The sequence below is a fragment of the Glycine soja genome, chromosome 1 (genome assembly GCF_004193775.1).
Source record: "Glycine soja cultivar W05 chromosome 1, ASM419377v2, whole genome shotgun sequence".
Classification (NCBI taxonomy): domain Eukaryota; kingdom Viridiplantae; phylum Streptophyta; class Magnoliopsida; order Fabales; family Fabaceae; genus Glycine; species Glycine soja.
In genome coordinates this window covers 15431840-15503928 of record NC_041002.1, presented here as the reverse complement: position 1 = coordinate 15503928, position 72089 = coordinate 15431840, and the positions used below count along the sequence as shown (strand labels likewise).

The window sequence follows — 72089 nt, the reverse complement described above, 5'->3', positions numbered from 1 at the left end:
AAGGTGGCGGATGAGTACGCCCAAGTGTACGCGGAAAAGGAGGCAAGGGGAAGGGTGATTGACTCATTGCACTGAGAAGCGACGATGTGGATGGATCGATTTGCCCTTACTTTGAATGAGAGTCCAGATCTTCCCCGATTACTAGCAAAGGCCAAGGCGATGGCAGACGTGTACTTAGCCCCCGAGGAAATCCATGGGCTCCTCAGCTATTGCCAACATATGATAGACTTGATGGCCCATATAATTAGGAACCGTTAGGGCGGTTGTATTGTCACCCGGATCTTGACTAGTTGAAACTTTTTCTTCTCTTCAAATAAAATGAGGTTGAACCTATGAGTTTGCTCAAAAAGACTAGTGTGAATCTAATGCTCTGACAATTTACTTCTAGCATGCATTCATACTTAACTACCTTGTTGCATACTCACCGCATTTTGCCTCTCTAGGTGGAAACATCATAACTAAGCACGCTCCAAAGCACCCATATTGTACCCGCTCCAAGTCTAGAACGATGGCGGACTTGGAAGAGGTGCAAGAACAGATGAAGGCCGATATGTCGGCCTTAAAAGATCAGATGGCTTCCATGATGGAAGCCATGTTAGGAATGAAAAGGCTGATGGAAAGTAACGCTGCCACAGCCGCCGCTACTAGTATCGCCGCTGAAGTGGACCTAGTCCTTTAGCCCGCGACAAGCCTAGCACACCACCCCGTCCCTGACATGAGGGGATGAGGAAGAGACACTATGAGACGCGCCAACAGCCTACACCGGGGTATAACCGGAACGCCTTCCCCTATGGCTTGCCTCCCAACTTCACACCACCAACATTGCATGATAACATGGATCATGCCCCTCCACAACCTATTGGGGTTTCCTACTAAGGTCCACGGGAGCATGTTCACGAGGAGGATAACTCTTACCCCCCGTTCACTGCTGAAGGACCAACACTAGACACGCTGCCTCAACCCAACATAGCGGGGGTCTCTCAACCCCGCCTAGTACAACCAATACTCATGTCTGTAGGAGGGTCGCCTCCAACGACGAAAATGAGGGAAAAGCTTGACCTCCTCGAGGAGAGGTTAAGAGCTGTTGAAGGATTTGGTGACTTTCCGTTCACGGACATGATGGACTTGTGCCTAGTGCCAGACGTCATCATCCCTCCCAAGTTCAAAGTACCATACTTTAACAAGTACAAAGGGACTACTTGCCCCAAGAACCATTTGAAGATGTACTGTCGAAAGAAGGGCATGCATTCAAGGGATGAGAAGTTACTTATGCACTTCTTCCAAGATAGTTTGTCCGACGCTGCGGTGGTTTGGTACACCAACTTGGAGGTGTCCCGCATTCGATCATGGAAGGACTTGATTACTGCCTTTATTAGGCAGTACCAATACAACACAGATATGGCTCCTGATAGGACCCAGATTCAAAACATGTTCAAGAGAGAGCACGAATCCATCAAAGAGTATGCCCAGAGATGGAGGGATTTGGCGGCCCAGGTGGTACCTGTTCGAACCTGGCAAGTGCACCAGATCGTGCAAGTAGTATAAAACGGTAAGAACCGAATATCGAACTCTCGAGGAACTTGTGTTGCTTGGTAAAGCTATATTCAGTGAATAGGTGTCTAGTATGAAAAAAGATGTGTCAACTATGCACAGGTATGTAAACTAACTATTAACAGGAAAATCATGTGAGTAATGATGTGTAAAGATAAGTAGACAACACGTTGGTCTTCCTATTAGGTGCCTGATGTTAAAAGGATATTCTCTACTTAACAATGCTCATGTGTTCTATGGTGTCTCCTGAAATGCTAAACCCTGACTCCTTATGATAGACTAGCCTAATCCTGATCAAGCATCGTCCTCATATTCCTCTTGTTGGACTAAACTCGACCAGAATCACATTAAGACAAACAAACAAACAACTAGGTTACCGTACCTCGATCCCTCGTGATAATACGATAAACTAGCCATGTCCTATCAAGTTCTAAGAATCAGACCAGTTTCCACTGTTGAATGATCCTAACAAAGCATGCATCTACGTGATAAAGGCAAAAGCACACTGAAATGACATATTGATAGCACAGCGAACACATAAAACATCATTAAATAGATATACAAGTATTTATATCAAGTACCTACAAGGAAGAACCAACAGAGGATTTAGCTCTCCATATATGGGAAGCTTCCTTTATAATAAAGAGAAGAGAAAAATGAAGGATTGAAGAAATACAAGTAGTAGGGATGTCTCCTCCACCTTTAGAACCTCACAATCACTCACAGACTCATCTCATGCTTTCAGGATGGCTTCCTCTTCTCGCTCAGTTCTCTGCCAGTCTTCTCACAGCAAAGGCTCTCAAAACTCTCTAGAACTTGGACCTTTCTCTCTCTAGAAATCTCTAAACATGCAAAAGCTTCGAGAATTGTCCAAACTCTCTCTCCATTTATGATTTCAGGCTTAAATAGATGGCTTTGTTGGTGCTTGCGCGCATTAGTGAATTTCGGCTTAGCGCGCGTCTTTTCGCTCAACGGATGGACTCAAGCGATGCGCTTAGCAGGATTAGCCCTTGCTCAGGGAACATGCACAACTCATCCTTCTTCTAGATTCTTCCTCGTGCTCAGCCAAAAGAGTGTTGCACTCAGCGGATGGCTTGCTAAGCAAGTAGATTAGCTTAGCGAGCGGATGAAAATCAACACTTCACAAACTTGCCTAATTAACCTGAAATTAAGAGGAAATGATTATTAAACACACAAAATGGGAGTGCTAAGTATTTACCTATCTTTAACAAAAATTAATTACAACATTACAAAATAACCATAAATTGGAGGAGTTTGATACAATTTACACTAGTTTCTTACACAAAAGTTAGTCGTATTCATCAACTAACAGTACCTCCCATGATGGAAAGGGAGATGATCACCATGATAGTAGACACTTTGCCGGTGTTCTACTATGAAAAGTTGGTAGGCTATATGCCCTTCAGCTTCGCATACCTCGTCTTCGCGGGCGAAAGGATAAAAGTCGGGTTGAAAAGAGGGAAGTTCGACTATGCGTCTCTCGCCTGCACCAGCAATTGGAGGGAGGGAACAACTGGGGCAAGGAAGAAGGAAGGCGACACCCACGCTGTCACCTCCACACCCACTTGGTCTAAGTCTCAACCGGCCCCACACAACACCCACCAGTATGCCCAACATCACCCAAGCTTTGCGGCCCGCGCCGGAAGCTCTTCTCCCTCGGCACCCGTCCAACCAAGGACGCCCACACCACCACCAAGGGTCTCCCCTCTGGCGCCGGCTCCAGCCCAGCCTCGTCCCAACAACAAGTTTTCCCGCAGCACAAGCTACAACGCCAGAAGAAGCCCTCCGGCGAGGAGAACCCCAAAATTTTCCCCGATCCCCATGTCCTATGGGGACCTCTTGCTATCACTATTGTCCAACCATATGGTGGTAGTAACCCCGGGAAGAACTTATCAAGTCCCTTTTCCCAAGTGGTACGATCCCGACGCCACTGCGCATACCACGGGGGAACCCTGGGGAACTTGATTGAGCAATGCCTCGATTTCAAAACCAAGGTTCAAAGTTTGATCGAGGCAGGATGGCTAACATTCCAAGAGGATGGGCCCAACGTGAAGACCAACCCTCTTGCCAATCACGGAGGGCTGACCGTGAAAGCAGTAGAGGTGTGTGGGTCGTGATAGCCTAAGCATTTGGGAGACATAATAACCTCAAGAAGGTTTATCTTTGAAGCCTTGTAAGAGGCAGGTGTGGTCCCCCCCAATGGGAACAAAGAGGATCCCTGCTTGATGCACCCGGGTCTGCCACACGACATGGAGACATACGCGACAGTGGAGGAGCTGTTGCAGCGTATGATTGATCTTGGTCAGCTTGAAGTCAATAATTGGAGCGAGAATGAATAACATGTCTGCATGTAATCCGCGGATATGGAAACTCCCAAGAAATCGAAACCCCTGGTGATACATTTCACCCGGGTCTCTGCACCCCAACGGCACCAAGGCACGCCCATGGCATCAAGCCGAGGGTCGACCCCCTTTCCCTACAAAAGAAGCAAGGAGGTACCGTGGAAGTATGCCCTCTTGAACTCGTGTGAGAAGAAAGAAGACACCGCCAGCATCGACTCATTCTCGGCAAAGGTAACCAACATCACCGGGCTGAGTGGTGTGACCCATAGCGGTCGCATCTTTATGACACCTGACTTACCAGCACGGCCCGTTAATGCTAAGGGAAAGGCTAAGGAAAATGATGGACCGGCCAGTAACGCGACCCCCGCTTCGGAGGAGGATGTGCTGGCAGGGAGGTTCGCCGAGAAGAAAGTGGAGTTCAGCAGAAAAGAGGTGTTGGCAGAAGAGGCCAGTGAATTCCTTCGAATAATCCAGCAAAGTGAATACAAGATAATAGAGCAGCTTAACAAAACCCCAGCTAGGGTCTCCATCCTAGAGCTACTCATGAGCTCGGAGCCTTACTGGGCATTATTGATCAAAGTGCTAAACGAGGCCCACGTGGCCCAAGACATCTCTGTGAAGGATTTTGAGGGGATAGCCAAAAACATTACCGCTAATAACTATCTTACCTTCGCAGAAGAGGAGATCCCTGCTGAAGGGCGGGGGCACAACAGGGCCCTACCCGTCTCTGTCAAGTGCATGGACCATGTTATGGCCAAGGTCCTCATCGACAATGGCTCGAGCTTGAATGTGATGCCAAAAAGCACGTTGGAAAAGCTGCCTTTCAATGCCTCCCACTTAAGGCCAAGCGCCATGATAGTCCGGGCATTCGATGGGAGCCACCGGGAGGTGAGGGGGGAGATCGACCTCCCGGTCCAAGTAGGCCCCCACACTTGTTAGGTTATCTTTCAAGTGATGGATATAAACCCCACTTATAGTTGCTTATTGGGCTGACCTTGGATCCACTCATTGGGAGTAGTACCCTCGATGCTTCACCAGGAATTGAAATTTATGGTGAATGGCCTTTTGGTCATCGCCTCGGGAGGGGAGGACCTTCTGATAAGCTGCCCGTCCTCCATGCCCTATGTCGAAGCTGCCGAAGAAGCTCTGGAAACGGCATTCCAATCTTTCAAGATAGTGAGTAATGCCTCGGTGGAGTCCCTCTCGATGTGTCCTCGCATGTCTAGTGCAGCGGTCATGGTGGCCCGCATCATGCTAGGGCATGGTTACAAGCCCGGCATGGGCTTGGGGAAGAACAATGGCGGCAGGCCCGACTTGGTGGATGTCAAAGAGAACTCCAGAAGGTTCTGTTTGGGATATGAGCCTACACAAGCCAACATAAGGAAGAGCGGCTGGGAAAAGAGAAACCGGGGCATTGGCCTATAGCTAAGGGCATATGTGAAGGAGGCCCCTCCCTGTCATCTCAACGAGAGCTTCGTCAACGCCGGCTTGAGGTGCGAAGAGGAAGTGGTTGTGGTGCACGATGAATCCCCGCAAGGGTGTCCCGACCTGGTGCAACCATGTCTCCCGGGTTTCCAGCTAGGAAACTGGCAAGTCATGGAACGACCCAAGGTTTCCTCGGCAAGCATAATGTAAACCATGAGTTTTAGAACCCTATGGCTGGGCCTAGGCTTTAGGGTTTTCCTTTTGATAAGGCATTACTCGTTTCAATAATACAAGATCTTTTGCTCATTTGTTCTTGCGCCTTCACCCTTCCTCATTCATTTGCATATTTATTTCTTTCTGCTGCGATACAGATCCGACGATGAGTCCTGTGAAGGTACTGATACCAAGGACCCGACCGTCGATTTTGGGCGAGAGGCAGATCTGGCGGAGTAGGAAGAAGATGAGGCAGGGTTGTCCCCGAAGATGGAAAGGATGGTCGCCCAAGAGGACTAGGCGTTGAAGCCACAACAAGAGGAAACAAAGGTTGTAGATCTTGGTGCTGGCGACGAAAGGAAGGAGGTAAAGGTGGGTACGAGCATGACTGCCTCTATCCATAACAAGCTGGTGACTTTACTACAAGACTACCAAGACGTCTTCACCTGGTCATATCGATATATGCCTAGCTTCGACTCTAACATGGTACAGCACAGGCTCCCTTTAAATCCTGGATGTTCCCCGGTGAAGCAAAAGCTGAGGAGGATAAAGCCTGAAATGTCCTTAAAGATTAAAGAGGAAGTAAAAAAGCAATTTGATGTGTAAGCTTCTTAGCCATGGCTCGATACCTTGAGTGGGTGGCCAATATAGTCCCTGTCCCAAAGAAAGACGGGAATGTGCGAATGTGTGTAGACTATCTTGACCTAAACTGAACCAGTCCCAAGGATAACTTTCCTTTACCCCACATTGTTTTCCTCGTGGACAACACTGCCAATTTCACTTTTTTTTTCCTTTATGGATGGCTTCTCGGGCTACAACCAGATAAAGATGGCACCAAAGGACATGGAAAAGACGACGTTCGTCACCTTGTGGGGAACGTTCTGTTATAAGGTGATGTCCTTCGGACCCAAGAACGCTGGGGCAACCTATCAGTAGGCGATGATGGCTTTGTTCCATGATATGATGCACCAAGAAATAGAAGTGTACGTGGATGATATGATTGCCAAGTCCAAAACAGAAGAAGAACATCTCGTCAACTTACGGAAGTTGTTCGAGAGGTTGTGGAAGTACCAGTTAAGGTTGAACCCAGCCAAGTGCACTTTCGGGGTCAAATCGGGAAAACTGTTGGGTTTCATCGTAAGCCAAAAGGGGATAGAGGTTGACCCCAAAAAAGTTAAAGCCATCATCAAAATGCCAGAGCCACGCACTAAAAAGCAAGTTTGAGGTTTCTTGGGGTGCTTGAACTACATTGCCAGGTTCATATCACAGCTCATGGCTACCTGCAAGCCATTATTCAAGCTTTTGCACAAGGATCAGTCTGTTCGTTGAAATGACGATTGTCAAGAGGCGTTTGGAAAGATCAAACAATGTCTCATGAACCCCCAGCACTGATGCCATCGGTGGCTGGGAGGCCTCTCTTCCTCTATATGACGGTATTGGATGAGTCGATGGGGTGCATGTTGGGACAACACGATGATTCCTGAAAAAGGGAATGGGCCGTCTATTACTTAAGTAAGAAATTCACAGCCTGTGAGATGAACTACACCCTTTTGGAAAGAACGTGTTGCGCCCTGGTGTGAGTGTCCCATCATCTGAGATAGTACATGCTGAGCCATACCACCTGATTGGTATCCAAGATGGACCCAGTCAAGTACATCTTCGAAAAGCCAGCCCTCACAGGACGAATCGCTCGATGGCAGGTGTTGCTATCCGAGTTTGACATAGTCTATGTTACCCAAAAGGCGATAAAAGGAAGTGCCTTGGCAGACTATTTGGCTCAGCAAACCTTCAATGATTACTAGCCCATGCATCCCGAGTTCCCAGATGAGGACATCATGGCCTTATTTGAAGACAAGATGGAAGAGGAGGACAAGGACAAGTGGGCCGTATGGTTCGTCGAAGCATCGAATGCCTTAGGCCACAGGGTTGGAGCAGCCTTGGTCTCTCCTGACGATTAGTGCATACCCTTCACGGCCAGACTAGGTTTTGACTGCACCAACAACATGGCCGAGTATAAGGCATGCGCCCTCAGAGTCCAAGTGACCATCGTCTTCGGTGTCAAGCGGCTCAAGGTCTACAGGGACTCAGCTCTGGTAATTCACCAACTAAGAGGGGAGTGGGAGACTATGGATCATAAGTTGATATCCTACCAGGCTTACATCAAGAAACTGGCTGAATTCTTCGATGATGTCTCCTTCCACCATGTTCCCCGAAAGGAAAACCAAATGGCCGATGCACTTGCCACTTTGACATCCATGTTCCAGCTGACTTCGCACGGAGACTTGCCATACATCGAGTTCTGATAGAAGAGGAGCAAGATGGTAAATCATGGTTTTTCGACATCAAGTGATATGTCGAGAACAAGGAATAACCACTCGAGGCCTCTAATAATAACAAGAGAACATTAAGAAGGTTGGCGGCTGGTTTCTTCTTGAGTGGGAACGCGCTGTACAAGAGGAACCATGATATGGTGTTACTCCAATGCGTAAATGCTAAGGAGGCTGAGAAGATGATAATGGAAGTCCACGAGGGCTCTTTCGGAACACACGCCAATGGGCACGCCATGGCTAGAAAAATCTTGAGGGCGTGATACTATTGGCTCACCATGGAGAATGACTGTTGCCTCCACGTGAGAAAATGCCATAAGTGCCAGATGTTGGCAGACAACGTCAACGCTCCACCGATACCATTAAATGTCATGGCTGCCCCATGGCCCTTCTCCATGTGGGGAATAGATGTCATCGGGGCCATCGAGCCAAGAGCCTCAAACGGGCATCGTTTTATCTTGGTAGCAATCGACTATTTCACCAAATAGGTTGAAGCTGCCTCGTACGCCAGTGTCACGAGGAAGGTGGTCGTCAGGTTTATTAAAAAGGAGATAATCAGCCAGTACGAATTGCTGAGAAAGATTATCACGGACAATGCCACCAATCGGAACAACAAGATGATGAGGGAAATGTGCGAGGACTTTAAAATCCAACACCACAACTGCATGCCCTACAGGCCCAAGATGAACGGGGCAGTAGAGGCGGCAAACAAAAACATCAAGAAAATAATCCAGAACATGATTGTGTCCTATAAAGATTGGCACGAGATGCTCCCCTTCACGCTACATGGCTAGCGGACTTCAGTATGCACTTCAACTAAGGCAACACCATTTTCGTTGGTGTGTGAAATGGAAGCCGTATTACCATTCGAGGTGGAGGTTCCATCCTTGAGGATCTTGGCAGAGTCCAGTTTGAAAGAATTGGAGTGGGCCCAAACGCGCTTCGGCCAACTCAACCTTATAGAGGGAAAACAGTTGATGGCTATGAGCCATGGGCGTTTGTACCAAAGATGGGTAAAGAATGCTTTCGACAAGAAGGTACGCCCATGCAAGTTTAACGAGGGAGACCTGGTGCTGAAGAAGGTATCCCAAGCCCTGAAGGATAATAGGGGAAAATGGGCTTCGAATTACGAAGGACCTTTTTTCGTGAAGAAAGCATTCTCGGGAGGAGCACTAGTGCTTGCCAACATGGATGACATCAAGTTACCCTTGCCCATGAACGCTGATATTGTCAAGCAATACTACGCTTGACACTTGGGGCAATTTGGAGATTCGCTGCCCAAATTGTTTTTGTGTTTTTCCATGGCTTCTTGTCCTTTTGTAAGCTCCGGTCACAACATTTAATAAAATGACAAATTGATGGTTCTTTTCCCAATCCCTGTGTTGTGTCTGTTGTTGCGTCAAGCCCCCACTCAGGTCCCTAGGGGTGCCACAGACGCTTAATTAAAATGAACATAACAGACTTTGCTCATCATTGTTGCATTTTAAACTACTCATGCATGCGCATGCCCATGCATATTTCCATCCTGTAGGTGAAAGCGGGAAAACACATGCGTCAAGCGAAGGTCGGTGCCACACCTAGTAGAAGATTCAAAAAGACTAGGGTAAGCGGGGGCATGGTCATGTATTTATTGCGTTAGGTAGACCATCTGACTCAAGACGTTGAAGAAATGCTGCTGGGAGACAACCTATGATGGCTCCGAAGAAGCTCTCCACAAAGAGGTCCAGAAAGGACACCTCTGGGGAAGGCTCCAGTGCTGCCCAGGATTTTGATAGTCACCGATTTTGGAGCGCCGAGCACCAACAGCATTTCGAGGCCATCAAAGGATGGTCGTTCCTCAGGGAGAGGCGGGTCCAGCTGAGGAATGATGAACACACTGACTTCCAGGAGGAGGTAGCTCGGAGGCGATGGACTCAGCTTGTATCACCTGTGGCTAAGTTCGATCCCAAAATTGTCATGGAATTCTACGCCAACGCCTGACCCACTGAAGAAGGTATCCGTGACATGCGCTCATGGGTAAGGGGCCAATGGGTTCCTTTTGATGCAGACGCCCTCAACCAGTTCATGGACCACCCGCTGATCCTGGAAGAGGGTCAACAATGCGAGTATAGCCAGAGGAGGGACTAGGCTGATGGTTTCGACGAGGAGGCCATCGCCCAGTTGCTGTGTACACCGGGGCAGGATTTTGCCCGGACTGCCGTAGGGAGGCGGGTGCGGATCATGCGCACTAGCATGACCACCCCGACCCAGATATGGATGACACTGCTGCTTAGCAACATCCTCCCTAGTGACCACAACTCTGACCTTCATTGCCGAAGTGCCAGTTTGTGTATGCCATCCTTACAGGAATGAGCGTTCACGTGGCTCAGCTGATCACAGATGCCATTTATATTTTGTAGGTATAGGACGGAGCACCCCAGCCGCAGGCAGTAGACGCACCGCCACCACCTCGGCAAGCCGCTTCGGCTAGGCCACTGAGCGTGGAACATTACCTACAGCATGTGGTTCGCCAGTAGGCGGCCAACCACCACGGACAGGTGCAGTTGCATGAGTGCCTCTACCGATTCAGCCTCAGCCAGTAGGGTCAGGGTTCCACCCCTTTTATATGCCCTACCCCAGAGCAGTTCGGAGCTGCGGTCGCATGGCTTGGAGACTGCCCCGATGCTCAGACAGGGGCAGGACCTGCAGGGGCCCCCGGAGCCGAGGATGAAGCCCAAGAAGATGAAGACATGGCTGACCTATTCGACTTCTAGGGAGGAGGCGGATTGATGCAATCAGGAGCACCGGACTCGTGATTTCTTTTCCATTATTATCTATTTTCATTTATTGTTATGCATGTTACTACTTTCATTGTTATTATGTGCTGACTTTACTTTTCAGTTGTCCCCATAATTACTGCTTTCAGTCGCTTTGACGTTGCATTTAGGTGTTACTGTTTGTCATGTTATTTTGTTACATGTCGCGATTTACCGTTTGTTGGTTCTCTGTCGTACTTACTTTACGACGTTTTGTCCGAAACCAAAAAAAATGTGTGTGTGTGTGTGTGTGTGTGTGTGTGTGTGTGTGTGTGTAAGCTTTGTGAACCTTCATTCATACGCCTTTTTCAATAAAAGTAATCTCGGGTATCAACCGTGCCCAGGTCACAAGCTGTTTTTCATCTTTTGAAAAAAATGGCAAAAAAAAACAACAAAAAGGAAAAGATAAAAATAAATAAATTTGGTTAACTAAAAAGCCAACACTCTTTTGAAAGGAAGTAGACTCCAACTTTTCTTTGAAAAGATTTGCCATTCAGAACACAAGGTTTTTTTGAAAAAATGTGTGTGTATGCCCTTAAAGGGTGAATGCTGTGAAAATTTTCCCGAACGCCCAAAATGGACTCGGATGAAGGCATGAATTGATAAAAGAGCATGTTTTGGAAACACTGGGTTGACTTAAATAGGGAAAATGAATCCTGAGTCCTAGATTCACATGACCATAAAAATTGGATGCTTGAGTGTCCACATGGGTGCATGCATGACCAGTTTTGCATAAAATTTCCAAATCATAATTGTTGCATGTGTGTCATGGAAATAATGTGGGGCGTCCCTTTTATCCATGAACTGCTAGCCAAACCAATGCCCTAACATATATCATGTCTGACCATTCTACAAGCCTTGAGCCAAAATCCCAACTCACCATAAACCTTGACCCGGGATGAGAATTTCCATCCTTGCCCTCGGAAGAAGGAACAATGGGGTCTCCCAACAAAGAAGAGTCACTCACTGTTTAGCTGCTAACACACTTCAAAAACAAAATAAAAAAAAAGTTCCCAGTCAAAGATCGAAAGAAAACGAAAGAAAAAGAAAAAAAGAGAAAGTTCTCGGTCAAAGATCGGAAGAAAACAAAGGGAAAAAGAAAATCCCCGATCAAAGATTGGAAGAAAATGAAAGAATTATACAGAAGGGTCTTCGGACCAGACAAATATCCAAACAATACAGAATAGCCACAACCAAATAAGGAAAGAAAGGAAACCACGACTTCTAGTGGTCCTCTCCCTTTGGTTGCTGACCAAAATCCTATGTGCTGGCGACTTTCTCGCCTCGCACTAAACAAAAATAGAAAAGGGAAAGGCCAAAACACTCAAAGCCAAATTTCCCACCAAAAACACTATTCCTAAAAAGGTCTTATTGATCCATGATCACGCATGTGATCTTTGATTTGATAGGAAATGATTTGCAAAGTCAAGTCATGACATATCTATGGTTCAGAATTAGGATAAAACACTTGCTTGTGTGAGATTGATACACTTTGAGTGGTTTCTTTCTATTTCAGTTGGACCCGGTGTTTCCTCTAAATGGTCGTTTAGAAATGAAACGCTAACATCCAAAATCTCATTTGTGGTTATGGGAAAATTTTATCAGCATACTCTCCTTCCCCAATAGACACATTGTTTTTCTCCTAAAATTATATGTTGCTCTAATCAGTTGGAGGTTTTTGTTTCTTTACTAAAGCATGTTCACATTTTAGTGAAAGAATGCCGAGACTATTTTAGTTTAACGCCACTTGCAAGAACTATGTAGGTCTGAGTTCCTCATCTCAAATTGAGGATACATAGGAGCAAAAACCCCACTTTTTTCAACTACCCCATCCTGCTATCGTGACCCGTGAATCCGGTAGCATGCGAAGACGCCTTACGGTTATCTGCACCTCGTCATTTGGAGACCCGAAGTCTGATTGACAAGCAAAGACCAATGTGGTCGTCTGCACCCTTTCTGGAGATGTCAGCATCTTCCGACCGAGACTCTTTTGGTCTCACAACATCTTATGATCCTGACCCATGCGTCAGGTGGCAGGCGAATATACCCAAGTGATTATCCGTACAAAGACAACATCTGTTGATCTTGACCCATGCGTCAGGTGGCAGGCGAATATACCCAAGTGATTATTCGTACAAAGACAACATCTATTGATCCTGACCCATGCGTCAGGTGGCAGGCGGATATACCCAAGTGATTATCCATACAAAGACAACATTTGCTGATCTTGACCCATGCCTCAGGTGGCAGGCAGATATACCCAAGTGATTATCCGCACAAAGACAACATCTGCTGATCCTGACCCATGCGTTAGGTGGCAGGCGGATATACCCAAGTGATTATCCGTACAAAGACAACATCTGTTGATCCTGACCCATGCGTCAGGTGGCAGGCAGATATACCCAAGTGATTATCCGTACAAAGACAACATCTGCTGATCCTGACCCATGCATCATGTGGTAGGCGGATATACCCAAGTGATTATCCATACAAAGACAACATTTGATGTTCTTGACCCATGCCTTAGGTGGCAGGCAGATATACCCAAGTGATTATCCGTACAAAGACAACATCTGTTGGTCCTGACCCATGCGTCAGGTGGCAGACAGATATACCCAAGTGATTATCCGTACAAAAACAACATCTGTTCATCCTGACCCATGCGTCAGGTGGTAGGCGGATATACCCAAGTGATTATTCGTACAAAGACAATATCTGTTGATCCTGACCCATGCATCAGGTGGCAAGCGGATATACCCAAGTGATTATCCGTACAAAGTCAACATTTGCTTATCCTGACCCATGCGATAGGTGGCAGGCAGATATACCCAAGTGATTATAAGTACAAACACAATTCTGTTACCCCGACCTGTGAGAGGTCCGGTAGCATGCGGAGATACCTTTTGGTTATCCGCACACTTGCTTTCGTTACTCCAAGGCTATCAAAGTCCTTTTATCCTCCCAGGATGAGCAAGTCCGGTGATATCTAGGATGATGATAGTCGTCTGTTTCTAATATCTTTTTGAGATTTTTTTGCAGATACTTTTTATTATCCAAGGACAATCAAGTAAGATGACGCGCCAAGAACCTCTTCTGTTGTCCAGAAACGATCGAGTCCGATAGCATTGGAGACGTCATGATTTTCACTAACAGAGCTATTGGTCGGTCTGGTAAGGATTTAGCTCGAACGAAATTAGTGTCTTATATTTACTTCCCTTTTATCTCCAATAAAAAATAAGTAAAGAGGGGCAACTGTCATATCCTAATTTCGTCTGGGGACCATTTTTTGTCGGCATACAACCTCCATTTGACCACTTCAAAATGTTTAATACCCATTGTCATGGAATTCGTAGAGTTCCGGGACGTTTCAGAAAGAAAACAACCAAAAACACAAAACGGGGGGTGAACTTATCAAACACGGGGGGTGCGATAAGAAAACTTCATCCGGAACACTAAGGAAGCTGGGTGAACTTAGCAATGAGGGGGTGCGCTAAGGAAACTTCCTCATGAGCCTCTAGAGGGGGTGAACTTATCAAAAGGGGGTGCGCTCAGAAATCTTCCTTAGGAAGTCTCTAGGCGGGGACCACCTCCTTTTTTCTCCTATAAATAGGGGGAGGAGGCTGAGTTTCAAGGGCCCCTAACTTCTATGTTGTGTATTTCAGTTGTTTTTAGTGAAAAGAAGTGAAAAAAGGAAGGAAATCCAAGCCGAGGTGCTTCCATAACGCTTCCGAGACGTTTTCGTGAGCGATTCCATGAAGATTTTCCGCCGTTCTTCGCCGTTCTTCATTCGTTCTTTGTTCATTCTTCGGTCTTCAACTGATATGTTTTTGAATTCGAGGCTTTCAATTCATTCTTGTATTGTTCGCTTTCATTCTTCATCTCGTTTACTTTCGGTATTCTTTTCTTCCGCTTTTAACGAGCTTTTGACCATTTATTTAAGCCGTTATCTCGCCAAATAATTGATAAAATGAATTTCAACCGATCATTTGTGTTATAATCTCGTTTAATCACTGTTAAAATAAAATCCAACCAATCGTTCATGTTGTAACCTCAGTGAAATCAAAAAAGGCAAAAATAATAATAAAATAATCAAAATATCTTTGAATAAAATAAAAAAAATCAATCGGACGTTTTTCTTTGAAAGTTTCCTTGAATGAATTGACTAATAACTAAAGTGAAACTAAAGCTAAAATCAACTCACAAATCAAGCTTTGTCCGCAAAAGTCACTTAAACCCGTTTTAAGGTCCAACACCTTAAACGGTCCTCTTTGCTTTTATCGGTTAACATGGACCGTTCAAAAACTTAAAATCAATACATAACTTTACCGCTTTTTGGCAAGAACTATGTAGGTGTCTGATTTCCTCATCGCAATTGAGGATACATAGAAGCAAAAGCCCTGCTTTTGTCGACCACCCCAAAAGATCGTTAATGGTCCAACACCTTAACATTTCTCTCCTTTCAAAAACCAAGAGATCGTTAATGGTCCAACGCCTTAACGTTTCTCTCCTTTCAAAACCAAGAAATCGTTAATGGTCCAACGCCTTAACGTTTTTCTCCTTTTAAAAAATCAAAAGATCATTTAAAGGTCCAATGCCTTAAACAACTTTTGTTCGGTTAAAATATATCTTGCAGAAAAAGATAAAAACAACTTAACCAACGTTTAGTTCTGAAAGAACTACGTAGGTCTGATTTCCTCATTGCAATTGAGGATACGTAGGAGCGAGGGAAACACCCTTGTCGACCATAAAAAGATAAAAAAATACAAAAAGGCCTATAGAAACTAAAAACATAAAAAAGGGTAAAATACATAATTTTGAAGTCATGTCTTGCACACTTGATTAAAGGCTGTCGTCCCTTGTGACGGACGTGTGGGGTGCTAATACCTTCCCCGTGTGTAAAAAAATCTCCCGAACCTTTCACACTTAAAGTTCATAGACCACACGTTCCGGTTTTTTCGACGTTTTCCTCGAATAAACGTTGGTGGCGACTCCACGTGCCTTCCACCCTTGGAAGACGCACCCGTGAGCCTTGCGTCGCCCTCCCGCTGAAAGGTAGGTTGCGATAATTACATTCATAAACAATGAAATACTTAAACCATGCAATAAAAAATCAAAGTCTCTAAAATCCTTATCATAATAATAGAAACCATAATCCACAACTATGTGATCTCAAAGAGTATCAAAATAGGTAATGTAAATGGTGTCAACAAAGATAAAATGGTACTATATACAACCCAAAATGAAAGTAAAGTCAAAGTAGCAAAAGAGATACATATGTGACAACATACAAAATGTGAACCCTATTTACCCATATAAGAATACATTAAAAAGGAAAACTAGAGCTCAGAGTAGTCATCCATTTCCAACATACCCTATAAATTGTAGACCCCAAACCTTAAGACTATCCTTAGAAGGATCCTGTTTAGGATCTTCCTTAAGATTTTCTCTATATCCTCACTAGAGTCATCAAACAAGTCCTCCTTAGTATCCTCTTCCTTTAAGGCATCACTTAGACGCAATATACTAGTAGGAGAAGATATAAGAGACTCATGTTGGAATACTCAGATTTAGTCATCCCATAATCTCCATGAAAACTACCCTATGAAGATGGGGGTGATGAACGTGGCGCATCAATGTCTTGGTGATATCCTGGAGCCTTGTCTTGATAAAGGATCATTGACATGCTCAAATGAATTGGGGGTAAGGAAGGTCCATTATTTGCAGTTGCAAAACTAAAACACACCTGCCCAAAAAGATGTCATGTCTCCAATATGCATCATGGGACTAGATACATAACTATAACATCCACGATGAATCATACTGGAAAAAGAGGCATCCAGAGACTATGCAGGTATGAGACTGTACAACTAAGGATGTCTTAAAGGAATTAATTGGTATTATTTATACCAACAAGATGCATATACTTTTCGGTAGCTCATCACTTAAGAATTCCACAGTTAAGCGTGCTTGGCTTAGAGCAATTATGGGTTGGGTGACCTTCTAGGAAGTTTCCCATAAAGTGTGTGAATGAGGACAAAGCACGCTGAAAAGTCTTGTGTTGGTTAGTGCAGATAGTCATTGATCCTAAAAGCAGCCCAAGTAGATTGTCAAGGTCTCGAAAAGGGCTACCTATGGAATATTTTGATCGATGATGGGTTCTAACCAACAAGAAAGTTGAGTGAAGTGTCACCGCGTGAAGTGCCATAGAGTATGAGCCATCGAGATGTCAATAATTAGGGGCATTACAAATGGTATTAGAGCATACCTCTCTTTTGGTACGGTGTGGTTCGAGGATGAACCAAGTGGAAGCTGGAGGGCATGTAACACCCTGAACGAATCACATCGGAATGAGAGGGATCCATAGACTATGCAGATATGGGACTATACAATCGAGGATCTATTAAAAGAATTAATTGGTACTACCTATACCAACAAGATGGATCTATTTTTCAGTATCTCGTCCCTTAAGAACTCCACAATTAAGCATGCTTGGCTTGGAGCAATTATGGGATGATTGACCTTTTGGGAAGTTTCCCAAAAAGCATGTGAATAAGGACAAAGCACACTGAAAATTCTCATGTTGGTTTGGGGGATAGTCATTGATCATAAAAGAAACTAATGCAAATTTTTGAGGTCTCAAAAAGGGCTACCTATGAAAGGTTTTGATCAGTGGAGGGTTCTGACCAACAAGAAAGTTGAGTGAAGTGTCACCACGTGAAGTGTCGTAGAGTGTGAGTCATCGAGATGTCAACAATTAGGGGCGTTAAGTAACCACGATGCCCTTCACTCGTCCATTGGCCTTTGAAAAAAATAAAATGTATGGAGTGAGTCTCCCTTCTCCTTTAAACCAATACACAAATGACCTTTTAGTCACATACACAAACATTAACCACCTCGATGTGGTACTCTCACGGGTCTTACTCGTACCCTAAGCATATTCCCAAATTATTCCTTAACTCATCATATATCGGATTCATTGCCACTAGAACTTTCAGAACTTAGTGGACTTACAAAATTTAAGTTGAACAACTATTGGGAGCACCCATTGTCATAGTACAATGATAAGGATCTCACTAACATGATAATGGCTTGCATTCAGTCAATGTTTCTTAGTTGCTTGTATGAATACAACTCGACACCTTATCCCTAAGGACGTTCATGCCATGTGACCATTTTTTAGGTACCACACTGTGGTCATCCAATTTCTGAGGACTGATTCTTCAATGACTTTCTCCATCGAGACTATTCTTTACAAATTTGTCTGGGCTTATAAGCAAAATGTACTAGACAAAGGTCTACCAAACATCACGAGCTCATCAACACATCACATAGAGATCCATATCTCTTTCAGCATCATAGTGGATAGTCCATCGTTACCCTATCCCTCATAAACATAACTCATCACATAGTTGAAGCTCACTATACAACCCCTCAAAAAATCCCCATTCAACCCCTTCCACATCACATCCAAATGGTCTTGCTACAACCAAAGCAAAAAAATTAATATTCCTTCCCTTCGCGTATCTTGATAACCCACTTTTGGAGTGATATTTTGTGAGTTGTTGTGCCATTTGCATGCTTTTCTTGGCAGAACTTACATTTGGATGCTAGTTCTCTCATGCAGAAGCACAACTTCTCAATTAAATGAAAAGAATGGAAATATGCACTTTTACATGAAGACTTGAAGACTCTGCACTTGACTATGATCGTACTACATCCATCATGACCATGGTGAGCATAACGACCATGATAATCTAATGAAGACCCTATGTGAATAGTGTCAACTTCACGATGACGGTTGTAGTCACATCATGACAGCCGTAGTGAATTCAACACACCTAGAAATTTAGCGTCAATAGTTTCCAACTACGACCGTGGTGGATTTTAGCATTGTCGTAGTGCACCTCAAACTAGTTTGTAATCTTAGGAAGCTATGGATATGGGGTTTTAAATATGTGAAAACACCTTTTACCTAATTTACGAATTTGAGAGCATTCTAAGGGGTTTTGTGACTTTTGAAGCATGAACAACACCGTGAAGATGGATCATGATCATTATTCCTACCTTGTGGTATGTCTATGCTAATTTCTTATAGACCTAGGTGGAGAATGTTTTAACCTAATTGCATGATTAAACTGTTTGGGAAATCTCCAATAGATTAGTTAATCCTTAATTGATCATCCCTAAATTTGATTATATCCTTTGACATAAATTTATATATCCATGATCATTGGAGTATCAATTTGAGGCAAAGAGCATCCTTTGACCTTGATCATAGGCTTTGGTTAACTTTGGGAATTGGTAATTAACTATGGAAGGAACTTCATTAGAATGATGATTAGGGAAAATTTGGTATTGGTGAATCATAATCCTTGGTTGCTTTTACTATCACTTAAATCTCTCTCCTGCAATAGTTTATTTGTTTTCTTTTGAAAAACAAAAACCACAAAAATACTTAAATCTTCTTTTGAATTATATGAAATGTTAGTTTAAAATTTTTGACTATTTAGGAATACAACTAGTCTATAGGGTTTGATAACTGCACTTTTAGTCCACTGTTACTACTACATAGGTTACACTTGCCCTTGTGCGAGCATTATTTTTATGCATCAAGTTTCTGGCACTATTGTTGGGGACTAATTGCGGAGATTTTTGAGTAGTTTAATTTTGTTAAATCGAGCAGTTTTGTTCATAAAAATTATTTCCTTATTTTTTTTATTTTTATGATATTTCTTTTCACTTTATATCTCGTTGCATTTGATCTTTTCTTTTGCTATTTAGTGCATGCAAACCAGGTAACAAAATCCATCATTGTGGTACTAACCTAATATTAAAAAGCTAATATGAAAACTTTGTGTAGAGAGAGATAAAGAGTAATGACAATTGATCCGACTTAGACCCTTATGGACTACCTCACCCCTACCTTAGGGGAAACCAATACCATCCTACTTCTCGCCCTACTTGAAGGAGTCACATTTGATTTCAAGCATGGGTTTCTACATATGCTAGAGAACAACCTGTTTAGTGGTGTTGCCTATGAAGATCCTATGCAGCACCTGAGCAAGTTCATCAAGTTAACCAACATGGTGAGAAAGAATTATGTAGCGGTAAAGTACATTAGACTATATGCTTTTCCCTTCTCTCTCAATGAGAAGGCGTGGGACTGGCTGTGTTCACTACCTAAGAATGGCATCACCACATGGAATCAGTGCAAAAGTGCCTTCTTAAGGAAGTATTTCTCTCCTATTAAGATAGATCAGTACATCAAGGACAATGGAAACTTTGTTCAGAGGAAGCAAAAGAGTCTGCCTTAAGCTTGGGAAAGGTTACAAGAGATGATTAGAAGCTACCCACACCATGGAATTACTCAAAAAAGGCTAGTTCATATTTTCTATGGTAGAATGTCCTCACATAATAGTACAAGCTTGGATGTTGCTTGTTAAGGCAACCTTATGTTAATGCCCCCTATTGATGCCATCAAAATAATTGAAGATGTGTTCTAACCCCCCCCCCCCCTACAACAACTCATGGGATAAGAGGATTATGAAGAGAGGCATCAACCAGGTGGATAAAGATGAATCCTAAACTGAATTGGGAAAGTAGATGTAGGCTCAACAATGAACATTGAGACACTCATGAGAGCTCAAGCTCAAGTCCCAATCGCTACACCTCCATTCCCAACCTATGATAGATGTCAGATTGTGCATGGGCCAGGAGAATGCACTATTGATGATAAGCTAGTTGTAGCCATGCTTAGGGGAGGAACAATTCTTATAATTTGTACCCCAAAAATTTCAATCAAGGATAGGGCTTCAAGCAGAATTAGGGAATGTTTAGGTCTCAACCCATGTAAAATCAAAGGCCTAGGCATGATGAGAGATAACCTACTCTTCAAGAAACCATGATTCAGTATATGACCCAGAATGATTAAAGAATGAAGTAGGTAGAGTCCCAATTGACCAACATACATGTCATAAAGGCAACCAGGCAACCTCCATTCGTAGCCTGAACCAAAATTATAAGAGGGAGGATGCCAAAGTTGTGATGATTAGAAGTAAGAGGATTTTTAGGAGAAAGAAGATTCTCCTCAAAAAGCTACATATGACGACCTTACTAAAAAGGACCAAGCACCTGAGAAATTGAGGTTCCTACTAATGGGAATATAGTGTCAAAGAAGGAAGGGGATAAAAATAAGAAGATACTGACATCTTCTTAGGTAAGTGTAACATCCCAATTTTCGTAAACTAGATTAAAAATGATTGTTATTTATAAATAAATAAAATTTTAAAAAAATGATGAGATTTTATAAATAAATAAATACGGAGACATAATTATTAATTAAAATAATGATTTGAGAGAAAATAAAAATGGTATTTAATTTATTTGTTTGATAGAAAATAAAATAAAGTTTGTGTTTATAAAATAATAAATAATAAATAAATAAATAGAGTAAATAATAGGTCGTAAATGTCCCTAGCTTTAAATAGCAACATGCTAGGTCATTTTTCAGACTGACTCCTTAGCCTCCTCTGCCTCACAATTTCGTTTTTCTCTCTTCTCCCAAAACCTTCTTTTTTTTCCGTAGGCCACCTAATTTGTCTTAGAAAAATGACAATCTCGGGCTCATTCACCGTTGGATCGTCGTTAAACTGGAGCACCACGTTCACAACCCAATTCCGAGAATTCCCACCGTTGGGAATTTCGATAATATGTCCATGATAAGAGAAATACCCCTTGCATTGTAGCATTTTCCTTTCCCGCAGAAACCCAGAGCTGTCTCGGTAAAACTACGAACCCGGTTTCGTTAACCGTTGGATTTTCACGAAATTTGTATATGTTGTTTAAAATTCAATTTCGCAAGCTTTCACCGTTGGGATTTGCGAGATAATATTTTTGGAGAGAGAAAAATAAATCTCATGAAGACAGTACAAGTGGAGGCTTCAATTCCTTCTCTGTCTCTTTGACGTTTGGGAAGTCTATCAAAGCAGTTAGAGGAAAAAATTGGAGGAATCTCAGGGAACCGCTAGAGATGCTGCTATTGCTGGCTGAAGACACGTGAGCCCGCTTAAAGGTAAGGGATGGGTTATTCACAATTGGGAACTAGTGAGAACATGTGTAGGGATCCTTAGAGATATCAATTGGAATGAGTTTTTGGGTGTTTTTGCAATTTCATTTTATCCTTATAATTATTACAGTGAATTATATATGTTTGACAGACCAATTGTTGTGAAATTGATATGCTATTGTGTTGAGCGTGAACCCTATAAATTGAGTACTTTTTCTAATTAATATGAATTGATAAAATAAAGTAATGAGAAATTTAGAGAGAGATATTAATTTTGTATTTTCTCTTTTTCTTGTTGTTTAGGTTTTTATATATAATTTAAAAAATTAATATCATAATTGAAACTGACCAAAGTGTTCATATAATTATTTAGAATTTGTGCATTGAAAGCTTACTTTGAAATTTGTGATTTAATATGATGTATGCTAGTTTATATATATAGAGGTAATTATTTATATTAATAATTTATGTAAATAATATTGTAGAGTGTTATAGTATGATTCCAAAAATTATTAAGTGTTGGAGTTTGAAAATATTATGGTTAAATTTCATGAACATGTGTATGTTGTACCTTATGAATATCATTGAGAATGTTATGAGATGATTGATGTGATGTTATGAGATGTTAAAGTGTGGACATGATATTCGATTGTGAATAAGTGGATGTGTTTAACACTTGATGTTACATTAATTATATTGTGAGCTATGAATTATACAATAACCCGACCAGTGTTTATGCGCAGTGTTAAAGAGAAAGTGTAGGTTCCTAGTTAGGAACCAGTGTTATATTGTAGCGCAATGTGTTTAGCGTGTTTGAAACATGAGTGTGAGGTCGTGGTATTGTGTAATTCATTAGCAGTGTTTATAAATAGAATATGTGATGAATTGTGGAATAACATGTTGCTTTGAGATTATAATATTGTTATTGAGATTGAGTATAAGTGTAAAGTTGAACATGTGCTAATTTGTGAGATACGTGTAAACATGTGATGGTGGATTGTGACACTATGAGATGTGAAATTGTGAATGAGTTTTAGTTGTGGATAAGTGTGTAGTTAATACTTGATGTGAAATTACTTGTGTTGTAAGCTACGAATTGTACAATAACCCGACCAGTGTTATCTTGAGAAAAGCGTTGACGCGCAGTGTTAAAGAGAAAATATAGGTTTCCTATTTAGGAACCATTGTTAAATCGTAGCACAATTGTGTTGAACGTGTTTAAAACATGAGTGTAAGGTCGTGGGTATTGTATAATTCATAAGCAGTGTCTGCATGCAAAATTATTTTAGGGGTTGGACCTGAATCAGGAGGGAGAGGCCCTAACAGACTCTTCGGAGTGTAGGCCTTGGGGGTCACCGGGTTTGAGTGCTCCTTTAAGCCTATGCTGATCCCATATGGTTGGAGCATTCTCGCAAAACATCGTGACCCTGACTGGTCTCCCTATGATCTTACTTAGTGAAAGTGACCTGACAAACCCATTGTGTGGTGTGTCTTGTTATGTACTCCTAAGCGCCCCAGGGTGGTTTTTTACTGACATGGTACCACATTGTATATAGGATTGAGTCTTAGCATAACTGTTGCATATGCTTGCTAATTGTTTATTATGAAATTGATTTGTTATTATATCTTGATCGGAGTGTGGGATTCTTGTGTAATGTGATTGACGATTGAAAAGTGAATTTTGAATGAGTCAGTGGTGAAGTTACGTGAGCTATGTTTAAGCAAGTGGTATCTCATTTATATACTATGTATATTTAATTGTCTTGTTTCTCTATTAGCTAGGAATGTGATAACTCACTCCCTGTGTGTTGTTGTGTTTGGATCCTGTGATGATCTTGAACTTGTGTTCGGGGGAGCAGATGAATAGGTGGATGACTATGAAGAACCTCATGCTAGAGGACACGGGAACACAACGCTCTGATAGGATATGACATTAGGATATAGGTCTTACTTATATTAATTGTATGAAGCTTAGACGACCTTGTTTGAGTCGAGAATACTTTATTATTTATTTGGACAAGTTTGAATATGATATAGAAGAAAATGAATGTGAGCTTTTTTCCCCTTTGAAAGACTTGTTTAAAAAAAATGTTTTAAAAATACTTTTAATTAATATTTGAATTTTTTATTCCTTATTAGTATATATGTGAGGGGTTGAGGGTGTCACAGTAAGTCTACCATTCCCTCATAAAGTTAAGAATGACCAGCGAGATGTGCAATTTAGAAAATTCCTTGAGGTTATGAGAAAAATGCACATCAACCTCCCTTTCATTGAGGCTATTTCACAGATGCCATCTTATGTGAAGCATTTGAAAGAAATGTTATCAAACTAAGAAAAATTGGCAAATTTTGGCTCTATGGGTCTTAATGAGGATTGTTCTGCTATCATCCTTAGGAAACTTCCCCCTAAGATGAAAGAGCCCAGTAAATTTATTATTCCTTGTTTGATAGGGAGTCTTACTTTGATAAGTGTCTATGTGATTTGGGGGCTAGTGTAAACTTGATGCCCTATTCCGTCTTTAAGAAATTGGGCATAACAAACTTAGAACCTACTAACATCTCTCTTCACCTTGCTAACCATTCAATTGTCTGTCCTAAAGGGGTGATTAAGGATGTGTTGGTTAAGATGGACAAGTTCATCTTTTCGACTAATTTTGTGATATTAGACATTTAGGTCACTATCATATTGGGACAACCTTTCCAAAGTACTTGTGATTTTCTTGTTGAGGTAAGGCTTGGTAGGCTCACTCTTAGATTAGGGATGAGGAAGTGGTATTTAACTTGTCCGATACTTTGAAGCAACCTACTCATTTAATTCATGTAGCTTTATTGAGTCTGTTGATAAATCTGATGCATTGATTGAAGGGGCATTCTCAAGTGTGGGGATGCCTAACGATCTTGAGAGAGTTCTCACTAATGAGGGCCTTGATTGGGAACTGAACCCAAAAGTGGAGGAGATACTAAAATCTCTTCACTCTTAGCGTAGTCTTAAACCATCCAGTTTAGAGAGGTTGGAATGGGGCATTGTCCCAAGGCCAAAGTCTTCTGTTGAGGAACCTCCTAAATTGGAGTTGAAGCCTCTTCCTTCCAACCTCGAGAATATTTTTCTTAACCCCCCATCTTCTCTTCAAGTTGTGATTATTGCAGGTTTACATGAAACTAAGGAGGAGAAACTGTTGTGGGTTCTAAAGGGCAACAAAGAAGCCTTTGGGTGGAGCATTCATGACATAAAGGGTTTGCACCATACCCTGTGCCCCAACAAAATCAATATTAGAGAGGGGTTTCCACCCAAATGGTTACCCCAAAGGAAGCTTAATCCCAACATGATGGAGGTGGTCAAAGGAAAGATAATTAAGTTGTTAGATATAGGCATTATCTATCCTATTTCTGATAGTCCTTAGGCTAGTCTTGCTTAATGTGTCCCTAAGAAGCGGGGCACCATTGTGATAGAAAATGAGCACCATGAGCTTATAGCTGTGAGAAAGACAATCGAGTGGCGGATGTGTGTTGACTATAAAAAACTTAATGAAGTCACCTAAGAATACCATTTTCCTTTTCCCTTTATTGACCAAATGCTCAAGAAGTTAGCTGGAAAAGCTTTTTGTTGTTGATTAGATGGATATTTTGGCTATTTGTGAATTCTAGTTGCTGAAAAGGACCAAGAAAAAACTATTTTTACATGTTCCTATGGAACTTTTGCATATACACGAATTCCATTTGGACTTTGCAATGCTCCTACTACTTTTCAAAGATGCATGATGTCTTTTTTATTTATTTAATTAAGTCTTGCATTGAAATTTTCATGGATGATTTTTCTATTTTTGGAACTTGTTTGTAGACATGCTTGCATAACTTGAATGTGATCTTAACAACATGTGGGGATACCATGTTGGTCTTGAACTAGGAAAAGTACCAATTCATGGTGAAGGAGTGCATTTTCTTGGGGCACAAGTTGTCTCATGTTGGCATAGAGGTTGATCATGCCAAGGCAGAGGTAGTTGCAAAATTGCCACCACAAAATTGTGTGAGAAATATGAGGAGCTTTTTGGGGCATTATGGATTCTATAGGAGGCTCATTAAGGACTTCTAAAAAATAGTCAAGCCCCTTAATGATTTGTTTGATAAGGATGTAAACTTTACATTTTTTGAGGAGTTCCTACGTACATTCAATATTCTTAAGGAAAGTCTAGTGAATGCTTCTCTGGTGACAACCCCTGACTGGTCACTACCTTTTGAGCTCGTGTGTGATGTCAGAGATACAATTGTGGGGGTGGTTTTGGGTCAAAGAACGGATGAGGAGTTTTATACCATATACTATGCTAGTAGAACCCTTGACGATGCCCAAAAGAACTACACCACGACCAAAAATAAGCTTTTAGCAGTTGTTTTTGCTTTTGATAAATTTAGGAATTACTTGGTTTTGTGTAAGGTTATTTGTTATACTGACCACTTTGCAATTAAGTATCTCATGTCTAAGAAAAATGCCAAACCTAGTTTAATCAGATGGATCCTCTTATTGCTAGAGTTTGAGCTGGAAATCAAAGATAAGAAAGGGTTTGAGAATTTGGTAGCTGACCATTTGTCAAGATTAGACCCCCTTAGTCATGCAACTAGCAGATAATGGAAGAATAAAGGAGACTTTTCCTGATGACATTATGAACTATTTGGCATGCAAGGTGTTTCCAATTGACATTAACTATCAAACCAAGAAGAGGCTTATGTGTGAGGCCAGGAAATATTTTTTGGATGATCCATACCTTTTCAAGGTATGTGGAGACAATTTGGTAAGACAATGAGGTACCTTGTATCCTTACTCATTGTCATTCTTTTGAGGCTGGAGGTCATTTAGGTCCTTCTAGGACTACCCATAAAGTACTCCAGTGTAGGTTCTTTTGGCCTACCATCCATGTGGATGCTCATGCATTTATAGCTACTTGTGATAGATGTCAATGCACTGAGGCCTTATCTAGGAAGATGGAAATGCCTTTAAATAACATGCTTGTTGTTGAGATGTTTGACGTGTGAGGGATAGACTTCATGGGTCTGTTCCCCAAATCTTTTGGTAATGAATACATACTTGTTGTTATGGATTACATGTCTAAGTTGGTGGAAGCAGTAACACTCCTCACTGATGATTCTCGGGTGGTGATAAAGTTTCTATAGAAAAATATTTTCACCAGATTTGGCACACCTAGAGCAATCATTAGTGATGGTGGTATCCATTTCTATAATAAGTTTTTTGATGACCTTTTGGCTAAATATGGGGTGACCACAAAGGTTATAACCCCATACCACCCACAAACTAGTGGCTAAGTAGAATTGTCCAATATGGAGTTGAAAAGGATTCTTGAAAAGACAATGAGTGCATCTAGGAAAGATTGGGAACTTAAGCTAGATTTTAGGCTTATAAGACAACTTTTAAAACTTCTATTGGTATGTCCTCATATAAACTTGTGTTTGGTAAACAATTTCCACTAGCCCGTGGAACTAGAGCATAGAGCTTGTTAGACACTGGATGATCCATCACTGGATGACCCAAACATCTCTTACGGTTTTGATGAAAACAAAGATATAAATTTATGTTAACCACTATGTTGCATATAAGTCAACATGTTTGATGACTAGAAACAACACCAGTAGAAACCTATCCACAAATGATAACTCGTCTACTGGAAGCATGAAACACTCGTCCAATGCATCCAAAAAACAAGTGAAATAAACATTTATTTGAATTATCTATTTATTCCATTTTATATGATTCAGTTTTAAAAAGGAACATATTTGCAAAATTAGCCCTCATTTCATTTTATATGATTCACGGTCATATTGAGTTATGAATGAAAAAATGGACAGTTATGATCCTATCAGATAAGAAACTCGTAGTATTCGCTTAATTCAGGAAACAAGGATCAATCTGCACAATAGTCATAATATTCAATTTCCAAGATACTCTCTGAAATTACAAGCGTCTCCCTACCTGTAAATACAACATCCAATATTGAAGAACTCTAACGAAACTGGCTTGACTTGTTTACTATAAAGCCAAGCTCAAGCTTTTTAAAAAGCCTTTTTAGATAAAAAAAAAAGGCCAAGTTCAAACCATAAAAAAAGCTTGTTAAGCTTCACAAGGCGGCTTGTTTAACTAATAATAATAATAATAATAATAATAATAATAATAATAATAATAATAATAATAATAATAATAATAATAACTTTATTTTATCAAATCTTATCTTATCCAGATTTTATTCTATCTAGATTTTATTTCGTCCAGATTTTATTTCATCTCATCTTATCTTATCTTATCTTGTTCAGATTTTATTTTATTTCGTTTATGGGCTTAGACTTAAAATAGATTTTAAAGCTTTGGGGCTGAGGACCTATATAACAACAGCAAGGTTTTAGTTTAGGGAGTTTTTTTTCGGAGAGGAGAATAATTCTAGGATTTTAGAATTCCAGTTTTTATTACTGTTCATGCACACTGTTCATGTAGAATAAAATTCATTTTCTGCAAATCATCTCTAATCCATACATTTTTTAATATTATGCTCTTTTTATTTTCTTTTGATATACTTTGTGCTTTAACGACTTGAATTCAATATGATTTTGTTTATCAATTATTTTTGGATTTGTACATTACTTATACGAAATTTTATAAGTTTTTTTTTAGTTAGTATTTCACTAGGTTTTAAAATAATTAATTAATCAAAGACGTCTTTAAGCAGACTTTTAAATAGGCTTGTGGGCCAAGCTAGGCTTTTATATAAGCCGAGTCGAGCCTTAAAAAAAAGCCTATGATAGGTAATGAGCCAAGCTCAAGCCTTACGTATTCAACTCAGGCCGAGCTCAAGCCTAGTAAAGCTTGGCTTGGCTTGACTCATTTCCACCCCGTTTACATAGAAAGAAAAAGAGTCATAAATTAAGAAACGAGAGAAAAGAAGAACAAATGTTGAGAAAAACATTGAGCCTAAGATAGTTCATCCTTCGTGTATACAAAGTATCAGTGAGTGATAAGAACCTTATTGTAAATCCACTCTTTGAGAGTTGTAAAGAATCTTTTATTCTACATCAAACCTTTATTTGTGAAAGCCAAGAGTGTCGTAGTGACAAAATAATACTTGGGTGTTCTTAGATTCAGGGAGAGTCTAAGGGGTGTGCCATAAGTGGCCTTGAGAATACTTGCAAGCTAGAAGTGGCAGGGAAGAATACTTGTTGTAATCAAAGTTGATTAGTGGAATCCTTTATTGGTTGGTAAAGGAGATCTAGACGTAACTTAGGTTGAGTGAACCAGTATAAAAAAGTATTTTAACTGTTCTTCATTAGCTTATTACAATATTTCATTGTCCATTACCGTCACACTTTGCTCACAAGCTTTTTCATTAAAAACAAGTTTTCCAACTCACTGGACGAGGGCTTTACAAACTTATTTATTATAACATCTTCCATTTCAAAAAGGTTTTATATTTTGACTAACACACTGTTCACCCCCCTTTAGTGTGATTTTTGGTATTTTAGAGCCTTTTGGGCTCTTAAGTTTCTCAACTTTGATCCTGAGCTTGCAGCTAAGAACAGGTTGATGTAGTTGAATGAATTGGATGAGTTTAGACTTACACCTTATGAGAATACCATGATCTATAAGGAGAAAACAAAGAGATGGTATAATGCTAGGGTAAGACAAAGAACATTCCAAGTAGGGGAAAAGGTATTGGTATATGTTAGAACTGGACAATCCAGCACAAGATGATCCATTCATTTCCTTTGGTTTTGATGAATAACAATAATATAAATTTATCTTTACAAATGATTTACACATAAGAGTACAAGATACATTATATGCAAGCATTATGGTAATAACTTCCTATACTTCAAGCCTCGTTTATGATTGGTGTTCACTCTATAATTAAGTACTAATGTTTTATCCTACATCCAATGCACTACTAATTGAACAAACGTTGAAAACTAGTGGATCACCTGCTATGCTTTTATCATGTGTCCAAAAGGACTCTTAAACCCTTGCATAAATATTTATATCCTTTATAAGTATAGTCCAATATCAAATGGATTTGTTCATACTATAATTTGTCTACTTTAGATTGTTCTTTATTACTTGATTTAAACTAACATTTTTGAATCTAGCATGATTGAGACATATTTTGAAGGGATCTATTCAAGATCAATCTACTATTGGAATCGTGAAGAGCTTGCCTTATTAAAAAAGATTTGTACCTCCAACTGTCAATATGCCATAAAGACTGACAACGATCAAATATTGAATGCGCTTATCCCTGAGAAGATTTGCTCCTCCAATATAAAAAGGAACTCTTTTCGACATCCAGGGGTGACGAAAAACAAGTGAAAGTGATTAAGTCAAGAACTTAAAGAGAAAATGATATTAATTTAAGAGAAACACTAAGCTTTGAGAGTTTGATTCTTTGCCTAGCAAAATTCAGTTTTGAGATTACAATTTTCATTGTAAACGCACTCTGTGAGTGTTGGAATCTCTGATTCTATTTCAAACAGTTGTTTGAGAAAGCCAGGAATGGCTTAGTGATAAAGTAATACCTGGGTGTCTTAAATTTAGGTGGAGTCTAAGGGTTGTGCCAGTAGTGGTCTAGATAATACTTATAAGCTAAGAGTGGTAGGATAGAATACTTGTGGTAATCAATTTGATTAGTGAAATCCTTTAATGGTTAGTATAAAAGAACTAGACGTAGCTCAAGTTAAGTGAACCAATTTAAAACTGAGTAATACTACTACTCTCCTTAAGCTTGTCATAGTATTTTTAAGGCATATTACTGACACGTCTTTGCACACAAGTTTTTCATGAAAAACTTTTGTTTATAAATCATTGGACGAAAATTCTTTATTATTTGCAAAAAAATTACTTGTCACTAGACGATACTCCTTTAGCTTCATTGCAAAAGATTCCTAAAAGTTTATCCATAACACTATTCAACCCCCTTTCTTTCTAGTGTTATTTATTGTATTTCAGTGTACAATCCCCACTTACATTTGTTTCTTGGGAAGTTGAAGTCTAGATGGAGTGACCCTTTTGAAATAAACCAAGTATTTCCTTATGGAGTATTAGAACTGAAAAAGCACGATGGAGCCACTTTCAAGATGAATGCGCATAGAGTCAAAGTGTATCATGAGGGATTCCAACAGGTGCAAACCATTGTGCATCTCTCTAATCTTTGAGCAACTCAATCATCACACATCAAACTTATGACATTAAACAAGTGCTATCTGAGAGGCACCCGTGACTAGTATCCATTTAAATTATGTTTTATTGCATTAACTTTTTAATTTTTAAGTCAAACAACTTTCCAGTACTACGACAACGGTCAACTGACCATGGCCCAAGCATTCAATGCCATTGACAAGTACGGTCGTGGTCAACCCACCATAGCCTAGGCAATGTCATAGTCGAGTATGATCACTATCAACTAACCACAACCCAGTCATTTCACGTTGGTCAATCAAGTGCAGTCATGGTAACTCTGTTATGGTCGTGGTTAGTTATTGTAAAAGAAAAAACTAAAACTATAAATACCATATTGACAACACCCATAGCCACTTCACCCATGCTCTCTCTCTTTTGACCAACGTGACTTTTCTCATTACAGTTGTAGTCCTTTCATCTATCTTTTTTCCACTTTTCACTACAACCGTAGTCAACTTCACTATGGTTGAGGTGCTCTTCACTCACAACACCTCTTACTTGTCACTACGATTGTAGTCCTTTCACTACATTCGTGGTGCTCTTCATGCACAACATTCCTCATAAGTCACTATGGTCGTAGTCACTTCTTTCACAGGTCGTAGTCACTCCCATCACAGATTGTAGTGCCCTTTTTCCTGATTCTTTTTTTCTAACACTGACTTTCTTGTGTTTCTTTTTCTCTTCTTTTTTAATATTCTTCTCTTTCTAGCTATGTCAAGTGCAAGAAGCTCACGCCCGTTGGGAAAATGCCTACGTAACACCCACACCCGGCCACCAGCTTTTGATCCTTTGGTTCCATAGCCATCACCACCACACCTACATTTGGAACTAGAGAATTATAACACACCAGTTCCTCCTCCTTTCTTGGAGTGATGCTGGATCCTCGAGTCCTAGTTTTGGCTTTCTGAGACCTACCTAACAACCATCGATTGGTAAAGGGGCACTTCCATCTCCAATTATTTCTTCTAACATATCACAATGTAGTTCATCTCCACCTACCAGGAGTAGGACCCATTCAATAGAGATGAAGACTTAGACGTGGAAGAGATGAGGAGGAGGACCAGTTGGAGCCTCCTACCGAGCACATGGTTTCATTTTTTCTGCTTGGTAAGACAAAGGAAAAATGATGTTGTTGTTTACTCACAACATTGATTTTTCTAAAAATCAATGTTGGTGAGAAGAAAACAACATAGGTTTTTTTAACAACATCGGTTTTTAAACAACCGATGTTAACATTGATACTTTAATGTTGGTAGTTTCAACATTGATTAATAACCGATGATGTTTTTTTTGTAAAACAACATCGGTTTTTAAACAACCGATGTTAACGTTTATACTTTAACGTTAGTAGTTTCAACATTGGTTAATAACCAATATTAAAAGTCCTTAATAACCGATGTAAAAAACCTATTTTTTAGTAATGATGATTAACTAACGGAAGGACCAAAATATTTTATTCTGAAAAATAGGAAACTAAATGTCTTGATTTAGAAATAAGGAGACTAAAATCCCAGATTTGAAATTATAGGATGATCAAAATTACAATTTAGTGCAATAAAGAATAGCATGGCGTTTTTACTATAGTAAAAAAAATTAAACTTGTGAAAGTAAGATTTCCACTTTCTCTTATGAAAAAGTATTCACGAGAGACTAATTAAAAATTATTTTAGGGAAACATCCTTTCACATGAATATTATCTTTTAAAATGCATATTAAACATGAGAAACTAAGTTTCACAACTTGTGATTCTCGGCAAACCAAAAACTTCTCCCCCTTAATTCGAACAAAATCATTTCGAACATAAGCTACAATGTCGCCTTGTTCAACTCACACAGGCACACTTCTTCCGCCATGCCATAATAAAGCATGGCTTTGTAATAGGGTGTTCAAAACCGAACAAAACCTTTTGTAAACCGCCAATCCGATAAAAAAATCGAAAACCACTTAAATCGAAAACTGCAAAGACTAAAATTCTAAAAAATCACATATTTTTATGGTTTAGTTCGATTTTTGGATCTTGTTATAAAAAAACCAAACCAAACCAAACCGAAAAACCATGTCTTATAATTATTTTGATTTTTATTATGATAAATAATAATAAGTATTAAGTGATTTATTGCTTTTCCATTGCGTTATAATATATATTTTACTTTTATATGTTAAAAAAGTATTTACTAATATTATTAAAAAATAATGTTAAATACTCATTGATGTACAAATTATTATTACGTTATAAAAAGAGTTGATAATAACATTTTATATTAATGTTAAATAGAAGGAAAAGTAATAACTTTTAACTAAAATATGTTAAACAAGATTTAATGAAAATAAAATTTATTTTTAAAATAATATAACATATATAATAATTATGTTTAATTGATAAATTTAAATTATGATAATAAATTTTAAAAATAAAAAATTACAAAATCAAATCAAATTAAACTATACAAAATAATTTAATTTGATTCAAATTTGATGTTACATTTAAATTTAATCAAATTAGATTGTATTTTTATTTTATGTTTATTTCGAAACTTTTTTTTGTCTGAAAATCGACCACACCTTAAGCGAGAACCCCTACTTTTATAGCGTATAATAGTAGGCACTGTACTGAGTTCACAGCTTCGGCATGGTTTCTCTCAGTCTCTCGTCACACCAACTGTCTTCAAATCAGCGTTTCATTCCCATCTCCACCTTCAATTCCCACCTTAGGTGCATTTCTCTAGACTCCTTTCTCTCCTTTTCTTATTTATTTATTTTTCCTCATAACTGGTTTTGAAGGTTCAGGTACTTTTGCTCCGACCCCAAGAACAACCCCAAAACGCAAGACCCAGATCAAGAAACGCAAGCAAGCCAAAACCATCGCCAATCTCATCAATTCCAAACCTTTTTCAAATGGGTTGCTCTCTTCTCTCCTAATCACTATCTCCAAAACCACTGTTCTTCGAACACTTCGTCTCATCAAAGACCCTTCCAAGGCCCTTTGCTTCTTCAAATGGACCCAGCAAAAGGGTTTCTCCCACACACCCGAATCCTACTTCATCATGCTTGAAATCCTTGGTCGCGAGAGGAACCTCAATGTGGCCAGAAACTTCCTCTTTTCCATTGAGAAACACTCCAAGGGAACGGTCAAGCTCGAGGACAGGTTCTTCAATAGCCTCATTCGGAGTTACGCCGAAGCCGGCCTTTTCAAAGAGTCCATGAAGCTTTTTCAGACCATGAAATCCATTGCCGTGTCCCCCTCCGTGGTTACCTTCAACAACCTGTTGTCAATTTTGCTTAAAAGGGGTTGCACCAATATGGCCAAGGAGGTGTATGATGAAATGCTTCGCACGTATGGTGTTTCTCCGGACACTTGTACTTACAATGTTTTGATCATAGGGTTTTGCAAGAACTCCATGGTTGATGAAGGGTTTCGTTTTTTTAGAGAGATGGAGAGTTTTAATTGCGATGCGGATGTTGTTACGTATAACACACTTGTTGATGGTTTGTGTAGAGCGGGGAAGGTTAGAATTGCTCGGAATTTGGTGAATGGTATGGGCAAGAAATGTGAGGGTTTGAATCCTAATGTTGTTACTTATACGACTTTGATTCATGAGTATTGTATGAAGCAGGAAGTTGAGGAGGCATTGGTTGTTCTTGAAGAGATGACTAGCCGGGGCCTTAAGCCGAACATGACCTATAATACTTTGGTAAAAGGGCTTTGTGAGGCACACAAGTTGGACAAGATGAAAGATGTTTTGGAACGAATGAAAAGCGATGGAGGGTTCAGCCTAGATACATTTACTTTTAATACCATTATTCATTTGCATTGTTGTGCAGGAAACCTGGATGAAGCATTGAAGGTGTTTGAAAGCATGAAAAAATTTCGGATCCCTGCGGATTCAGCCTCGTACAGCACTTTGAAACGGAGTTTGTGTCAGAAATGGGACTATGATATGGTAGAGCAGTTGTTTGATGAGTTATTTGAAAAGGAAATCTTGTTAAGCAAATTTGGCTCTAAGCCGCTTGCAGCCTCTTATAATCCTATATTTGAGTCTTTGTGTGAACATGGGAACACTAAGAAGGCTGAGAGGGTGATAAGATAGCTCATGAAAAGGGGTACACAAGATCCCCAATCATACACCACAGTGATTATGGGGTATTGTAAAGAAGGTGCATACGAAAGTGGATATGAGCTTTTGATGTGGATGCTAAGAAGAGACTTTCTTCTAGATATTGAGATATATGATTATTTGATTGATGGTTTTCTTCAGAAGGATAAGCCTCTGCTTGCAAAGGAGACACTAGAGAAAATGCTCAAGAGCTCCTATCAGCCTAAAACATCTACCTGGCATTCTGTTTTGGCAAAACTTTTGGAAAAGGGTTGTGCTCATGAGTCTTCCTGTGTTATTGTTATGATGCTGGAGAAAAATGTTAGACATAATATAAACCTATCAACTGAGAGTTTACAGCTACTTTTTGAACGTGGATAGCATGAAAGAGCATTTGAGATTATTAATTTGCTTTATAAGAATGGGTATTGTGTTAAAATAGAAGAAGTGGCTCAGTTTCTCCTTAAAAGAGGAAAACTGTCAGAAGCATGCAAATTGTTGATTTTTAGTTTGGAAAATCACCAGAATGTTGATATTGATTTGTGTAATGCAACTATTTTGAATCTTTGTAAAATTAACAAGGTTTCAGAAGCATTTAGTTTATGCTATGAATTAGTGGAGAACGGTTTACATCAGGAATTGACATGTCTACATGATCTGATAGTTGCTTTAGAGGAAGGGGGAAAAAGAGAGGAAGCTGCATTTATATCAAAGAGATTGCCAAGACTGGATAACTTAAATGGATCTATGCCGAATCATAGCACCAAGAAGTTCAGGCCTATTAAAGCGTGAGTCATTGAAAGTAAAAATCATAAGCTTCTACGGGTTGAAGATGATCGTTATTTCATTAAGTAGAATATTTTGTTCGACATATAAACTAAAGTGATTGGATACATTCAACAGATTAGGAAGCTAGAATGTCATGAAAAGAGGTAAGGGACCCATCAGCTGCTGCAATCAGGATCTGAGTCAATGTAGATCGGGGAAGCTCTTGTTCAGAATTAGACGAGCTCTATGTCTAAATGGTGAGTTAACTGGGATTATTCTTTAAATCTTTTGTTTCCTAGACTATCATCAAAGGCTAATTAAATATTAAATATTAGTAAATGGTGACTCAATTTGGAACAATTCCTAAAATATTTATATATTTTTCCTCTATTAAAAATATAAATTTAGTCCTTATAAATATTACTTCAAGAACAAATGTTTGACCTTTTTATATGCTTGCTTGTTGCCTTGTTGGTAATACGGAAGTTTAGTTTCTATTCCAGAAATAGAACTCATACCTTTATGTTTATTCTTTGTTTTTTATTTTTTTTTCTTTTTCTGTGGTTAAGGATTTGGAAAACTGGTAAGGAAGATTGTTTGCATTGTGCTCTTTTTTCATTGAAAACTAGTTCCAATTTAATCAACTTTCCATAGTCTAACTTTTAACTCAATGCATTATATGCTAAAAATATTACTTCAAGATCAAATGTTTGAATAATCAGAATATACTTTAGTCCTTAAGAACCAGGGGCTTCTAGGATCTAACAACATGATAATAGGGGCCATCTTTTGCATTAAAAATATTGGAAGCAAGTCTATTTTAAGCAGATTGTTTGACTGTTGGAAGCAAGTTTATTTTAAGGTCTATAGACTGTTAGATACCTCAGTTTCCGATACTTGAAAGATTAATTTGAATATTATTATAATTTTGTTTTTCAAAGAGTGAACACAAGACTTATTTATAAGCTGTCAGCTACCAAATTAAGGAAAGAAATAAAATAGAACAAAAGCTGTACAAATAAAAGAAATCAAATATGTGCTAATTATGGAATGTATCACAACACTCCCCCTCAAGCTGAAGCTGTGGAATAAGATGCATTATGGAGACACACTCAACAAAGTACATAAGATTGAGGCAGAGTTAAATAGCTTGGAAGATGCAAGTTCTACTAGACAGCTGAGTACTCAAGAGCTGGAGACCCGCAAGAAATTGCAGGAGGAATTATGGGCAGCAGCATGTTCCCACGAGTCCTTGATGCGACAAAAGGCAAGAGTGAGATGGATTAAAGAAGGGGATTGAAACTCACGCTACTTTCACTTGTTAATGAATGCTAGACGTTCAAATAACGCAGTTAAAGGAATAATGGCTAATGGCTTATGGGTAGATGACCCTAGAAGAGTGAAAGAGGAAATCTACACATTTTTTGAGAACAGATTCACTGAACCTGAACAACACAGGCCAATCTTAGATGGAACCAGATTTTGTGGGATAGATTAGCAACAAAATGACATGTTGGTGGCAAGCTTCACAGAGGAAGAAATAAAAGCGGCTGTTTGGAACTGCGGAAGCGAAAAAAACCTGGGACCGGATGGTCTAAATTTCAAATTTATTAAACAATTTTGGGAGTTGTTAAAGCCTGAATTCAGCCGGTTCATTGCTGAATTTCATGCCAATGGGGTATTTACGAGGGGGACCAATGCATCTTTCATTGCCTTGATCCCAAAGGTGAAGGATCCACTTCATATTAATGAATACAGACCTATCTCATTAATAGGCTGTGTTTACAAGATTGTGGCTAAACTCTTAGCACATAGGCTGAAGAAGGTGTTGCCAAACATAATTGATGAGAGGCAATCAACTTTTATCTCTGGAAGACAGCTGCTGCACAACGTTCTGATTGCCAACGAGGCAGTGGAGGAAGCAAAAAGGCGGAACAAGCCATGCCTCGTGTTTAAAGTGGACTACAAAAAAGCTTATGACTCGGTCTCGTGGAACTTCTTATCATATATGATGAAGAGGCTAGGATTCTGCTTTAAGTGGATGGATAGAGGGTTGTCTCAAATCAGCCTCCATGTCTATCCTTGTCAAAGGCAGCCCTACAAATGAATTTTATCCCCATAGAGGCCTCCGACAAGGTGACCCTCTAGCGCCTTCACTTTTCAACATTGTGGCAGAAGGCCTAACCGGACTAATGAGAGAAGCATTGGACAAGAGCCTCTACAGTAGTTTCATGGTGGGAAAAAACAAGATACCAGTCAACATATTATAATATGCTGACGACACCATTTTCCTTGGTGAAGCCACTATGCAGAATGTGAAGACTATAAAATCCATGTTGAGAGTTTTTGAACTTGCGTCCGGTTTAAAGATAAATTTTGCAAAGAGCAGTTTTGGGGCAATAGGTAAACCTGATCATTGGCAAAAGGAAGTGGCTGAATACCTCAATTGCAGAAATCTGACCTTGCCATTCTTATACTTGGGTATCCCCATTGGGGATAATCCAAGACGTAGTGAGTTTTGGGATTCCATAATCAGAAAGTGAGAGAAAACTAGCTCCTTGGAAACACAGACATATATCCTACGGGGGGAGAGTGACTCTCATTAATTTTGTTCTAACCGCACTTCCCATTTATTTTCTCTTTTTTTTCGGGGTTCCTTCAAAAGTAATAATCAAATTGGAAGCTATTCAATGGAAATTTTTATGGAGTGGAGCACATGAGCAGAGGAAGATTGCATGGGTTGACTAGAAAATGGTATGCCTACAAAAGGATAAAGGTGGGCTGGGAATCAAAGACATAAGAACTTTCAATGCAGCTTTGTTGGGGAAGTGGAGGTGGGAACTCTTCCACAAACAGAACGAATCATGGGCCAAAGTGATTGACTCAAAATATGGTGGATGGAGGTCATTGGAGGATGGAAGAACAGGTACTCATGACTCAATATGGTGGAAGGACCTAGTCTCAATTCACAACCACCAGCAAAATAGTGCCTTTAAAAAGGAAACATCTTGGAAGGTGGGCGGTGGTCAGAAATTTAGGTTTTGGGAAGATCCATGGACAGCTGATGAAATGCCACTAATGGACAAATATCCTAGGATGTATCATATCTCATGCCAACAAAAGCAATTGATCATGCAGATGGGGAGTAGTACGGATAATGGGTGGGAATAGAAGCTTACTTGGAGGAGGTCTCTATTTGATGCTGAAGTAGAAATGGCGGATAGTTTCTTAGGAGAAATTTCACAACAACAAGTGGACTCAAGCAGGGAAGACACCTGGATTTGGAAGCCTGAAACATGTGGTTATTACTCAACAAAAAGTGGGTATAACTTGATATGGGATGAAACAATGGGAGCAAGTCTGAATTCTGACTTTCAGGATTTATGTAAACTCAAAATTCCAGCAAAGGCTGCCGTGTTTGTTTGGAGGCTCATCCGAGATAGAGTACCTACAAAGAAGAATCTTAGTAGAAGGCAGGTGGTAATGACTGGCGTGCCGTGCCCGTTTTGCAGAAACAGAGAGGAGGAGGCTGCACATTTATTTTTCACTTGCAGCAATATCCTTCCTCTATGGTGGGAGACAATGGCCTGGATAAAGTTATCAACAACAATGCCCCAACACCCTAGGGATCATTACTTGCAGCATGGACACGGGGTTGCCGGAAGGAAAATGTCGACAAGGTGGAAGTGCTGGTGGATTGCATTAACATACACAATCTGGCAGCACAAAAATAAAATAGTCTTCCAAAATGCTACTTTTGATGGAACTAAACTGATGGATGATGCGGTTCTTTTGATCTGGACATGGATCAAAACCATGGAGAAGGACTTTGGAATGCATTTTAATCAATGGTCATCGAATCTCAAAGATGGGTTTAGAAGCTAGGAGGGATTGGGTGTGGATGGTTTATGTAATATATTATAATGTCTCTAGCTAGGTCCAGCTCAAATGATGGAACATGGCTGGCTGCATAACTACATATATGTATCTCTAGTACTATTTCAATTTATAATATATATATATATATATATATATATATATATATATATAAGTGCTGAGCAAAAAAAAAAGCTGGTGAATGTATATTTATCATTCCCAACTTGCAAGTAAGGTCTTGAAGTTGCTCCGTGGGAAGTCCCTTGGTGAACATATCTGCCTACTGAAGCTTTGAAGGGATGTATTTAGTGGCTATAAGACCATTGTCCAATTTCTCCTTAATGAAATGTTGATCAATCTCTATGTGCTTTGTTCGATCATGTTGAACTGGATTGTGTGCAATGTTGATGGCGAACTTATTATCACAAACCAATCCCATAGGAGCTTCATATTTTATTTTGAGGTCATCAAGTATGATCTTCATCCATAACAACTCACAAACACCTTGAACCATAGCTCTGAATTTTGCTTCTGCACTTGATCTTGCAACCACATTTTGCTTCTTACTCCTCCATGTCACCCAAGAACATGCAATATCCTGTGGTAGATCTCCTATCAACAATTGATCCTGCATAGTCAGCATCAGTATATACTTTCATGGATAAATTTACTCCTTTTTAAACAACAACCCCTTTCCTGGAGAAGACTTTAAGTATTGAATGATCTTATTTACTGCCTACAAATGTCTCTCTCTCAGGTCATGCATGAATTGACTAACCACACTAACTGCATAGGCTATATCAGACCTGGCGTGGGATAAGTAGATAATTTTTCCCACAAGTCTTTGGTACTGTGTCTTCTCTACCTTTGGGCTTTCTTCATCATTTCCAATCCTGTGATTTTGCTTTATGGGCGCTCCAATGGTTTTACAACCCAACTTGCCAACTTCTTTGACTTGATCAAGTAGATATTTTCTCTAAGAAATGAAGATACCCTGCCTAGAGTATGCAACCTCTATTCGAGGAAGTACTTTAGCTTTCCGAGATCCTTCATCTCAAATTGGGCAGCTAACCTCTCCCTCAAGGTTTGTTTTTCAAGCTCATCATCGCCTGCAATAAGTATATCATCGACATAGACCAAGAGCAAAGTAAGTTTTGCATCTTGGGAGTGTTTTGTAGAGTATGGTCACCTTGGCTTTGCTTGTACCCCAAAGATTAGCTTGAGTGAACCTACCAAACCAAGCCTGAGGAGACTACTTGAGACCATATAGGACCTTTTTTAGTTTGCAAACTTTATTTCCTCCATTAGTGGCACCATATCCAGGTGGAATCTCCATGTAAGAAGACATTTTTAACATCAAATTGATGCATCTCCCAACCAAAGTGCGCTGCTAAGGAGATGATGATCCTAATTGTATTCATTTTTGCCATTGTTGCGAATGTCTCCTCATAATTGATTCCATAGGTTTGGGTGTATCCCTTTGCATCCAACCTCGCCTTATACCGATCCAATGTGCCATCTGCCTGATATTTAACTATATATATACACCTACAACCCATTGCCTTTTTGTCTTTTGGTCTCTCTGCAATCTCCCAAGTCTCATTCCTTTCCAATGCACTCATTTCTTCATTCATGGCTCGAACCCAGTTCTCATCCTTTAAGGCTTCTTGTATTGATGTAGGGATTCTGATAGAATCAATAGTTGAAATAAAACTCTGGTACTGTAGAGAAATATTTTTAGTATACACAAATTGCGATATAGGATATTTGGCACAAGATCTTTTTCCTTTTCTTAAGGAAATTGGCAAATCATCTAGGTTAGATTCACAAGAGGCATCTAAGGTGTCCTCAAGAGTATGGGTTCTTACCTCCGGTTCGGATGATTGAAATTGTTGTTGGACTAGGTCGGGTTTTTTTCTTCGTTGGTACTAGTTCCCAAAGCATTTGTCCTCCTTATGTTGAACTGGTGATGATGCTAGTTCAAGGTCTTTGTCATCCTCTGTAGGAGTGGAATCCTGTAACAAGGGAAAACATGACAACTTGGGAATCTCAGCTTCTAGACTATTCTTCCCTTGAAGTGGAGGACTAGTGAAGAAAGACTGTTTCATGGAAAGTGACATCTTTGAAAACATAGACACGACAACTTTGAGGGTGATAACATTTGTACCCCTTTTTGTTTGAGGCATAACCTATGAAAACACATTTGATAGCCCGAGGATCTAACTTTCCCCAATGGGGACCATGAACTTGAACAAAGACAGAGAGACACGACTCTGAAGACTGGTCATAATGGGAACAAATGGATAAAATGTGGTCATGAGTTGACTAGGACTAACACCATTTAAAACACGAGAAGGTAACCTATTTATCAAGTAAGTAGCGGTTAGAATAGCTTCCCCCAGTAAGACTTAGGAACAGTAGGAAGAGTAAAGCTCTGACAACCTCAAGGAGATGTCGATTTTTCCTTTCTGCAACCCCCCCCCCCCCCCATTTTGTTGAGGGGTGTCCACACAAGTTAACTCATGAACAACACCGTTATCTTTGAGAAAATTGGAAAGGTTTTGATTCGCATACTCTTTCCCATTATCAGAACACAATCTTTTAATTGGGCTCCCAAATTGTGTTTGAATTATACGGTAAACGTGTACAAACAATTGGAAAACTTCAGATTTGTCTTTCATGAGAAATATGCAGGTAACCTGAGTGCAGTCATCAATAAAAGAAACAAACCACTTGGCACTGGAAATATTACTGATAGGTACAGGTCCCCACACATTTGAATGAACAAGATCAAAAGGTTTAAAACTTTTATTAGTACTAGGAAGAAAAGTTTTCGATGGTGTTTAGCAAACTCACAAACATCCAATGAAAAGACTTGACTGACCTTTTTGTAAACAAAAAAGGAAATAAAGACTTAAGGACACTAAACGGAGGATGACCCAAATGCTTGTACTGAAGCCATAACCAAGGTTCTGAACTTGTTTGATGATTGGAAGTGAGAGCCTTTTGTTTGGTACATTCTTTATTGTCCTCATGTTGCAAGTAGTATAACCCGCCCTACTCTTTAGCAATTCCAATTGCCCTCCCCGTGGCAAGATCCTAGAAAACACAATAGGAGTTTGTTCAAATGAAGGGAAGATTGAAGTTGAATGTTACCACAACCAGTAATAGGGGTATGGGAACCATTAGCAATAGTGATGTGTTGCTAACTAGTTGGAAATGTGTAGGATGAAAAATAAGAAGAGTGAGGTATCATATGATCAGTAGCACCAAAGTCTATAATCCAGATATTTTCAGTACCAGAAACATTACAGGATAGGAAGCTAGAACTCTTACTAGCCATGGTTAGGGAACAAGAGCTAGATGTCTTCCTGCAAGGGTCTATAAAGGCTTGTAGACGTTCCAATGACGACGACGGAAGGTGGCTGACGGCGGAGGATGGCATCGAACGGTGACTAGTGGTATACACAGTGACTGGGCACTGAAACAGTATCAATTGCAGCAATGAAGGCTACCTGGAAGAATGCAGAAGCAGAGCCCCTTCAATCGGAGGCTTTGATACCAACTTGAAAGATAATAATCTGAATATTATTGTAATTTTGTCTTTCAAAGAGTGAATACAAGACTTATTTATAAGCTACCAGCGACCTAATTAAGGAAAGAAATAAAATTGAACTAAATCTATACAAATAAAAAAATCAAATCTGTACTAATTACAGAATAAAATCTGTGCTAATTATGGAATGCATCACAACACTGATGCAGAGTTGCAAAGCTTTCTTAATACTTTTTATGCTCTAATTGCAAAGCTTTCTTAATACTTTTTATGCTCTAATCTGCTGGTGTAATCAATCCTAGTTTTCATTTTTGGAGATAATAGAGTTTCAGCTTCTTGCCTTTTCCATGTGTTGTTTGAGATTTATACTAAAAGTCAGATTTGTAATGTAGCATCTTGACATGGTAAATTATGTTGCATTTATATGATATAAATAAAACTCAAATCAATTGTGGTGCAACAGTAGCCCATCAAGCATAATCAATGGTCCAAGCTCATAGGAATCTTAATAAACCTGTTAGAGAAGACAATCTTGTTTTCAGCTAATGTACCTGTTCATGTTGATTGATGTGATCAAGAAAGCTTAGGTGTTGCTCATGATTGTAAGTGTGTTTCGATGCAAAGAGGTTTATACATACACACACTCGCACAAAGTGGCAAGTAAAATAACCCTTTTGCCCCTATAGTGAAGTGAACTATTGATTGGTTAATGATTGTTTCTTTTATAATTATTATATACTAGTCCTCTTGTATCCCAACTCCCAACCTAAATGAACTAGTTTAGCTTGTTGTTTAGAAATTTTGGATAATAGCTCCTCTGCATTCCATGTTGGTTGAAACATATATGCTATCTGAAGCTGTTTGTGCTATTTTGGAAATGTATACTAAAATGATTGATTTCTAGAAGTTCTTAATTTGTATTTGAAAAATAGCATAGACTTCAATGTTTTAAAGTCTTAATCAAGGAATCTGTTACATGAGGTAAGTATCACATTCAAATCAAAATAAACCTAATTGAGATTGTAAACAACTTTCACTCTATTTCCTCACTTTACAAAACTTATTTTTGTCCCTGACTTTTGTAAAATAATGCAAAGTGTCATTCATTCACTTTAATCCTTTTCCATTACATTTTTTTCATTAATATTAAATACTAAAATGAGTGACATTTTGCAAAGTAAGGGAGAAAAGTGAAAGTTTTGTAAAGTCAGGGATTGAAATGAAAGACGCTTATAATCTCAACTCTCAAGGACTAAAATGGAGATTTACTCTTACTAACATTTATCACTTAAATGGAGCACGAAAATAGTTAAGATCTAGTGGTGGAGGATGAGGAGATGGCTGGAGTGAGAACAAGAAGATTCCAATGATAGAGACTTGGGTATTAACATTTTGGGTGCGTAAGTCCCATATGGGGTGTTTAGCAGAGTACTAGATCAATGAATCTCTCAATAAAGTTTGCTTATCAACCAAATATCAATGAATCCCTCAATGTGTCCGATAAATCAGAAAGGTTGACAAACCAGAATGATGAGAAAATGTAGCAAATTGTTGTTATCAACATCTCTTTCTCATACAAAACTTCCGTACCTTAAACATAGTGTCTTCTCTAGTATCTTCTAACCATAGAGTTTCATATTGTTTTGCCAGATTGTATGGACATTTCCATTAAGTCTATTCAAAAGATCCATCTTTTCCATGATTTTATTTTTTGAAAGTAGGTAGTGTTAGTTTTATGTAATACAAGACTCTGATTTTGCTTTTGCTAGGCTCTCTCACTTAATCTTATGTGTTATGGCTGATATTCAAGTTTTAATCAATTTATCTTTTCAAAATTAAAAAGAAATTAAAATATCTCATATTTTGTTGAAAGGTGACACTTACCAGTGCACCATCACTCTTTACCTGTGCCCTGTTGTTGTAACAAGTCATATTACCTGATTATGTTTTGTTTATTTTATTTCAGCAGCCACTGGTGCCAATGACTTAACTGACCTAGGAAAGGAACACCACAAGAATCTTCTTGACAAATCAGGGCAGCAACCTGCAAATTCCACAAGAGTAAGGCACATGATGGCGGCTCATGCAGATCTAATGGCATATGGTTGCAGCTTGCTCAGATCTGGGGATGTGTGGTGGATGCACACGAATCTGGATATCATAACAGAAATATTCCTGAGGATTCTTCATCGAAATGTTACTCCTGGTGAGTCTGACATCTATGATACTTTACTGATTCAAAAAGTCATGTAAAATTTGATGGATTTACCTTGAAATTGCAATTGGTCTGTCAATAGTGAGTTTGTCCACATTTTTCTAGGTTGGACTTCAGTCATAGGCCGTTCTCTGTTTTGCTCTGATGTATGAGATTGAGGCTTAGTTTGTTTAACTGAATATGCAGCGAATTCAATGTTTAACTGCGAACATGGACATCGAGGACCTCTATCTCTGTGTTGCTCTTCCGCAAACCCTGACAAACTCATTCTCTATGGTGAAAGCAAAGAGATTTGCTACACACGCAGATTTTGTGAACATGACAGTTTTCCTGAGGCTCATTCAAACAATATATTATTAATTGGAGATAATTTGTATGTGAAAGGGTGACTCAAGCGGTTAGGAGAGGATGTTGAATCTGAATGTATATGAAATTTTCACTAGGTTATCGTTAGACTAAAACATTAACATTTACTCTAGATCATCGTAAATCTGAAACATGCAATAGTCTAAGTACATACTTGGTTTGCAGTAGAAATTACGCAACACATTCCAATGTAATCCAACGGATAAAAGTAAAATAAAAGCAAGAATTTGATTCTTTTGCAAAAGTACTTTTCTATTGATTTCCAAACATGTACTAATTTTATTTTGTACTTTCAGAAACTTGACATGCATACATCTTATAAAAAGTCGGGTTAGTAAGGGGCTGTTTGATTTGGTTGTTTTTTATTTTCATTGCCACTTAAATAGAAAACGGTGATGAAAATGTGTTTGGTTGAATTTCTGAAAACATTTTCAGTGAAAATGAAAACAGGAAACAACCATAAAATGAAAACAATAAAAATCTCATTTTCAGTGTTTTCAATTGAGAACTGAAATCTCATTTCGGGTAAAATGAAATTGTGGTGGCAATGAATGTAATTTTAAGCAAATCTAAAAATACAAAAAGATAAGAAGTTAATATATCATAAATTTTCAGTATTTTTATTTCATGAAAACAGAAAACAAGAAGTCAAACCAAACATGTTTTCAGAATTTTAATCTTTTGAAAATGAAAACAGAAAATAAAAATGCAAACAAAACACACCCTAAATAATTTATGAAAAAGGTTGCTCTCTTGTGATAGTAAAAAAAAATTTGTCACGGGCTTAAATCTTAAAAACAGTCTATATTTCTAGAGGTAAGCTTGCAGGAGTAAAAACTCTACGTATTTAACCTCCTCAGATTATTTGGTTCGGTGGGAACCTTGTTTATTTAACTATCTTTTTTTATCTACAAGGTATCATCAATCCAGACTTTCAAAAAATTTATTTAAGAAAATTTAATTGTTTAAAATTTCATAGTAAGTGAAAATTCATTTTTATTTTTGCCCTTAACAATTTGAAATTGGATTAGAAAATAATTTAGAAAAGAAGGCACTGAATGAAGAAACTTCCTTTAACAGTTTAACTATGAGTGATTTGCATAAAAACTGTGTGCTTTGAAGTAAAGGACTCAAAGGAGCTAAATCTGGTCTCTAAAATGAACAAACATAAAAAAAAAAAAAGTGTAAATAATTTCAGATATTGATGAAAATATTAACCGTCAATATTACATGTGTAAATCATGAATGTGCTACTATCTCTTTGTAGGTGAGCTAAGGCCCACACATGAAAAAGTTAGGCATGAGTTGGTAAGTTCAACGAGTCATAATGATAAGTTTCAAAGAAGATGGAATTTTCTTCACAAGAGTTCCATGAAATTGATATTTGATAGCAAAAAAAAAAAAAAGCAACAAGAATCAAGAACTTAGAGTGAGGCATAATAAATTTCCCTGTATTGATATTCAGACAGTAATTTGCTACATCAAACTTTATTAATTGTTAAGGGAGATTTTAATTTTAAACCACAGAAAAAGAACACCATAGACTATTGAGTACATCCTTTGCTAGGACAATATGAAGACAAATTCATGTGTAAGATCAAAGGCTGCGCAGGAGAATGCCTTCAAAAGTAATTCCTGGACCAAATGCCAATCCCAAGCCCCATTCTTCTCCATCTTCTTTCAGATACTCCCTCATGTACTCCATGACATAGAATATAGTGTTGCTGCTAACATTCCCATAGTCCATTAGTGCCTTCCTACTGCACTCCAACTTGTCATTGCTCAATTTGAGTGTACTCTCAAGCCTGTTGAGAATTGCAGGCCCCCCAGGGTGAACAGCCCAGAACAAATCATTGAAGTCCTTGGCACTGCTTTTAGCCATGAGCTTCCTGCAGAACTCCTCAATGTTGTCTTCAATTTTCTGAGGAAGGTCCCTTCCAAGTTTGAAGTTTATGCCTTCTTCAGAGAGTCTCCCATCAATCACATTGTGTGTGTCAAGCAGGAACTTTTGGACAGCATAGCTCAACTCCATGAAGGGAGACTCTTGACCCATCACAGGGTTGGCTCCAATTATCACAGCTGCAGCACCATCACCAAAAAGTGCAGCCCCCACAAGATCATATGGCCTAGCTTTGTTGGGGGGTCTGAACCCAAGTATGGTGGTCTCAGAGGTAGTCAGCAGAACCCTACTACCAGGGTTGTTCTCTGCTATGTCCTTGGCAACTCTCAGGCCAGTGACACCACCATAGCAACCTAGAAAGTAGAGCATTACGCGACTGACATCGCTCCGAAGGCCAAGCTCATTCGCCAAGTAAAGGTCACCACCTGGTAGGCGGATTTCACTCGAGGAAACATAGACAATGTGGGTGATGTCTTGAGCAGGCCTTCCCCATTCCTTGATGCAACAAAGGCTGGCCTTTGTAGCCATCTCCACCACTGCTGGATTAGCTATTTCAAGCTTTTGCCTTATGGTTGGTGAGCCCTCTGTGGCCAATTCTGGGTACTTGTCAAGGATCTCCTTTGACATCACTGTGTACCTTGTCTTCACAGTGGTGTTCTTGCCTGACAAATGGAAAATGAAGGAAGAAAGTGTTGGCAGTTTAGATTAGTAATGTTTTTATATATAGTGATTCAAATTATGCACATATTTTTGTTAGTAGTTGCATGTAGGAGTGCCAAAGCACAAAAATCCAATTATCCTCTCAAGGTTTTGTTAAAGTTGCAAGGACCTGCAATTATAGTCACTGTGCGATGGCAAACAACATTGAAAAGACTTCCAAACCTTAATATTGCAAAAAATAGTCAACACATGAAGATGGTGTAACTGCCATGGTGGTCACAATGTGATAACAAACCACAATTAATTGTAAAGACTTCCAAAACCTTGATGTTGCCAGAAATTGTCAACAAAAGCAATTGATGTAACTACAATTTTGGTTGCAATGTGATAACAAACTACAATTGTTTTCATGATGCAATAATAGATATCTCCAAGACCTTAATAATACGGCTGCGGTTGCAGACCACAATTTGGGATTTTCTTTCACTAGTTAAAACATTGGTAGAACAATCACTAGGATCAACCTAGTGACGAGGGGTTTTGAGTAGTTTGCATAAGATCTTAAGTTCAAATTTTGTTGTTTTCATTGTTCACTAAAAAACATTGATAGAACCAATTTTAATAGTCACTTGGAAGAAAAGTAGAAGGGTTAATATTTTTTATGAAATAAGAAACTAAACAACTAATATTGCACTTACAAAGACGCTCTAATTTCTCCTTAATATATGCATCTTCACACTTAGTGTCACGAATGTAGCCCTCCACCAAACACTCCTGAGGGATGATTTGGCTAGGGAAGGCCTTGCCTATTGCAAGTATTGTGGCCTTCCCGGGAGTAGGGACACGCCTAGTAACTGCAGCAAGCTGCTTGGAGCTACCATTAGAATCACCTTGAGGCATCTTTATGAGGTTTAAGCAAATACTACTATTACTGTAGAGACAATGAATTAAAACTCACATGGAATTCAAAAGTTCTCGGGTTATTATAAATGAGAGCTTGGAATGTAGTGGAGAAGAGGTTGGTGTGAAGCAAGTCTAGCATGTTGTAAGAAACTATTACCTAGGTGGAGTTCGGTGACATTTCTATGTTCATGGTTTAGATGTGTGAGGGGTTTCACAAGTCAACAATCTTTTACTTTCTTAGTTTAGTAGCACCGAATCCATTTCTAATTTGCAACACTTTTTGGAATACTCACACCTTTAGAGTTATCGGTACTTTGGCTGTTTAGGGGAGGGATTGTTTTAGATTGGAAAAAACAAATTAAGACTAACATCAATTGCTTTATTCCACTATATTCAGATTTTAAAAGATTTGGGGTTAAAAATTATAACTTTTGTTTGTAAATAAAATTTTTAAATTGAATTTATAAGAACCGATTAAGAGTTTTCTTTTTTCAGGTCCTTTTCATGAAAAATCGCTTTGAGTTTGGAAAATTTAATTCAAAATAATTTCAATGTGTTTATTTAAACTTTTAAGAAAATCATCTTTTTAATTAGTTTGAGAAGTTTATAATTTTTTTATTAAAGTATTTTATAAAAATAAAAGGTATTTTTTTGTAAAATTATAAGCAAACAAAACATAACATCTACTTTTCATAAAATGTCTAAAAATATATTATATTTTATATATTCCTAAAATCACTTTTTTTAAAAAAAAATTAATCAAACAACTCTTATTTAGAATCAACTTTTACAGATAAAAAAAGTCCAAAAAAAAAATTAACTTCTCTAAAGCCTAATTTTAGTTGTAATCAATTTGAACTTCCCTGGAAGTTGACAACGGAAAACATTAGCACGAGATTACCGACTGCATTTTAACTCTGCTATGATTTTATAGCTACCCAAGGAAGCAAATAATATAAATGACGATGGTGTAGAGTTGATATAGCTTAATTAATAATTTTAAGTTAATTTCACTTCTGGGATAATGCTGCGTTTAGAGGTGGTCATGGATCCAGATGAATCTAATAACCTAAGAATCCAAATCAATACGATCTAAAATTTTTGGATTGCTTCGGATCATTAGTTTGAATTGAATTGAAAAAAAAAAAAATATAAATCTGACTAGTTCGGTTCAAGTCTTTAATTTTAAATACGAGAAGTTAATCCTATCTAATCCAATTTCCTTAATTACTTAATATGTTTTATTTTTTGTATTTTTATTAGAATAAATTACACTACATCCTTATGTTTAAGGATTATTACACTTACACCCCTGCTTAAAATACATTTCTTTTGTCTCTCCTAAACATCATTGTTACCAACATGTGTTAAATTTAAAGTGAAATGTTAAAAAAGTCCTTGTCACTTAAGCCACCCTCAGAAGCGCTAGTGTTTGCTCTCTCAAACACACAGTTACACTCGAATGGTGCTTCCAAAACCTCCTTTTTCCTCCACCACCTCGCCAATCCTTAACCTCACCACCATGTTATTCCTCCCTTAACCAATTCTCGGCCTTCTTCATCGTCCATGCACCTATCACTTACGACGACAATGCCCACCAGTCTGACACTCAAAGATCTCCTTGTTGAATACGATGATGAGCTTCACGAGGTGATATCACTAGCAGATCGCCACGAAGATCGATGGCGACGTCTGGTTCAAGGAAATGCAGATCTGCTATGGACTGTTGAAGGGCTTGGAGGAAGGCATTGGACTGGTGGAGGTTGAAGCGTTTAGAACGGCACACATGATGGAGCCAGGACTCGAGGATCTCGAGGGTGGGAGCATTTTGATCGGGGCGTTTAAGACCTCAAAAGAGAGAGTATTTGGGCGCACACGATGATTTGGGTTCCTCTTTCTTCAACTGTAACGTTGGCGGCGATGCCGCAGTTCCCCCTTCGTTGAAAAAAAGGGGAAAGCATTTCTGGGTGAGAGTTGAACGATGAGTTTTCCCTGGAAAACTTCATCTACTGGGTCCATTTGTACAAATTTACTTGCTTATTTAAGTTGTTGGTGGCTTTGTAACAACTACTGATCTGAAATTTTAATTTGTTGGTTAATGAAGTTCAGTAATTGATCTGGACAAGGGTTCGTTTGAATTACTTGTTTTATTAATTTGTTGGTGGCTTTGTGACAATTGATCTGGAATTTTAATTTGTTGGTTAACGAAGTTTAGTAATTGTTCTAGACAAGGGTTCGTTTAAGTTACTCGTTTTGTATTCTATTTCTCTCATTTTCTTGGTTTCTTATTGTTACTAGTGTGACAGCAAAAACTACATATATTTCTTGCCTAGTGATAAACACGGGGATGCAATTTAGGAGACGCATGGTAGGGTGGATTAGAGTGGAGCGGTAGAGTGTTTGTTTGCAAAATTTGAGTGTAGTCCAAATCTTTAAAGTAAATTTGTTACTTTTGAGAACCCCAAATAAAGTTGGAACAAGTGTGGTCCAGATCTGCAAATTTATTTTATTAGTGTGCCAAAATCTATAAAAGAAATCAAAATGGTATTGTTAAAGGAAGAGATAAGGGCATTTTAGGAAAAAATATATCATTAAAAAACATGTGTTAGTCACATGCTTAACTTCTGTCAATATTTTTTACTGAGGGTTTGGGGTCACAGGATATGACAAAAAGGTTAGAGGAGTTTAGTATAGGATAAAATTAAGTAGGGAATATGAGTGTAATAAGCTTTAAACATAAAGGAGGGGATTAATGTACTTTGCCATTTTTATTAACATTTTGTTTTGAACCCCTCATTTTCTTTAATTATAATTCTATTTTTGAATAAGTTTTGTCTTTTCTTTAATTTTGTTCTATTTTGGAATAATTTTGTGATTTTTTTTTCTATTCATAAAGGTCACAAGTGTTTGCGAATTGCAACACAAGCACCATAATCTTGGTAAGCCTCCTTACTCTACCCCTGTTATTCATTGTGTTTGTGTAAATTTTCGTGAGTATATTTACAAGTTGCAAGTGTTTTTATTATATATTTTTTAATAAGCATGCACTTAATTGGAAATTATGAAATTGGAATTGTTTTGACTACTACTAAACTCCCCTGGCAATTTTGACGGCTACTTTAAGAAGCTAAGTTGTGTTGTGCTGTGTTTTATTAGGTCAACACAAACATGTGTTTTAGGGTTTGTAAATCTCACGTTTTGTTTAATTAATTTTCTAGACCATTAATTACTTAGTTTTAAAAGTCTTTACAACTAATTAGTTTAAGTCTACACACATTAACATTCTATTTAGGTGCCTTAAATTTTATTTTTATTGGTTATTTACTCATTTATGGCATATTTACAAAGATATCATTAAGAAGTTGACTGCTTTTTCTTTCCATTGACTAGTGTTGACTATAGCACCCTAAATTTGGGCTTACTTATATTTAACAAAATACTTTATGTTCAATCTTAAAACATCTCATTTTTAAATATACCCCAAGACGAAAATAAAATCATGTAGGCAAAATAAGTGGAAAATTTTAAAACTTTTTAATTCCAATTGGAAAATTCACTTCACATAGTAAAACTTAATTAATTAATTAAAGAAAGACCTTTGTTCTTCATTTTCAAAATATCATCATTAACTATTAATCGTTTTCTTTATACGGGTAAAGTGACATTGCATCACGTCAATTCACTACTGCAAATATGACTTTTTAAGTCAGTTGAATAGCTCTTTTAACGATGGTTTTGAACCGTCGTAACAGCCGTCGTCGTAGAAGGTGCAAGTATTTTAAAGACGGGCCTATGAACCGTCGTTGTAAATAAGACTTTCTACGACGATTGATGAAAATGTCAACATTTTCTACGATGGGTGTGAAAAACCGTCGTTGTATATCCATGATTTTTACAACGGTTGATAATGAACCGTCGTTGTATGTGACATGCGAAAATGGTTTTTTACACCGGTTATGAAATAACCGGCATAGTAAATTCAATATACTAAGACGGTTATACAATAACCGTCGTAGTATTGACATTTTTTTAAAACTTTTTTACGCCGGTTGTTTAATAACCGGCATAGTAAGTTCAATATACTAAGACGATTATACAATAACTGTCGTAGTAATGCTATTTTTTTATTTTTTTTTTAATTATTTTTCGGTATTGCATTGGCTTTTTTTTTTGCCTTTTTTTTTGAATTTGATGGGAACCAAAACTATAATAATCATTTTCTATATTTAGAATGATTTTTGACTACAACAAGTGTGAAAAAATCAATATTTATAATTATATCCATTACAATACAATAATACATCATTTTAAATTAGTCCAATATCATCCATGTAACGGCGAACATGTGATTCAGGAAAAATTTGTCTCTCAAGCCTTAAAACCTGCGTTGCAGTTGTGGTTGCTACGAGTATTTAAGTGTCCAATTCGTGCGGTTGCATAGTAGACACAAGTGCAAAAGTGTAAGATTTCCTAATATTTTGCTGTATGAGTGGATAAAGACAAAAGGACAATGATATTATACAAAGTCAATTGATATTTTGAATTTGTATAGTTATTTTAAAAGAAAATAAAAAAGCTTGAGTACATAATTGGTATTCAATTTATTTCAAACTTTTGATATCTTATGGTCATTGAAAATTCATTTCTAAATTGGAATAAAATTGTTTTATAGAAGAAAAAGAGATAAAAACAAACAACGTGACATCTATCACGTGATGCTAATTATAAGTGATGGTACTAATTTGATTTAGGGCGCGATTGGTAAAAATAATTGATAAATTAATTAAAATTTTAAAAAACTAATTTTTAATTTAAAGTTGAAAGTTTTTAAATTAACTTATTAAATTTAAAGTATTTGATAAAATTAATTCTTAAACTAGTTTATAAACTAAAAATGACATAAATAATACAGTATGTCAGTTGTTTGCAAAATATTTTTTATATTATTATTTTTAAAATACTTCTATTTATAGACAAAAAATATTTGTAAACAGTTTTTTTGTGTGTTTTTATTACGATTTTTAGGTAGTTACAGTTTATATTTTTAGTTTATATATTGTCTTTGTATTTTTTGTTTAAAGATTATATATTTTATTAAATTTTAAAAATATATTGTATAAATAATAGAATAATTAAAACAAATAGTACAGTATTGAAAGATATACTATGTGAGAAATTTTATTAAAGTACTATGAATAAAAATGAAAAAAATGATAATAAACTATAAATTACAAGTTCGAATATTACTTTTGTGATGTACAATATTTGTAGTGAATATAGAACTTATGACTTCTTATATATTACCCTAACTATCCACTACTCAGTCAACTTAGTGGTTCATTCAAATATTACTTTAAATAGTATGTAAAATAAAGTTATAAAATAATATAATAAATACATTTTACAAACACATCTATTTAGTCTAATTAACTTATAAAAGAATTAAATAATTTATAAATAAATAAAATAACTTGTTAAACACACTTATTAGTTTACCCAAATCAAATTAACTTGTTAAATACTACTTTTTGATGGTATTAAAATTTATTTATTAATTTATTTTTTTATAAATATTTTTTCATACACAAATCAAATTTAGATTATATATTTAAAAAATAAAATTATTAATCAGATTATCCAGGTATTCTAACATGAATCATTCTCTATTCCATGCTCTGAATAATGACAAGAAATGTGCATATATTACAGACTATATTCTTATTTCTTAATTTGTTACTTAGCTAATATCAACAAAACATTTAAACTACAAAGAAAAAATATTACCTCAGCCACAAGAGTATCTTTTGTCACAGGATAACGTAACTCCAAGGGGTCTTCTTTTGATTCACGTGACTTGGCTTTTTGAACATTAATTAACCTCCGCAATACCTATTAGATCATCAAATCTAGGCCCATATTAAAATTATATATTAACTTGGTTTTAACATAAAATATTCTATCGAATTACAAATTATCAAATGCATATTTCTATTTTAAAACTTTAACAGCTACAAACTATGGGAGTATCTTCACAAACATTTAGTCTAAATTGAAGTTTTAATAAGTAATACATTTAAAAAATAAAAAACCCAGAATAGTTCATCTATACTTTAGCTAAACCCAATTCCCCAAGGAGTGATAATCAATACAAAGCAATACTCTACCAGAAAAAGAAAATAATTATCCCAGAAACAATAGCATAAATAGTCTAAAACAACAATGAAAAGATAATTATATACCTTTAACTCATATACTTATTTTTATTTTAATAATGATAATGATTGTGGTTGTGGGGGGTGTGATATGATAATTTATATCAACCAGGAAGCTTGTTGCCTTAGGTTTGTTACTAAATGAAACAAATTGCTACTACTTCAGTCCCTTTAAAACTTGTACTTTATTTAAAAACTTTGGCTTACTTGAGCTAGAACTTAGAAAACTACAAAAAATGTATTTATATTATAAGAGTTTAATTTCCATACCCTGTAAAAATATGTCAACTAATAAATAATCACCTTAGATGTGACCTTTAAAGTAATTTCCAAGTTTCGAAGGAAGATAGGAAATTTTTTTATTGGTTTGATCTGTAATGTGAAAGGTCTATTATGTATTTTTTAATCTCTCTCAAATTTATTGGTTTTTCTTTGAATAACTTAGCTGCGTTACTAATTTCATGAAGATGGGATAAACTGTCAGTCTTAGAGTACCCCAAGAAGTTTTGAACAAATTAGGCCTCATAATAAAATTCTAATAATTAATTGACACTAACTACATATTTAGTTCAAGATGCTTGAATTTTAATCTAAACTTTATTACATAATTAATATTTTAACTCAAACAACATATGCATGTTTGGGAAAAGGTTGGTGAGACCAAAAGTAAACGAATCAAAATCGTTACTTTTGCATTCATTTTGCCTTGGACAGTGAACTGAATGTTGTTTGTTTTCTCATACTATACACAAGAAAATTTCTCCTAATTTGCACTTGGTAGATGCATATGACAAGGGGAGATTCCCAGATTAATAAAAAGGAGCTAAATGCTTTTTTGTCTGATGAGTCATTGGCAAATGTACCTTTCCTTGTACTAGGAAACAAGATGGATGCACTTGATGCAGCATCAGAGAATAACTAGACAAATAAGAATCTTTTGTCTAGTTTTGTACTAGGAAAGAATGCAAGATAGTAAATAAGAAACAAAAGGACTTAAATGCATTATTGTTACAGAACCAACTGTTCATGTTGGTGTCATTGCTTAGAGATACAAAAATTTAGGAAATCACCCTATAGACTATCAACCTATAACTTAAAGTTGACTTAACAATGGCCTTATGCATTTATGCTATTAAAACTGATTTCTTTACATGTAGCATGTTAGAAATTAAAACTCTTCCCCCAACGATAACAGTTATCTAGATGAGAACACTTAATGAGAGTAATCTGTGTGTGATACTATCATAAATCATCTCCATAAATATTCATCAGTAGAAAGTCATTTTCTTTTATTTTACAAAAGTAATGACCATTGTCATTTGCTTAAAAAATATATTATTATTAGGTACTTAGTACTATATAAAACAATTATATCTTACAGAAATGTTAATTTATCACAATTTCTATGGCGATGTATACTATGGAAACAACTTGAGATATCATTGGCTTTTATATTGGGCCGCATTTCATTTGCAATTCTATTAGCAGAGGCTACCATACTAACCAGTGGAGTTGATTTATCCCTTTTCTCTATCCTAGTACATGCTGGAGGGCGGCACGAGGGCATTTTTTAGTTATAATCACTAAATGATATTAAAAGACTAACTAAATTATATAAAATGTAGAGTAGAACACATCCCTGTTAAACTAGGCTTCCTCCTTCTACGTACAACTCTGGATAACCATATAGTCACCTGCTATTTAAGAATCATAACATGCTAATATTTTGGGGAGTATTTCTCCTTTACATCAGAACTTATATGTTAAGGTTTGAGGACTAAAACCAACTTTCACCATAAGTACGGAGATTAAACATATTTTATTATTTTTTATTTAAATTGTTTAGTCTTTTATTTTGGTACAAGTTAAGATGACTTGCAGCAACGAACCAAGACAGATAATAAAAAAAACTGAGCAAATATAACATGAAAGTGTTTGGATTTCAAATATCTCAGGACATGGACGATTTGGTCCTAAGTTCTTGCAGCCATCAATATATATAGATGAAAGGATATGTAACAAACTGTTGGCTACTTCAACAATTAGTGTATGAGATAAGAGTCAGAGGACCTATGGAGCATAAGGTCATACAATATGTCACATGGTGTTGTCCTACAGAATTTATGTGATCTAGTTCATAACAAATTCATGACATAAAAACATCAGAATTTATGTGATCTAGTTCATAACAAATTCATGACATAAAACACCATAATTTATGTGATCTAGTTCATAACAAATTCTAATGACATGTACCTCTTTACAGATAGGAGGTTGCTTCTTCCCTTTCACCAAACAAGAGTTAAGATTCAATTACCTATATTATCAAATTTGAACATGTAAACTTGATTTCTAAAGTTGTGTTATGCTATACAAATCAATTCACACAACAACCATACTACCAGCATTTGACCAATCAAATGAAACATTGCTTTGAATACTTACATTTGTTGGGTTCCAAAGAAGTAAACATGCACTTTCTTCTGATCAGAGGAATAGCCCCACTTCTCCGCCTCACTTACCTGCCACCAGCAAAGAACTTGAAAAGTCATGAAATAACTAGTTAACTACTACAAACAAGAAGGGAAGCAAACATAAACATACTTAATTTTATAACCTAAGGCCCCATTTTTCTTACATTGTGATTTAGGGTGCATTTGACCACAGCCTAACAATGGGTGAAATTTAAGGGAGTAAATTTTAATGGGCAAAAAGTATGTTTAATTAGAGTGAAAAAAGACAAGAGAAGTTACGAGTTCTTTTGTTGTAAAACTAGCACTAATCCTGACAAGGGGAAACATTGTCCAGTGTTGCCCCTCTCCTCCCTCACACCCTTGCTTACATCTCTCTCAAAATAGAAATATTAGCAATATAACAAAACATTAATTAAAAACGAACTTTGAACACACATTACTCTTCTATTAGCCGCAATTAATAGAACTAAATTAAACAGGAAATAGAAGGAGGCTAGGGTTGACGACATTACCAGTTCAACGAGGCTAGGGTTGGTCGAAGCCCACCGTTCGAGGAACACGAGCTATGGTTCGCTTCGATGCGCCTCACTTTAACAAAACCGAACACCGTTTAGGTGCGTCAACTACTCAGCTTCGATGAGGTTGAGGTGCGTCAGCTTCGATGAGGTTCAGGTGCGTCAGCTTTGATGAGGTTGAGGTGCGTCAGGTTCAATGAGGATGAGGTTGAGGTGCGATGAGGTTGAGGTGCGTCAGGTTGAGGTTGAGGTTGAGCTTCGATGAGGAATATCACGAGAGAATGGCTGAGAGGAGAGACAACTGAAGAGGCTAGGGAGTAAAAGTAATTAAAGTATACAACGACGGTCATAGGGAAAAAACCGTTGTTGTCTTAATTAGTGGTAATTACAACATTGCCACTACAACCAATTCTACATCGGTTATTTGTTACCGCCTTAAAATCTACGACGTAAAAAACAAAATTTGTATTACTAATTACAAAATTGCCACCGCGTCATATATTAAATCGGTTCCCTAGAACCGTCGTAGATTGCGCGATGTTAAAACCATTATTTCTAGTAGTGATTACTTCTATACATCATCCCAAATAATAACCATTCATTCTTCGACATAATAGAAATATAAACTAGGTGTACCTCCGTGGCCACCAAATGCATACATAAATAAGTTTTGAATAAGTATCAAGGTCATATGCATTTTAGTGGTAGAAATAAGTAACAAAACAGTAAGGAATCACGTATGTAAAGACGATCGAATAAGTACAAAGATCTGATTTCTAAGTCTACCTAAGTCAAACACACAAAAGAAAAAGAGGGAAAAACATAGGACTCATAACAATTATCTATATCCCAAACCTCATGTAGTTAGTTGTACCCAACAAAAAAGTTTATGTTAGATCTTGGGAAGTATCCTAGCCAAAACCCTGTGAAGAACCCTAGTGAAAGTCCTCCATTGGGCCTCTTCCATCCTCACATGCTCCTCTGTAGTGTCCTCCTCGACATATCGAGATCCTTCCCAACCATCTTAGGATCCTCCTCAGGATGTTCCTCCTTCTCAAACTGAAAATCATCCAAATCTATACCATAGGCGGTGCCAACCTTCGTGCACCCACTCCCGTAAAAGTCAAGTAATGAGGCTCAAATGGAAATGTGCAAACAATAACTAACATTGACCTCAGAGATATCTAGGTAGAAGGAGTAGCCTTTGAGTTTGTAGGATAAGAGATGGGTCTGTTAGACAATGATGAAGATGAAGATGAGACCTCTATGATATCCACAAGTGCTGCATGACGACAATACAATGGGATAGGCTGAGTTCACCAAGCAAAGTAATCAAAGTCTTAGGCTACGTGTAAGGCTCATCCACTGACGTGATGAGGAAGCGCAAGTGTCCCACGAAGTGGTCTTTGTTCATGACCTCATCATGGATCCACCAACCTTCAAACACAATAATCCAAAGTCAAAGATCCCAAACAACCTACACAGCCATTGCGTGTGGTTTAGTAGCGATAACCACTCACGATAACCCTAGTTTGAGTATCTAACTCATAACACCTTCACATACTGGGTCCCATTACAATTAAGCCACCATGTCTTAATGGTTTTACATAACTTTATAGATGACGATTAAGAGTACATGACCTATGTCCAGTACTAGTGACATGACCCTCTCACCAACCATGGTTATAACTCCTTTTAATCAAGAATGCCAAGTCAGTTTTGGTGAGTCCCCCCACACTAATTGGACTTTTAACCGAAATATCAAAGATCACACTAGAAGAGGGGGGTGTTGAATAGTATGTTAACTAAAGATATAGACTTTTTCACAAAGAAGTGATTTTCATGAGTTAAAATGCAAGAATACAAATATGGTCTATGTTGTCCAGTGACTTAAAAATAGTTTGTGAAAACAAAGGACTGTCATCCAAGTATGATAAAATATAATTTTCATAAAGGTTTTATGAATAATACTTATGTGACTTAGTGTGTCAAAGTAAGCTGGAGAAAATACTAGTTAAAGCTTAAGAGAGAGGTCAAAACACTTAGTTTACATTAGTTCACTCAAGCTGAGCTAGGTCCAGTTCTTCTTTACAAACTATAAAGGGTTCCACTAATCAATAATGATTACAAACAAGTGTTCTAACCTTCCACTCTCGGTTAAACAAGTATTCTCAAGGTCACTACTGACACACTATTTTGACTCCCCCTGATTCTAAGAACATCCAAGTATTGTTCTGTTACTAAGTCATTCCTTGCTTTCACAAACAGATTGTTTGATTGAATACAATGATTCATATACTCAAAGAGTGGATAAACAATAAGCTCAAATACAAAAGATGAATTTGCCAGGCAAATGATACAACTGTTTTAAGTATAGAATGTATTGTCCAATGACTTGTAGAAAACAAATCTTTCACTTTGATGCTTCACTTCATATTTCACTTCTTTACTTCACTTTATAACTTGAGTCTTTATTTATATAGACTTTAGTGAAGTATCCGTTGTGGGATCCATGCTCGCTTTCTTGATATGACCGTTGTCTCACATCTAGGCATAGAGCAACATGGCATGCTTTGGTTAGAGAGAGGAATAGCAGAGTCAGACAACAACAAAAAAAGTACAAACAACTGCATTTGTATCTTCTTTTTGAGGAAGTGACCCAAGAGGAATATCCTTTGTTCATTCCTTTCTTTATGTCCTTATCTTAAATTTAAATGTTAGCAATTCAAACATAATAGAGGCAAAATGAAATTTCAAGAGGTTAGGTTTGTGCACTTTCCTTTTGTCGCTAACACTGAAGCTTGCTTGATAAGCTTCTATGGAGGATGGATCTTTAAGCTTCAATAAGGTCCTTCTATGGTGATTTTCATCCATGGAGTTGCAACGAAAGATAAAGGAGAAGAGGTGAGAGGAGGCGCCATCCACTAGAGAATAAGCCATGGCAGGAGGAGCTTCACCACCAAGAGAGTGCCTTAGATAAGAAGCTTAGAGAGGAAGATTCAACAAAGGAAGAGAATGAGAGAGAGAGAGAGAGTGAGAGTGGCGTGGAAAGTAAAGGAGAATAGGGAGAGAAGTTGAACTTTGAAGTGTGTCTCATAAGTTTCTCATTCATCAAAGTTATGACAAGTGTTACACATGTTTCTATTTATAGCCTAGGTCACTACACTTTGTGATGCCACATTCATTTTCATTTCATGTGAATCTAAAAGGAATATTCCAAGAATATGCCAAAGGCATCTTAGCATATTCCCTTTAGATGCCACGAGCATGAAAGGTGTGACTCTAGCACATGGGAAGCTTCCTTGAGAAGCTTGGGAAGCAGGGAAGAAAACTTCCTTGAGAAGCTAGAGGTTAGCTACTCACACCCCTCCAATAGCTAAGCTCATTCCTATGCCAAAATAGGCTTGGCTTCTTGGGTAAGGAGGAGGCTAACATTCACCTGGCTTGGGGAGGCTGAAGCCCTGATGAATCTTAGCTACACACATCCCTCCAATAGCTAAACTCACACCCATGCCAAAATACATGAAAATACAAAAAAGTCCCTACTACAAAGACTACTCAAAATGCCCTGAAATATAAGGCTAAAACCCTATACTATTAGGGTACCCTTAACTTGTAGGGTAGGGTGCCCTTAACTAAATGACCAAAATACAAGGTCCAAAATAAGAAAAACCTATTCTAATATTTTCAAAGAAAAATGGATCCAACCTTGGCCCATGGGCTCATAAATCTACCCTGAGGTTCATGAGAACCCTAAGGCCTTCTTCAGCAGCTCTAGTCCAATGCCAAAATAGGCTTGGCTTCTTGGGAAAGGAGGTGGCTGGCATTCATCTGGCTTGGGGAGGCCCAAGCCTTGATGAATCTTAGCTACACACACCCCTCCAATAGCTAAGCTCACCCTCATGCCAAAATACATGAAAATACAAAAAGTCCCTACTATAAAGACTACTCAAAATGCCCTGAAATATAAGGCTAAAACCCTACACTACTAGGATACCCTTAACTTGTAGGGTAGGGTGCCCTTAATTAAATGGCCAAAATACAAGGCCTTGATGAAGGAAAACCTATTCTAATATTTTCAAAGAAACATGGATCCGACCTTGGCCCATGGGCTCATAAATCTACCCTGAGGTTCATGAGAACCCTAGGGACTTATTCACCAACTCTAGCCCAATCCTCTTGGAGCCTCTTACTCATGGCTCTGGTGACTGGTCCCTTCCGAGGGAGGATTGCATCACCAGATGGTGTAAGCTCCATTAGAGCTTGTAGGTCTAGGATCTTCTTCATCAATGGATTCCTTTGCTTCTTGGAAGATGAATAGCAGCGGAATGGAGAAGGAAGAGAGAGAGGAGATGCCACTTCAAGGAAAAGATGAGTCTAGAAGAAACTCACCACCATAGGAGGCCATGGATAAGCGCTTGGAGGAAGAAGGAGATGAATGAAGGGAGAGGGACAGAAGAGCACGAAATTTTGTGCTCTAAAAGAGCTCTGAAATCTGAAGTTTAATATTCAAATGATCAAAGTTGAAAAAAATGCACACACATGACCTCTATTTATAGCCTAAGTGTCACACAAAATTGGAGGGAAAATTGAATTTCAATTCAAATTTCACTTGAATTTGTGGAGCCAAACTTTGGAGCCAAAATTTCACTAATTATGATTAGTGAATTTTAGTTATGGTTCAGCCCACTAATCCAAGATCAATTCCAAGATTCTCCACTAAGTGTGCTTAGGTGTCATGAGACATGTAAAGCATGAAGGACATGCACAAAGTGTGACTATATGATGTGGCAATGAGGTGTAGTAAGCAAATGCTCACTTCTTCGTCTAAAATTTAATTGGATTGGGCTTCAACCAATTCAATTAAATTTATTTCCAACTACACACATCAAATATTCACTTAGTGTATGTGAAATTACAAAACTACCCCTAATACAAAAACTAGTCTAGGTGCCCTAAAATACAAGGACTAAAAAATCCTATATTTCTAGGGTACCCTACCTATATTATAGAGCCCTAAATACAAGGACCAAATATAATGACATCCTAGTCTAATATGTACAAAGATAATTAGACCCAACGTTGGCCCATGGGCTCAGAAATTTACCCTGAGGTTCATGAGAACCCTAGGACCTTCTTCAACAGCTCTATCCTAATCCTCTTGGAGCCTCTTGCTGAGGGCTCTAGTGACTGGTTCCTTCCTAGGGAGGATTGCATGATCCCTTCCCCTTGAAGAGGATTTGACCTCAAATTTGTTAGTTCCTCTTCCTCGATATCAGCTCCACCTGCAAAAGGAATTAAATCAGAAATGTTAGAAGTGGTGCAGACTCCATACTCTTCTGGGAGGTCCAACCTATAGGCATTATTATTGATCCTCTCCAAAACCTAAAAAGGTCCATCCCCTCTAGGGCTAAGCTTGGATTTCCTTTTAGTAGGGAATCTATCCTTCCCAAGATGGAGCCAAACCCAGTCACCCTCATTAAGAACTAGCTCTTTTCTTCCTCTATTGCCTTTAGTTGAATACACCTTTGTTTGGTTCTCTATTTGGTTCTTAACACTCTCATGCAACTTCTTTACAAACTCTGACCTAGATTCCCCTTCTTTATGTATAAAAGAAGTGTCCAGTAGGAGAGGAATGAGGTCTAACAGTGTTAGGGGATTAAACCCATAGACCACCTTAAAAGGGGACTGCTTGGTGGTTCTATGAACCCCCCTGTTGTAGGCAAATTCTACATGAGGAAGATACTCATCCCAAGACTTATGGTTGCCTTTTAGAAGAGCCCTTAAAAGGGTGGATAAAGACCTATTCACTACCTCTGTTTGCCCATCAGTTTGTGGATGACAAGTGGTAGAGAAAAGAGGTTTAGTTCCTAGCTTAGCCCATAAGGTTTTCCAGAAGTGGCTAAGGAACTTAGCATCTCTATCTGACACAATGGTCCTAGGCAAACCATGGAGTCTCACAACTTCCCTGAAAAAGAGTTTTGAGATGTAGGAAGCATCATCCACCTTGTGGCATGGTATAAAGTGTGCCATCTTGCTAAACCTATCCACCACCACAAAGATAGAGTCTACACCTCTTTGGGTTCTAGGAAGCCCAAGGACAAAGTCCATACTAATGTCTACCCAAGGTGTAGAGGGGATGGGTAAGGGTGTGTATAGCCCATGAGGAATCACCCTAGACTTGGCTTGTAAACAAGCCACACACCTAGTGCAATGCTTATGGACATCTTTCTTCATATGGGGCCAATAAAACTTTTCTTTGAGTAAGACAAGCGTCTTGTATATCCCAAAGTGGCCTATGAGTCCACCCTCATGGCTCTCTTTCACAAGTAATTTCGTAATAGATCCTTGGGGTATGCAAAGCTTTCCCTCTTTGAACAAATACCCCTCAGCCAAATAGAATCCATTTTGGGCCTTTTTCCCACAACTCTCGTAAATGGGAGAGAAATGTTCATCTAAAGCATACAAGTCCCTAGTATTATCAATTCCTAAAATTTGAGCTCCTAGGGAGCAAAACAATGTGTGTCTCCTAGAGAGGGCATCAGCTACCACATTTGTTTTTCCCTTTTTGTATTTGATAACATATGGAAATTGCTCTAGGTACTCTATCCATTTTGCATGCCTCTTGTTTAACTTGCTTTGCCCTCTAATGTACTTAAGTGATTGATGATCACTATGAATGACAAATTCCTTGGAAACAAGGTAATGTTCCCAAGTTTGGAGGGCTCTTATTTAGGCATAAAGCTCTTTATCATAAGTGGGGTAGTTGAGGGAGGCTGTAACGACCCGCCTCGTTGCTACGGTATCCACACTCTAATATTCGATGATTTCAATTTTTATTTTTTTTTTATAAAAAGAACTTCCTTAATTTTTGATTATGAAAATAGAAGTTATTTTGTCACAACATAAATTCATCCAACAACGCGCCATTACTTAAGTGAATATGCATAATTACATAGAAACAATAATTCGGTACACGTCATACACATAACGAAAATTAAATATGTTCATAGATATAATTAAAATCCCAGTTTTACATCTTTAACTCAACAAAATAAAACTTAAAAACCAACTATGGAGGAGTTGATTACAAAGCATAACTCTCTCCCAAAATAACGCCAATGTCATCACGTCGGCTCGGCGGCTCCTCACCAGAATCTCACTCCCTGCACCCTGCCACTGTCATTTTGCTCCCACGAACAAGGTTCGTGATCATCACAGGTATCAACCACACGATACAAAATTGCAAGGGTGAGTTCATTATAAAAAGAACCAATACCAATTCCAAATAACCACAGTTAGCAAGGAACATAGGCAAACATGATGAGCATACACAACAATCATTATTCAACACTCGTATCCAACAAATATTCATCATCCACATCCAACAATTACTCATCATGCATCCATGGACCCAATCAAGACTGCACAGAATGATGCATGCACCTGACTCAACACTCAGATGCAATGTGGTACGTACCAATAACAACCAAATCTCAGGAAATAGCCTAAGCGTGTCCACACGACACTCTCACTTAGGAAACTGTGCTGAGTTTGTCGAGACTACCCAGTTGTGCACGTAACAGCCCCCCTCCCATAGGCGATCAGCCTGGGAGCCCAAAGGTGTTCCCTACCAAGTGACAGCCCCCTAGTACAAAGTACACTTGGCCACAGTTACTCTATTTCCTGTGTCGTATGAACTATGATCACGGCCAAAAGCAAGTGCCAAAGACCATGGACCAATTAAAGCGCCTAAGCATCCCCTCAGAAATGCTTAGATTCTCTAACCGCGCTAGTTACCCATGTTTGGGTCATCCGACAAGGTCAGTGCACTCTACCCCCCATGACATACACTCCATACGGCGTATGATCGTGGCCAAAAGCTAGTGCCAAAGACCCTGGAAGGTCAGTGCACAGTGCCCCCCACGAACATACACAACATCCAACGTATGAACGTGGCCAAAAGCTAGTGCCGAAGACCCTGGAAGGTCAGTGCACAGTGGCCCCCATGAACATACACAACATGCACATGCCAATGCATTTCCAACATCAATCAACATTCCATTTCCATGTCATTCACAACATAAATATCATCTCATCTCGATGACGTTATCAACAACAACAACAACCTCATTTCATATTCACATATTCATCAATAATAACAATTCATGTTGACATGGTCTTTATCAACAACATCATCTCAAATCAATATCATCATAATTATCATTATTATCACATATCAATTAAAATCCTTAATAGCGACATCAACAACAAATCGCATTTCACACACACACACACACACACACACACACACACACACACACACACACACACACACACACACACACACACACACACACACACACACACACACACACACACACACATATATATATATATATATATATATATCGCATCCCATTAGTTAAAATGTAATTTTCTTTGAAGAAAAATCAGCATGCGACAGGGACAGACAGATATCCTCATAGCTAGGTTTCCTGACCCTAGCTATGGTGTTAAAACGGTAAATTTTATAATAAACTCCCCTCACCTATCGTGAGCTACCCCGTGGATTCCTCGTCGCGCCACTTGAAGATTCCTTTTCGTCCTTGCTCGTTGATTCCACACAAGCCTCTACCATGCCAAAACGAAGGAGACTTAGTATGGATTTCAAAAAACAAAGCTAGTAACAGTGCTCTGGGTCAAATACCCACATCACTACATGAAAGATCTGAGAGCATTTTGGGTTTTACAATGGAACATCATTTGGAAATTCTGACCACGCCAATGTGACCAGGGTTCAGTGTAGATTACGAAAATAACATGCATTTCATGAAAGGATAACATTTACAAAGTCTCTTTCTCTAAGGTTTTTCAAAGGAAGCATAAGACATGCAATGGAGGTTTCAAAGTAAAAAAAGATGCAAAGACAAGATGAAACTAACAAGGAACAAACATGGAATCATGCTTACCTCAAAGGAAATGAAAGGTTTGATTAGGGTTTCGTTCTCTACCGAAACCGCAAGCCAAGTTGAAAGATTCTGCTCCAATCGACGGGTTCCTCTCGTTGTGGAGTTTTAATGGAGAACAAAGATGGTTTGTGGTGGCTAATGGTGGTTGTGGGTGATGGAGAAAGTGCTTGGGACTTTATAAATGACTTTGGAAGAAAGAAAGGTGAAGAAAAGGCGTTTTTCCTAAGCTACACGAAAGCAAAGGCTGAAATGCTTAAATAAGAAATGCTCTCGGGAACGGAAGCTTTGAGCACACTCCAGACATATTCTCAAATATCCCAATGGTCAGATCGTGGACAAGTGTCTTGTGAAGCTGCAGACCAAATTTCGAGAAGATCCAACGGTTAACGAAGGCTGGGCAGTGTTTTTACCGAGGCAGTTTCATATAGCTTCCTCAAGAAGCTTCATTAAGAGGCTTTCTCAAGAAGCTTCCTCGTGGCTTCTTTGAGAAGCTTTCCCAAGAGGCTTCTTTGAGAAGCTAGATCCTTATCTATCCACACCCCTCTATTAATTAAATTAACCTCCTTGAAAATAATTACAGATAAAATAACACAACAAATACAATCAAACATCAAACATAATTACTAATAATATATAGATATATATATATCAGGGTGTTACAGTGGCACTATGAAGTTTTTCACTAAAATAAGCAATAGGGTGCCCACCTTGTAACAATACAGCTCCAACTCCCACTCTAGAGGCATCACATTCTAGCTCAAAATTTTTAGAAAAGTCAGGAAGAGCTAGAACAGGTTCCTTAGTAAGCTTTTCTTTGAGCAAAACAAAGGCTTGCTCTTGTTTTTCACCCCAGGTAAATACCACATTCTTCTTCACCAGCTCATTGAGAGGTGATGCAATTGTAAAGAAATTAGGAACGGACCTTCTATAGAAGCTCGCTAACCCATGGAAGCTCCTAATATCTCCCACACTTTTTGGGGTGGGCCATTCTTGGATGGCCTTGATTTTCTCAGGGTCAACATGGACCCCATTTCTACCAACTACAAAACCTAAGAAATTATATTATCTACACAAAAGATACATTTCTCTATATTTGCATAGAGGGTGTTTTTCCTAAGGACTGAAAGAACTTGCCTGAGATGTCCTAAGTGATCATCTAGGCTCCTATTGTACACTAAAATATCATCAAAATAAACAACTACAAATCTACCTATGAAATCCCTTAAGACATGATGCATAAGCCTCATAAAGGTGCTTGGTGCATTAGTGAGCACTAACCATTCATACAAACCAAACTTTGTCTTGAAAGCGGTTTTCCACTCATCACCCTTTTTCATCCTGATTTGGTGATAACCACTTTTAAGATCAATTTTTGAAAAGATATTGGCACCATGAAACTCATCAAGTCTAGGAATGGGGTGCCTATACTTTATAGTGATGTTGTTGATGGCCCTGCAATCTGTACACATTCTCCACGTACCATCCTTTTTGGGCACCAACAACACCGGCAGAGCACATGGGCTTAGGCTCTCTTGGACCCAGCCCTTCTCCAACAATTCTTTAACCTGAGACTCTATCTCCTTAGTCTCCTGAGGGTTAGTCCTATAGGCTGGCCTATTAGGAAGGCTTTCTCCTGGGACTAAATCTATTTGGTGTTCTATTCCCCTTAAAGGAGGTAACCCATGGGGTATCTCTTTGGGAAATATATCACCAAATTCATGTAAGAGTTCTTGGACCTTTTGGGGTAAGGGCTCAAATGTAGGAATTGTGGCAATGCTAAGGGATGTTTCCCTTGATAGGAGAAGGTAGAAAGATTGTTTAAGAAGTAGTGCTCTTTTAATATCACCTTTTGTTGCAAAATGATTTTCCTTCCTAACAATCTTTTTGGAGGAATCCTTTTCCTTTTTTTCCTTCCCCTTGGCCTTTGAAGACAAGACCTTATTATCCTTCTTTTTCTTTTGTTTTTCTAGTTTTTCTTCCTCATCCCTCTTATCTTTCACAGTTAGTTGATCTTTGGCCATTTGTGAAGGTGTTTGAGGATGCAACACAAATTTAGTGCCAAGATGGGTGAGGGTAATCTCATTAGTTAGGCCATTGTAAATGATCTTCCTATCAAATTGCCACGGCCTTCCTAAAAGAATATGTCCTGCCTCCATGGGAACTATATCACAATCAACTTCATCCTTATATGTCCCAATGGAGAAAAGTACCTTCACTTGTTGGTTAACTATCATTTCCCCTTGCTCATTGAGCCATTGAAGTTTATAAGGTTTTGGGTGGGGAATGATAGTGAGGTTCAACTTGGAAACTAATCTTGTGCTACAACAATTGCAACAAGATCCACTATCCACAATGAGAGAACAAGTTTTATCTAAAATTTTGCATCTTGTATGAAAGATGTTCTCTCTTTGGGATTGAGATAGATCACAAGATTGACCTCCAAGGAGCCTTCTAACCATTAGGAGGTCACCTTCTTCATGGGGGTAGACTTCCTCACTAGACTCTTCACCCTTACTTCATCTTCACTTCCACTAGAGTGATGGAAGCTTGCTTGTGGAGCTTCTATGGAGGCTGGATCTTTGAGCTTCAATGAGGTCCTTTAATGGTGATTTTCCACCATGGAGATGCAGTGGAAGACAAAGGAGAAGAGGTGAGAGGAGGCGCCATCCACTAGGGAATAAGTCATGGAAGAAGGAGCTTCACCACCAAGATGAGCCTTGGATAAGAAGCTTGGAGAGGATGCTTCAATGGAGGAAAATAAAGAGGGAGAGAAAGAGAGAGGGGGGAGCACGAAATTGAAGGAAGAAAAAGGGAGAGAAGTTGAACTTTGAGTTATGTCTCACAAGACTCATTCATCAAAGTTACAACAAGTGTTACACATGCTTCTATTTATAGACTAGGTAGCTTCCTTGAGAAGCTTTCTTGAGAAAAATTCCTTGAAAAGCTTCTTTGAGAAAACTTCCTTGGGAAGCTAGAGCTTAGCTACACACACCCCTTTCATAACTAAGCTCACCTCCTTGAGAAGCTTCCTTGAGAAGATTCCTAAAGAAGCTAGAGCTTAGCTACACACACCTTTCTAATAGCTAAGCTCACCTCCTTGAGATGAGAAGCTAGAGCTTAGCTACACACCCCCTATAATAGCTAAGCTCACCCCCATGACAAAATATATGAAAATACAAAAATGTCCCTACTACAAAGACTATTCAAAATGCCTCGAAATACGAGGCTAAAACCCTATACTACTAGAATGGCCAAAATACAAGGCCCAAATGAAGGAAAAACCTATTCTAATATTTACAAAGATAAGCGGGCTCATACTTATCCCATGGGCTCAAAATCTATCCTAAGGCTCATGAGAACCCTAGGGCCTTCCCTTGGATTTTTGTCCCAATCTACTTGGAGTCTTTTATCCAATGTCCTTGCGAGGTAGGATTGCATCATATAGGAAGGGGAATAAGTAGTCTCCTCTTGACTACTATAAATGTCTTGACCCCTCATGATCATGGTTTTCTTTGTGGGGCATTGAGAGACAATGTGACCTCTGCCAAGACATTTGAAGCATTTAATGTTGCTAGTCCTTTCTTGGGAACTAGTCTTAGGGGTGTATTTCTCTATGGTCTTACCCTTATCTTCCTTGGGTTTTGAAGGTGCAGCCCCCAAAATTCCATGGGCTTGGTCCTTCCTTGGATAAAAGTGAGAGCCATAAGATTTTGATGAAGACTTTCTTTTAAGTTGTTGCTCCACTCTTATACAAAGTTGGACTAGCTCATCTAGGTCCCTATATGGAAGGAGTTCAACCTTGTCCCTCACTTCTATATTAAGCCCACTAAGGAACCTAGCTATGCTTGTTCTTTCCTCCTCCCTAAGTCCAGCTCTTAAAAGGAGGAGTTCCATTTGTTGTCTATATTCTTCAACACTCATACTCCCTTGTCTAAGCCTTTGGAGCTTGTCTATAAGCTCCCTTTCATAGTAGGAAGGAATGTGCCTTTTCCTAAGGGCACTCTTAAGATCATTCCAATACTCTACTGGAGGATCCCTATGAATCCTTTGTTCCCTAACAAGGGAAGTCCACCAATAGAGGGCGTACCCTTGAAAGGTAAGGGTAGCCAATGAAACTTTTCTCTCTTCGCTAATATGATGGCAAGCAAAGACTTGTTCAACCTTCATTTCCCAATCTAAGTAGGCCTCAACATTATCTTTTCCATGGAAATATGGGAGGCTAATGTTAACCTCTTGAGGCCTTCTATCCTTTTCTCTTCTTTGGGAATGATGTTTAGTATGTGAACTATGACCCCCTCTATAATAGTCGCTAAGTTCTTCACTTAAACTCTCTTGCAAGAGTCATGACTACTATAGGAGGCATGTTTTTCTCTTTTCATTTCTTTCATTATTTTTATTCTTTCTTCCTCTCTTATTTTCTCTCTTTTATCTTGACTTATTTCTTCCACTCTTTTTTTTTTCCTTTTTCTTTTCTCTCTTGTTTTTCTTTCCACAACTTAAGGGATCTCAACTCATCTAATATCTTATACAAGGGGACCTTAGGAGTAGAACCCTCACCATTAACACTAGATGAAGAATGAAGACTCATGTTAGTTACTAAGTTATGCTTCTTTCTT

The 72089-nt window shown here is 38.4% G+C and overlaps 5 protein-coding genes and 1 pseudogene across 5 annotated transcripts; 5 read left to right on the top strand and 1 right to left on the bottom strand.

Moving 5' to 3' along the window:
- The first annotated feature begins 1008 nt into the window (after positions 1-1008).
- Positions 1009-3537, top strand: LOC114410875. The gene is made up of 2 exons (XM_028374803.1): positions 1009-1514; positions 2979-3537. The coding sequence occupies exons 1-2, from the start codon at positions 1009-1011 to the stop codon at positions 3535-3537; spliced, it is 1065 nt and encodes a 354-aa protein (XP_028230604.1).
- Positions 3538-19577: 16040 nt separating this feature from the next.
- LOC114410803 lies at positions 19578-19988 on the top strand. Its single transcript, XM_028374748.1, has one exon. It carries the CDS (start codon positions 19578-19580, stop codon positions 19986-19988), a length of 411 nt encoding a protein of 136 aa, XP_028230549.1.
- A 5670-nt stretch (positions 19989-25658) lies between these two features.
- LOC114410730 lies at positions 25659-46081 on the top strand (annotated as a pseudogene).
- LOC114410654 (uncharacterized mitochondrial protein AtMg00310-like) lies at positions 38576-38995 on the top strand. Its single transcript, XM_028374628.1, has one exon. The coding sequence runs from the start codon at positions 38576-38578 to the stop codon at positions 38993-38995; it is 420 nt and encodes a 139-aa protein (XP_028230429.1).
- Positions 39038-39709, top strand: LOC114410580. The gene has a single exon (XM_028374568.1). The coding sequence runs from the start codon at positions 39038-39040 to the stop codon at positions 39707-39709; it is 672 nt and encodes a 223-aa protein (XP_028230369.1).
- Positions 46082-47288: 1207 nt separating the features above from the next.
- On the bottom strand, positions 47289-49340 carry LOC114404280 (type III polyketide synthase A-like). The gene is made up of 2 exons (XM_028367329.1): positions 49096-49340; positions 47289-48399 (listed from the first exon to the last, which is right to left on the bottom strand). Exons 1-2 carry the CDS (start codon positions 49295-49297, stop codon positions 47435-47437), a joined length of 1167 nt encoding a protein of 388 aa, XP_028223130.1. The 5' UTR covers positions 49298-49340; the 3' UTR covers positions 47289-47434.
- Between the last annotated feature and the right edge of the window lie 22749 nt (positions 49341-72089).

What these genes read in the sequence shown, in the direction of transcription:
- LOC114410875 (XM_028374803.1), top strand. Translation starts at nt 1,009, where the DNA reads ATGTCTGTAGGAGGGTCGCCTCCAACGACGAAAATGAGGGAAAAGCTT. An exon ending in GTGGTACCTGTTCGAACCTG is followed by an intron (nt 1,515 to 2,978) that starts GCAAGTGCACCA and finishes TATGCCCTTCAG; the next exon opens with CTTCGCATACCTCGTCTTCG.
- LOC114410803 (XM_028374748.1), top strand. Translation starts at nt 19,578, where the DNA reads ATGGACTACCTCACCCCTACCTTAGGGGAAACCAATACCATCCTACTT.
- LOC114410654 (XM_028374628.1), top strand. Translation starts at nt 38,576, where the DNA reads ATGGTATGCCTACAAAAGGATAAAGGTGGGCTGGGAATCAAAGACATA.
- LOC114410580 (XM_028374568.1), top strand. Translation starts at nt 39,038, where the DNA reads ATGGCGGATAGTTTCTTAGGAGAAATTTCACAACAACAAGTGGACTCA.
- LOC114404280 (XM_028367329.1), bottom strand. Translation starts at nt 49,297, where the DNA reads ATGCCTCAAGGTGATTCTAATGGTAGCTCCAAGCAGCTTGCTGCAGTT. An exon ending in GGAGAAATTAGAGCGTCTTT is followed by an intron (nt 48,400 to 49,095) that starts GTAAGTGCAATA and finishes TCCATTTGTCAG; the next exon opens with GCAAGAACACCACTGTGAAG.